Source organism: Crinia signifera, chromosome 3, assembly GCF_055691185.1.
Source record: "Crinia signifera chromosome 3, ASM5569118v1, whole genome shotgun sequence".
Lineage (NCBI taxonomy): Eukaryota > Metazoa > Chordata > Amphibia > Anura > Myobatrachidae > Crinia > Crinia signifera.
In genome coordinates, this window is record NC_139219.1 from 151,783,540 (window position 1) to 151,855,628 (window position 72,089).

A 72,089-nucleotide genomic window follows, 5' to 3' on the forward strand; every position below is an offset into this window, starting at 1 on the left:
CATCTGTGCAGTAAAGGGGTAATAAGTGAAAATTACTGATCCAGGCCCTACATGCTGAGCGGTTGATATAATACCTCCTACCACCTGCAGGACATCAAAGCTTCCACTCATAGCACCCCCTACGCCTACCGCTGGAGGATCGGTAGGTGCACCAATATATTGCTATGCCCAGGGGTCTACACTGCTGTTAAATATGTGTGTATATATATATATATATATATAATTATTACTAGGTGATTCATCGCGCCTACGGGCGCTCTTCACACCGTCATAAGGGGCTGCGCCCCCTTAATTTGTGAACGTTTGTATATGAGAAATATGGTTAGAATTGTATGAAAGATGCCCTGTATTGCAACTTAGGTGTCCGCGAATCGCGGGAGGGGGGGTCGCGGAGGGTGCCGCGAATTGCAGGAGGGGGGGTCGCGGGGGGTGCCGCGAATTGCAGGAGGGGGGGTTGTGGGGGGGTGGATGCTGCGAATCGCGGGAGGGGAGGGATTGCAGAGAATCGCGGGAGGGGGGTCGCGGGGTGGGTTGCCGCAAATCGCGGGAGGGGGGTTACGGGGGCGGGGGTTGCGGCGAATCATGGTACGGGGGGTCGCGGGGGGTGTGCCGTGAATCACGGGAGGGGGGGTCACGGGGTGGGGTGCCGAGAATCGCGGGGGGGTGTGTGTGTGCCGTGAATCGCGGGAGTGGGGGTTGTGGGGGGGGTGGGGGGGTGTGACGCGAATCGCCACAAGAAAAAATCAACACAGAAAGGGTCAACACATGTAAATGTTGACGTAAGTGTGCCACTTCATTGGTGTCCATGTTGACACATGACAATGAATATGAAAACATTCAAAAAATGAAATAAATCTTCAAAAACTCATGTCAACCTTTTTCATTGTCGACCATAGCCGTGCCAGTGTTTTGCATGTGCCATTTAATCCTGGGGCTGCCGCGAATCGCGGGGGGTGCCGCGATTTGCGGGAGGGGGGGGTTGCGGGGGGTGGGTGCCGCGAATCGCGGGAGAGCGGGGTTCATGGGGGTTCCGGTGGGGGGTTGCCGCGAATTGCGGGAGGGGGGGGTCGCGGGGGGGTGCCGCGAATCGCCGGAGGGGGGGTTGCGGGGGGTGTGACGCGAATCGCCACAAGAAAAAAAATCAACACAGAAAGGTCAACACATGTAAATGTTGACATAAGTGTGGCACTTCATTGGTGTCCATGTCGACACATGAGAATGAATATGAAAATATTCAAAAAATTACAAAAAAACTTCAAAAACTCATGTCAACCTTTTTCATTGTCGACCATAGCCATGTCAGTGTTTTCCATGTGCAATTTAATTCTGGAGCTGCCGCGAATGACGGGGGGGTGCCGCGAATTGCGGGAGGGGGGGTCGCGGGGGTGGGTGCCGCGAATCGCGGGAGGGCGGGGTTCACAGGGGTTCCGGTGGGGGGTTGCCGCGAATTGTGGGGGGTCACGGGGGGTGCCGCGAATCGCGGGAGGGGGGGTTGCGGGGGGGTGTGACGCGAATCGCCACAAGAAAAATCAACACAGAAAGGTCAACACATGTAAATGTTGACATAAGTGTGCCACTTCATTGGTGTCCATGTCGACACATGACAATGAATATGAAAAAATTAAAAAAATTAAAAATAAATCTTCAAAAACTCATGTCAACCTTTTTCATTGTCGACCATAGCCATGTCAGTGTTTTGCATGTGCCATTTAATCCTGGGGCTGCTGCGAATTGCGGGGGGGGGGGTGCCGCGAATCGCGGGAGGGGGGTCGCAGGGGGGGTGCCGCCAATCGTGCAAGGGGGGGTCGCGGGGGGGTTCTTTTTGCCGCGAATCGCGGGAGGGAGGTCGCGGGGGGGTGTGTTTTTTCCGCGAATCGGGGGGGGGTGTGTCACGGGGGAGGGTTTGCCGCGATTCGCGGGAGGGGGGGTCACGGGGTGGTGGTTATGCTGCGAATTGCGGGAGGGGTCGTGGGGGGGGGTCTTTTTGCAGCGAATCGCGGGAGGGGGGGTCGCGGGGGTGTTTTTGCTGCGAATCGCGGTAGGGGGGGTCGCGGGGGAGTGGGTGTTTTTGCCGCGAATCGCGGGAGGGGGGGCGCGCGGGGGGGAGGTTTTGCCGCAAATCGCGGGAGGGGGGCGCTCACCTGGTGGCTGTGGAGTAGCAGTGCTGGGCAACATGGGAAGGCAGTGGGTGTCTGGCACTGTCTGTGGGCTCACTGGGCTGGTTCTCTGTCACATACCTCCCAACATGACCCTCTCCAGGAGGGACACAATGCTCTGTTTCTAGACTTCCCCTTAATGAATGATTGCCATCACCTGTTTTAAACAGGTTAATTTCTCAGAAAGGTGTTCAGCACAGATGAAGGCAATCACACATTAAGAGGAAAGTCCAGGAACAGAGCGTTATAGACACAGACACCCACTTTGAGTGACAGATGTAGCCAAATATATAGGAGATTATTATTTATATACATTTGGTCTATCTATAATACTTTAACTGACTCGGCATATACTTGGTCACCTAAGTGTCCATCTCCGTGCTTTGCTCTGCCCCTCTCTGGAAACCCCCTTCTGAAAATCCTGCGTTTGCCCCTGCGTTATTTCCACTTCACTGCAGGGACCCGGGCAATGTCATAGCAGCAGGGACCTCTAGAGTCCAGCCTCTTCCTGGCCGCAGGTAGTGGTACCCCCGCGCTGCACGGACCCCCCTGCCAGCTCCCCGCTGCACCCAAAAGGAGGGGGAGCTGGGAGAGAAACAATAGCGCCCGCAGACCCCTGTTGGCTCCCCGCCGCCAAGGCTGCAGCCCCATAGTTACTCCACTAATTTCACATGATCAGCACATGAAAAGAGTTTGACATGTGTTTTTCAACATTTTTTGGTGTCAATTTCTAAATCATTCAATGCAATGGTCCACTATAATAAAGCACAAGGTTAATTTTGATTGTAAACACTCAAATTCATTTTTAAATGTTTGATTGTGAGTGACTGTCACACAACATATACCATATAGAATTGTATAAAACTAGAGGACAAGGACAACATGCCCCCCTCTTGCACACCACACATCCCCCTTTCTGCACAACAATGTGTATCTCCTACACTCAGTGTCAGACTGGGACATGAAGGGCCCACCAGGAAATGCAGTGATAGGCGCCATTTATTAGGGGTGTGGCTAATCTCCAGAGGTGGTGTGGACTGGTTGCCACAGAGATTTGGCTTAAGGTGCATATACACGGTGCGATGAGTACTTTTAGTACAAGATTGCATAGCATCTAGTACAAAAAGCATACAATGTGCTACAGCACCATACTTTTTGTATTAGATACAATGCCATCTAGTACTAAAAGCACGGGCTGCACAGACTTTATGTGCTGTGCGATGGGATGCCATGGGAGTGCGCATCGCACAGCACCTTTGTACCATGTATGGGCACCTTAACCCCTAGAGAGTACAATGTCAATGTTTATATAGTAAATACTGCTGGTGCATGCATGATAATATTACAGATAAATAATGGCAATGCACTGTAGAAAATACACCACAACCCCAAAAGGAAGTAGGGCCCCAGGCAATGGGGCCCACCAGGGGTTTACCCTGTTCCCCTGTGGGCCAGTCCAACTCTGACTACACTACAACATCGCCCCTTCCTGTATATCAGATTAATCCCTACATTAAACTTGTCATTTACCTGATTTTCATGATGTTTGGTCTTTTATATCCTAGAAAGTAGTACAGTACAAAAAGCATACAATGTGCTACAGCACCGTACTTTTTGTATTAGATACGATGCAATTTAGTACTAAAAGCACAGGCTGCACAGACTTTTTGTGCTGTGCGATGGGATTCTCATGGGAGCGTGCATCGCACAGCACCATTGTACCGTGTATGGGCACCTTAACCCCTAGAGAGTACAATGTTTATATAGTAAATACTGCTAGTGCATGCATGATAATATACCAGATAAATAATGGCAATGCACTGTAGAAAATACACCACAGCCCCAAAAGGAAGTAGGGTCCCAGGCAATCGGGCCCACCGTGGGTTTCCCCTGTGGGCCAGTCCAACCCTGCCTACACTACAACTTACCCCCTTCCTGTATATCAGATTAATCCCTACATTAAACTTACCTGATTTTCCCTACATTAAACTTACCTGATTTTCATGAAGACTGACAGATATTGGAATACCAGCAAAGAGCAGCGGAGGTTTGCACACTGTACCACCAATGAGAAAACTTTTTGGGGGGTACACTGTATCACCACTGCTTAAACTTTTTTGGGGGGGTACACTGTACCACCAATGTTAAAACTTTTTTTTGAGGGGGGTGCATTGTACCACCAATGTTTATTTATAAGGCCACTGGCCACCAATAATTTTATTGATTGTCAGCCTGGCGCCAACTTCCCAGGGGTGCCAGGGACAGCCTTGGGCTTCAGCCCAGGCCAATGGAACCCTGGAGGGGGGACCCCTTTATTGGGGGTCCCCACACTTCCAGGGACCTGGCCAGGGCTGACCAGCCACAGAGGTAATGCTTTGGCTGTGGAACCTATAATAAGCATCCCCTGGCTGTGGCATAACCCTGATGGCTGTTTGAGCCCGGTGCTGGTTTCCAGAATACGGGGGATCCCTATTCCTTTTGTCCCCCATATTTTGGGATCCAGGAAAATATTCCCCTAAAGTCACCTAAACACTTCTGTGAGAGATTTGAAATTTCCCATGCTGAATCTCCCATTATGAATCTGTGGCACAAATCTGTGTGTGTGTGTGGGCCCATTATCTGAGAGATTCACTTTACGTGAAATCTCTCATGCTGAATCTTCCGTTATTAATCTCTGGCACAAATCTCTCTGTGCGTAGGGCCCTTAATGGGCCCCACAGACTGGGCGATATTCTGAGCGATTTAAATATATTACTTAGAAAATACCTGAAACGCATGTAAATCGCTGTGTGACATGCGCACCCCCTCCTTTCTGAATCTGCTCAGGATTCAGAACGGACCCGTCGGTCAATTGAGAGCAGTCACTCAAAAGCTCCTGCTCATCTCCCATATGTGTGGCCGCGGGAAGATAAGAATGGACTTCTGAGCGATCACTGAAGCTGCATGAAGCCGGCAATCGCAACACCCGCTGGGTCACCATACACTGCTGGGTCACCTAGGAACTCCAGGTCACCCAGAGTACTAATGCACTTCTCTGAAGTGCTGCTGTCTCTGTCAGAGCGGCTGGGCTGTTGCCTGACAAGATGCCGCAGCATGAAGGGGTGATTGGTGCCGCTATACACTGGGAGGCTAAAGTGTACCATAGCTGCTGGTCATGGCGCTACTGTTCCCCCACAGGAAAAAATTATAAAAAATGCAAAAATTGCAATACACATTTAAAAACAGTTATTTCCACTTGAACAAACAGAGTTTTACTTTGAGCTCACCGGACCTCCTAGGGGAAGCAATTTTTTTCTCCTCTCCACTAGATGTTATAGATCCTCTTGTCACACTAGGATTCCTCTTCTGGACACCGCACTGCCACTGCGGCTATATTTCAGATTACCTCCGTGTGTTAAGGATAGTGGACAGGGGGCTGTTGTCTCCGAGCTAGGTGCACGGCTATTAGAAGCACACGTGTCACCCTCCCGTCTGTCCCGCTAGCGCCTGCAGGTCAGCGGGGTCTCACGGTCACTATTGCACCAATGTTTTTATGTCACACTGACAGTGACATGTGCTATATGACACTCGCCCAGGCTTTATTTCAACCCATTATTTAAATAGAGAGATTTGAAATCTCTTATGCTGAATCTCCCATTATGAATCTCTGGCACACATCTCTCTGTGTGTAGGCCCATTATCTGAGAGATTCAGATTTAAGCAAATCTCTCATGCTGAATCTCCCATTATGAATCTCTGGCACAAATCATGTTTAGGCCCCTTAATGTCAAAAATGGAGGCTGAGGCAATCACATAAGCAACAATCCAAATCAATATGCAAAAGTACAGTTAGCTCAGATTAAGGTTAAAAGAGTCAATCAGTGAGATAGTCTTGGCAGGAAGTTGCAAATGTATGATGTAGTTAAAATAGGAAGAATCATTTTACCATATCATTATACATACAGGAGAAACTGTAGATTCAGCCAAGCTTGTCATTTATAAAAGTCTAAAATATATTTAGGATTTACATCAGTATAGTAACTTATCCAACTTTTCTAGTCAAACTGTAAGCAACGGCTAAATTATGACAGTTTTTCTGAAACATGAAAATGTTCAGTATAAAAGAATAATACACTCCCTTATTTGAAAAATTTGAAGGACTTGAAAAAACAGAATTGAGAAAAGTAATTGTTTCAAAAATGATTTATCATTGTCACAAAATAATGGGTATGGGTCGACCCATTTTAGGACGACAGGCCTTAGGTGAACACCTACAATAGGTCAAAATGGCTAAGGTCAAAATGAGTTTTCAGTCGTCATCACACCGTCAAAGTGTACTGCGTCCCCTCGTTTTGGGCACACTATTCTATTTTCCCTCCACCATGCCCTAGTAGTAAGTTGCAAGTATAGTCAGAAAACTGAGGGAGAAACAAGTACATTTACAGAGGAGAATGTCCTTTAGCAAGGTTGTAGTTGTCCGCACAGACTAATATCTATATTTTTTTAGTTCAGTTTTTCCAGATATATAGTTCTTATTTAAGTGTGTAGTATGTATCTCTTTTAGTTCTGGAGGTGCTCCCTGGGAATATGTTTACAAGTACTTGACGAAAGAAGAAAAGAATTCCCAATGCGGGGCACTCATTCAACTGATGTATACTGTATTGTTTCTATTTGAGAGTATCCACCGACAAAAGTAGAAATTAAAATATACCTTTTATTTAAATTGATCTAAAATTGCTGCAAGCCAGCGAAGTATAGACAAACAAGTATTATGTGCAAAATCAAGTGATTAAAATATATTGCACTGTGTGTGTTGATTTTTCTGTTCTTTTATAAATATCAATATAGATAGCCACTAGATTGTGTTTCCCAATATTAATTAGTGTTTTGCAAATAAGTTGCTAACAATTGAAACAGTGTTGCTTGGAAAACTTTATGAAGATAATGTAATACAATGTGTCCACAGTTGAGAGAGCAGATGTAGATGCTCACTACCACTATAACCACTGATGTTGTCCTTGTTTGATGAGCTAATATCTGCTTTCATTAGAGTGACATCAATCGTCTGTGTACACCATACAGTTCTATAATATTCACATGTAGCGTGGAGCCATTCTCATTACAAATTAGGCATTTGTGATCCACAGATGAGTGTACCTGAATTGTCACCGTAAATTATCTTTATAATTTTATCTTTGTTGAAATCATAGGTGTAAATCACGCTATTTTGCGAAACATGTCCCTTTACACCTAGCAGCCCTACAGATTAACACCTGGGCACATAATTGTGTTCATCTGCAATAGTGTATGGTTAGGCAGCGGTGCTAGTAATTGCACCTATCTTTGTTCAGGTATATACACTGTCCAATTTGTGAAGTCCACCTTCAGAACCAATTATATTCAGTGAAAATTGGTTTCAATCAAAATCGCTAAATTTAGCAATTATTCAAGTATTAGGGCAGAATTGTCCCGTAGTTATCTACAACTATAAATGCAAATAGTGATCAGAGCGATGCTCATAATTGCACCTTAGTTCATTCTGAGGTGCATATTGTCCAATTTATTGGCCCCATGTATGGTGAAGGGTCGTGTCAATACAATTCGCTTTTGTCAAAGTGCAGTCCTGCAGATTGACACATAGGCGTCTTAGATATCGTAGTGTGATACCAGATAATGGTGCTAATGATTGCACCTAACTTTGTTGGAATGTATACACACCATCCAATTTATTTCCACCTACACATTAAGTATGTACAAATATTTAGTCACTCTGTCAGAGTAACTATATTCGTTGCCACACAATCACTGCTAATAGACATTTTGCGCATAAGTAAATTCATACATTGATATCCTGTTATGATGTTAAAGCAGCAGTGCTGATGATTGCCCCCTTTTTAATTCCAGGGTACACACTATCCAATAAATTGGCCCCACGTGTGCTGGAGGTGGGTTCACTGTATCTAGTGTTAATCAGATATTGCTGTAGTTTAGCGCATATGTAACTTCACGTATTTAGTACAATATCATGATGTCAGACAGCAGTACTAATAATTGTGTATTTATTGACTGGAAGATAATAACTGTCCAATTAGTTGGCCCCACGTGCAGTGGGTGTAAATTTAATGAGGAGCGTTTAGGTCAAAATAGGAGTGTTTGACAACTATTATATATTAGAGTATTGTGGTGGTATAAATTAGCACAATTGTATGACTATCATCACAGTTTTTTGCAGTGTTAATACACTGTTCCGTTTATCAGCTCTTCATGTAATATAAGCAATTTCAATGAAAGTCACTTCTGTCAGAATGCGGCTGTTGAATATCGTGGCAGAATAATACAACAGCTTTCTTCACATAATTGGGGTAATCCCATCAACACACAGTACAATTTAAGGTTTTTAAAATAAAAAAGAGAGAAAGGGCAGCATCACTCCTTAGGTAGTGGAGTGAGATGCATGCCAATGCGCATTTCGCGTCATCTTTTTCACAGGCAAAGTCCTCACAGAACTCTCAAAACTGAAAGTAGATAAATCAATGGGGCCAGATGGGACACATCCAAGGATACTAAAATAGCCTAAAGGAGAGCTGGTAAAACCAACAGATGTAGTCCCACTGCACAAAAGTGGAAGAAAGGAAGAACTAAACAACTATCGACCAGTGAGCGTTACATCAGTAGTAGGGAAATTGATGGTAACACTTTTAAAACAAAGAGTTGTAGAATATCTCAAAAACAGCAATTTACAGGACCTGAAAATGCATGGGTTTACTGGGGGAAGATCATGTCAAACAAATCTTATTGACTTTTTGGACTGGGTGACTAATGTAATAGATCAAGGTGGGGCTGTAGATGTAGTTTATCTAGACCTTAGTAAGGCTGTTGACACTGTCCAACATCACAGACTGTTAAATAAACTTGAAAGCTTGGGATTGGATTTTAAGATAGTTGAATGGATAAGAGCGTGGTTGCAGGACAGAAAACAGAGAGTTGTAGTAAACGGAATACAGTCAAAGGAGGGAAAGGTTACCAGTGGGGTACCCAAGGGATCTGTACTTGGACCAGTGCTTTTTAATACCTTTATTGGTGATATTGCAAATGGAATTGAGGGTAAAATGTTCCTTTTTGCAGATGACACAAAGGTATGCAACAGGGTAGACACACCAGGAGGGGTAAAACAAAGTATTGATAATCTAGGTAGATTATAGGAATGGTCAAGTGCATGGCAACTACAGTTTAATGCCAAAAAATGCAAAATCATGCACTTGGGTATTAAAAATCCAAAGACTAAATATAGTATAAATGGCACTATAATTGAAACTACTGAGGAGGAGAGGGATCTAGATGTCACTATTTCAGGGGACTTAAAGGCAGGTAGGCAATGTAACAAAGCAATGAAGAAGGCGAGTCAGATGCTTGGTTGCATAGGGAGAGGCATCAGCAGTAGAAAGAAAGAAGTAATAATGCCACTGTATAGGTCATCTAGAGTACTGTGTTCAGTTCTGGAGGCCATATCTCCAGAAGGATATAAAAACATTAGAGACTGTACAAAGAAGGGCAACTAAAATGGTGCATGGCCTACATCACAAAATGTACCAGGAAAGACTAAAATATCTTAATATGTATACTTTGGAGCAGAGAAGGGAAAGGGAGGACATGATAGAAATGTTAAAATATATCAAGGGCTTAAACAAGGTACAGGTGGGAGAAATTCTTCACAGGAAGATGAGCAGCAAAACAAGAGGACATGCACTGAAACTAGAGGGAGGAAGATTCAGGGGAAATTTGAGGAAGAATTACTTCACATAAAGAGTAGTAGATAAGTGGAATAGCCTTCCATCAGAGATTGTAGAGGCAAATACAGTAGTACAATTTAAACATGCTTGGGATAGGCATATTGATATCCTTACAAAAAAATAAGGATCAAATATGGTTTGAGATAAGGGGTGAGATTTAATAGGGTGAGAGATTCAGAAAGTGAGAGATTTGGTAAGAAATCTCCAGTTATTTTAAAACGGCAATCATTTACACTGCAAAATCAAACTGGTTTTGCCGTGTAAATGATTGCCGCTTTAAAAAAACTGGAGATTTCTTACCAAATCTCTCACTTTCTGAATCTCTCACCCTATTAAATCTCACCCAACATGTTTAAAAAAGGGGCAGACTAGATGTGCCAAGTGGTTCTTATTTTCCGTCAAATTCTATGTTTCTATGTAGATGATAGGACATGAAATATTGCCTGTCGGAACATGTTGGCTCAAATTAAACATGAAAAACTCATGTCAACCTAATGCTTGTGTCAAACTTACAACCCTGTCGACAATAGCCAGGCCAACCTATTTCTGATCCCGAGGCCTGTGGACCTTCAGTGGTTGACCCAATGCATGTCGACCTTTAGAGGGTTGACCTAATGACCATATGCCCAAAAAAATTGCATCTACCATTTCTTATCCTCTCTGGTCCATTTTTATTGCCCAGTACAATTATGGGGGTGGTGGGTTTAAACTGAGTCTAAATAAAACACAAAGAAACTTGAAAATGACCACTGCCTTTTATCACAAAAGTCCATAAAAGTTTATAATGCAACTACAGTACATTATTTTACTAATATAATTCTAGAAACAGATTTTAGCAATAAAAGTTAGACATAAGTGGCTTGGTTTTGCTGAACACGCTTGAACTTTTGGCTTCTGAGTCTAACCAAATCCTGTCTTGGGTCACTTTGGGGATCTACTTAGAACAAAGTTACTTTTTGAGTGTTCCGGCATATTTGTATCTTGGATTTAAAAACGTAACAATTTCAAGAGAAAAAATTGGTATAAATTGACTGGAAATTAATGTTATTCATGTTAATATAGGAACAAAAAACAGGTCCACATTACATGATTTTTGTAGTTCAGATCCTAAACCAAAAAATGTAAATGATTTGGAACCAAAACATGGCAGCCTACACACACCTGTAATAGTCTATTTATTAAATTACTACCTAGTACCTACTTAATAGAGGTTCCATGTTGTAGTAGTAGTAGTACGTTTATTTATAAGACACCACAAAGTGTCCGCAGCGCCGTACATAGCAAACAAATAACAAATGACAGGGTAACGTACAGGGTGTGTTGATAAAATACAGTATAAATAGGGGTATAGCTGGTAGAACTAAAATCAGCATCAGTTCAGAAGTAGGTGTCGAAATTGTCGAGGAGACTGAAGATGAAGTAGAGGAAGGGAAGAACAGGACAGGAGCACAGGTGAGGTAAAGAGGTAGGGTGAGTACGTGAGGAAGGAGGGCCCTACTCATAAGAGTGAACATACTAAAAGGAGGTGGGTGGACGAACGAAAAACAAAAGGATAAGTAGGAACGGATGGAGGATCAAAAGAGGTTAGGAGGAGGGATAGGCGAGTCAAAAAAAGTGGGTTTTGAGGGAGTGCTTGAAGGAGGTAAGGGAATCAGAAAGCCTGATGGGTGGCGGGAGGTTGTTCCAGTGCAGGGGGGGCAGCGCGAGAGAAGTCTTGGACACGGGAGTGGGAGGAGGTGATTAGGTGAGAGGTCAGTCGGCAGTCAGCGATGGAGTGAAGAGGACGGCAGGCAGTGTGGATAGAGATCAGTGAAGAGAGGTAAGGAGCGGTGGAGGAGGAGAGAGCCTTGTAGGTGGTGGTGAGGAGTTAAAAGAGACCTCGAAAAGGAATGGGGAGCCAGTGAAGAGATAGACAGAGGGGGGAGGCGGAGGTAGAGCGGCGGGAGAGGAAGATGAGCCTAGAATCAGTGTTAAGAATGGATTGGAGAGGTGCGAGGCGAGTGAGAGGTAGCCCAGAGAGAAGGATGTTGCAGTAGTCATGGCGGGAGATGACAAGAGAGTGAATGAGAATTTTGGTTGCGTCAGTGGAGAGGAATGGTCTGATGCGTAGGTGAAAGCAGCAAGACTGTGAGAGAGCACGGATGTGGGGGGTGAAAGAGAGGGAGGGTTGGGCATTTATTACAAGAACTACATTTAGTAATGTCTTCAGGGTTCCGTGGCAGTGGGCTAAGTGACATCCACAATAAAAAATCACTAAAATACAAGAACATTTTTGATTGTGAATGCCTGTCACATAACATATACCATATACAATTGTATAAAACTTGAAATATAATTAACTACAATTCTTTGTATTTTTATATTGTAGATTAATAGATGTACTTTTGGCTAGTTGTTTTTGTTCTACTTTACCATTTTTCATAAATATCTTGAAGTATTTTTATGTGACACAATGAAAAAGTATTTCATTTATTTTAACTGTGGGTGAAAAATAAAGATGAAATAGGTTTTTAAACACATGCTTGGGGCTGTAATAAAAACATCATAACACTAGTTTTTGTTGGAGGCTAGTAAATTATTCTTCTGTATTCTGAAACATCTAAAACATGTGTAAAACAAATATTTTCTTGAAATAACCCATAGTATATGTCCACCTCTCTCTTTCTTTATTTATCAGAAGTACATGCAAATAAAATGCAGACTATGTCCATTTCATGAGAGATGTGCGCCAATCCACATGTTTTAGTTCAAATTAGTTGTCGGTTTTGGTTTTGTCAAAACCGCCCCCACTTGTTTTGGTTTTGAATTTTTAAAAACTGATAAAAACAGCTAAAACAATGTGTGAGCCTTATTTGTTCTTAAAGGTCCATTAACTTGAATAGCATTAAATAGCATTTATCACCAGTCAATTGCAGTAGATTTTGACAACCTGTAAGCTCATAATATTTTTGTCACCAAAATTTGCCAAAGGTTACATTAATCTGGATGATTCCTATGTGACAGAGCATGTGGCACAAACAGAAGTTGATAGCACATCTATAACACTTTTCAACACAGCAGAGCCAAAAAGAAAAGTGGTGCAACATTATCCTTAGGTCTTCCAACCCACCTTTATATTGAATATTAAAAAGGACATGCACAGTTTAACAAGAATTTTATCAGCAGGGACTGCTTTTTTGTGGCTGAAGTGCTTGGTTTGTTCGCCCCCCCCCCCCCCCCCCCAAATTACTATTGGTTTTAATGTAGCTAATAGTGTTGTCAATGATGGGGTTAATGCAGATAAGCTTATACTGCTATTAATGATCTCTACTATGGCAAGATATCATCATCATTATCATCCTCACCCTATCCACTGTTATATCATCTACACATAATATTAATTCATCCCGCTGGTATATACCAATATAGAAGCCTCTGTTATTGCAATTAGAAGGTATGGATGATTATCATATGGGATAGCATTATGGTACAGGCAATTTTGGGGGATTCATTTGGTCCCAAAATATGTAAATTATTGTGTTGACTCACCTGCATCACCAGTGAGTCTTTTGGGAAAGCTCAACTTTTTTCCAGGCAGTAGCAGTTGCTGAAGAGGTTAAAGGAGGAAACATTGTTATTTGATGTGCCGCTTGACCTAAAAACTGGCCCACCGGGAGATTTTTGCATCTACTAAGATCTGGATTAGTTAAAAAAACTCAATGTATAGCTAGGATCAAACATACAGTAGTCACCAAAATGTAGTGATAAAAAGATATCGACAATACATGGATCCTGATTCCTGGCAAAGCAAATAAAGGACTTGATCTACAAGTTCTATATAGTGCAGTGGGTTGCAGCTGATGATGCAACACGCTCTGGTATGTTAGGCGGCAGAGCATGTCAGATCAAGTGCCCGTATGCGGAAGTCAGCATTTAGTGCGGGCTCAATGTAGTGGTCGGCGTGTAGTGAATTTCCAGCGCTATTAGACCTCTTCATGAGCCTCAGGTGTGTTTTTCAGCTTGGTGTCCAACGGGGGCGTTAAGTAACCAATCAGTGATGTGCAGGGGGGTGTGTCAGCACTGCCCCTAGTGATTTTAAATGTTATGTTATGTGTCATTTCTCTGTCCTGATGATGGAATGAATTCCCCTTAAGAATAAAGAATTATTACATTTACCACATCATTGTCTTTTTTTGTAGTGATTGATGACAGTATAATTTTTATTTTAAACCTTCGAGCCCCCCATCTCTTAAGTACCCTGGGCCCCCCGGCTCTGAGTCCAGTGTGTGCTCTGAATCCAACGTCCTGTATGAAATTGTGCCTGAATCACCACAAAAGGGAAAGTTAATCCAAAACCTGCAAGATCTAATACTGGGATGATGATGTTTTGCCTCAATTTGGAACCCAAACTTGGTGGAAAAAGCTGATTTGGTGCTTGGATTCCCTCGGATCCCAGAAGAACCGAGCCTGCTCATCTCTAGACTTAGGTGGCAAAAGTAACCTGTAAGTAGCAACATTTGTAGTGTGGGCACAACTGTGAGGCATACTGGTTAGGCAGCGCAGAAATCCCCTATCTAGTGAAAGCATGTAGCTAATAAACATTTAACTATATATCAACATCCCATGCACTTAAAGATTGGACACAGGTTCTCAAAACTCGGTCCTCAGGACCCCACACAGTGCATATTTTGCAGGTCTCATCACAGAATCACAGGTGAAAATTGTTCTCCCCCTGTGGATCTTTTAAAATGTGTCAATGAGTAATGAATGTACCTGTGCACCTGCCGGGTGACCTGGAAAACTGTGTGGGGTCGTGAGGACCGAGTTTGAGAACCCCGGAATTAGAGTCAATTGGACAGCATAAATTCAAAAGCAGTCCTATTCCCTGCACTGATGGCAGGGCATGATTTGCCCTATATAGGGCTACCATCAGAAATTGTGGGTTCAGGGACTGACAAAATATTCACCCTTCCCCCTTCTCAGACCTCCAATGTGCTTGTATCTGCAGCACTGGCTGCATTACTATACATCTATTTTGTTTCACGGGAAACTTGAACTTTGTTTAGGACAAATTATACTTGACAGACTCCAGTCCCAGGCCCACCTTCTGTCTGGGCCCTGACCTGGTGTTCTGGCAGTTTCCCCTTTATGGTATTACTGCTTGCCATCGTACAACCATAGGCAAATCTAGGGGGTGGTCCGGGGGTGCACAGGACCACCCATTAGCCCATTTTGTAGCTGAGGTATGGGGCTTTCCAACGAGCCCAGCCCCGTGTCTCTAGCCCTCTGGGAACCGGAGATACGGCCAGGCAAACCTGGAACGTTTTCCCTATAGGATAACATGGGACCCCTACCCAGTTCAACGGCTGCCAGTTCCCCCTTCGGCATCACTGAAGCTCAAGGTTGATCTCAGTTGAACCCAAATCGCTGGGCCTTCAAACTGATACCAGGCTGGATCTATATGGATTAATTGGTTCCAGGTATATTGAGGTTAAACCGTTTTTTTGCATTTCTTAAATGTAATTTCATGACTGTTTATGTTCTTTGAGGGCAGATTTCTCTGGAACCACACAGGCCAATTTCACGGGACCAAAATCATTCGAAGCCAACTCAAAAGTTCTTCAATATGATACTGGTCTCATGTAAATGGGTCAGTTGGTTCCAAAGATATAGCTGGTTTGTTAAAGGGGGGTAGGGAGAGGAGAGTGTTTGTCTCTCCCCCTCACACCAGAAAATGCAGGGACTAGGCTGGTGTATAAAGGGTCAGCCTGGGAATTTCCCTGCATGATCCTGGGACCATATTCCCGGGTAAATCCCTGCATTTTCTGTTGTGAAAGGGGTATTATTTCAAAGGGGCATTACGGTGTGCAGCATCATGTGTAAGCGGCATTATGTGTGCAGCATCATGTGTAATGGGTACTATGGTGCACGGCATCATGTGTAATGGGTACTATGGTGTGCGGCATCATGTGTAATGGGTACTATGGTGTGCGGCATCATGTGTAATGGGTACTATGGTGCCATCAAGCAAGAACCCCCTAGCAATGAGCACGTAGTTAAGCAGCACTTATGTGGCAAATATGTAATGGGCATTACGGTTTGTTATATAGTATGTAATGGGTATCATGATATGTGGCACAATGTGTAATGGGCATTATGGTGTGTGGCCTTATGTGTAATTGGCATTACGGCGTGTGGCTTTATGTGTAATGGGTATTACGGAGTTTGCTAAAATGTGTAATGGGCATTACTGTGTATGGTCTAAAGTGTAATACCACACCCCTTTTTGTGATGCCACGCCTCCTTCCCATGAGGCCACGCCCCCTTTTTGCTGCGCGGCTCCGCCGCGCAAAGGTCTTCCTGCTGTTATGTCTAGATCTGGGACCACCCATTACCATAATTCTAGATTCGCCTATGCGTACAACATACTGTACAAAATCACAGACAGCCCCATGGAAAGTTACTGGAAAATATTTTAAATCTGAAATGGTTTATATGCTGCATATAATCATGTTGATTTAGACTGTGTTAGGTTGCCAGTGTATTCTACAGTCAATGACCTTATAGGCAAGGAAAATTTCCAGAGCCCAGATTTTGATCTGTGCATTGGTCTCAACAATGTGTTCTTTCAGCTGGAGAACCTTAATTATGCCTTTCATCTGCAGTATTTTCTTCAATGGAAATACTCAAAAGTGATGAAAGTGAAAAGAATCATATTTTCATTTTTAAAATAATATTATAGAACATATATACAATAACAACATAGATGATTATAGGTGCTTTTGTCTTCCTCACCTAAAAAGAGCAATGTACCCATTGATGTAAAACCGAGAAATTAAACTTTATCATCCTTGTTCTTTGACCAGATGCCAAAATGACAAATATAAGCATTATTAGACATATCAGAACATCTCATGTGTTCTGCTTACAGTTCCAAAGAAGAGATTCCGAAACAAAATGTGGCCTTGATGCGCAGGTAATAAAACCATAATTTTTCTTAAAGGTTTTGAAGTGAAATAAACATTTTGAAGTTGAGTACAAAGGTGTGAGACAAAGAACTTAAACTAATCAAGGTATATGACAGCTTTTGCTTCGCAGTGAGCCTCCAGATGCAAGAGGCAATACGAAATTATGTTATGTGTTACTTTTGTTTTTTATAAGTCTGTTCTAAGCTGTGAAAATGTAAGATATTGTGACTGTTCAAGCTATATATAGTTCTTGCTCTGAAGTGCAAATCTGAAAACTGCAGAACAGTTTAAGGATATATTTGACAATAAGAAAGTTAGACATAACAAAATCAAATCTGAATTTGTACAGGTATAATTATTTGGGTGCAGTTCCATATTCCTTTCCTCTTTTTCATCTGTGTTTTGGGATATAAACTTACAATTGTAAAGTGCAACAGAATATGCTGGTACTATTTAAGTAAATGTTAATAAACACATCTGAAGACAGATAGTCCGTTCACTTTGCCTTTTTTGATTTTTTATTTTGGATGGGGAAGGGGTTTCGATGGGTCCACAGTCAATAGGTTGACCCCTATTGGTAGACAGGCAATAGATTGACCACTATTGGTTGACAGGCAATAATCCGGCACATGAAAAAAGTCAATATTGTCTAGTTTGACATTGACATAAGGTAGACACAACCCACAGGTCGACAGGAAAAGGTTGACACATGAAAGTCAACCCAAGTTTTTTCATATTTTTTAAAAGCAAACTTGTTCTTAAGTCATGTTCCAAGTGGGCACAGAGGGGAATATAATAGTGTGACAGGTTCAGCGAGGTATCATGCCTGATGCATGGTGAGTGCAGCGAGGCATTGTGTCTGATGTATAGCGAGCACAGCGGTACCTTAATACGGTGTCCATGTCTACAGATGTCGACATACACACCAAAAATTTGAAAAACGTGTGTTGACCTATTCCTGTGTCAACCATTTCCATGTTGACCTTTTGCTTGTGTCAACCTTTTGTCAATGTCGACCTTTTTCATGTGTCAGCCTACTGTCTGTCAAAAAAAAGTGTTCAACAGACTCACTGTCGACCTAGACACTGTCGTTCAAATAATCCACACCGGGTGAAGGATTTCATTATTTATGCTGAGTGCGGTTTGAGCTTATAATATTTTTAATCTATTTTATGTCATGTAATGTTAATTAAAATGCTATATACAGATGAAGAAAGAAGTGTTTATAAAAAAGAAAAAGAAGAGTGGAAGAGGGAATAAAAATGGGATATGGTCAAATTGTCGACCTGACTTAGGTCGGCAGTCATTAGGTTGACACCATTGGGTCGACAGGCAACAAGGTTGACAGGGTTCTAGGTCGACATGGATGAAGGTTAACAGGTGTCTAGGTCAACATGGGACAAGGTCGACATGGTTTCAGGTCGACAAATGCGTTAGGTCGACATGGGTTAAGTCGACAGGTCACGAGGTCGACATGGGTTTTTTCACTGTTTTTGGAGCTGGCATGTGCCGACAGGCAGTGTTTCATGCCCTACCAACCACAAGGGCATGGTGAGAGACTAAAATAGTGTGCTGAGCGCAACAAGGCACTGTGCCGAAGCATCACGAGCGAAGCGAGGGGCTGCGGTTGACTTCCAACTGTGTCCATGTCGACTGTGTCAGCATTCGTCAACCTCACGACCTGTCGACATAACCCAAATAACCCAAAAAACTGTGAAAAAACCCATGTCGACCTCGTGACCTGTCGACTTAACCCATGTCGACCTAACGCATTTGTCGACCTGAAACCATGTCGACCTTGTCCCATGTTGACCTAGACACCTGTCGACCTTCACCCATTTCGACCTAGACACCTGTCGACCTTCACCCATGTCGACCTAGAACACTGTCAACCTAGTTGCCTGTCGACCCAACTGTGTCGACCTAATGACTGTCGACCTAAGTCGGGTCGACAATACGATCCACACCCTGAAAAATGACGATGGCAAAACCCACAGCTAAAATGAGACAATCCAAAATGTTGACTAAGCGATACAGTTAAAAAATACAGGACATAGACACAAGGCAAAATTTAGTAAGATCAAATAAACTTGAATGATGCAATCTCAGCAGCAAAAGGGATATTTACTAAGCACTAAACTCGCCAGAGGTTGCACCATTCGATTTGAAAAACTTGTACAGAACACATGTAAAGAATACCTGTTAGGACTAATAGACCATCGACCAAACCCAGCAGCATTATCTATAGACATCAGTAGGACTCATTTACTAAGAGTAGAGATTTACTAAGGATTCGTACAGGTTGAGTATCCCGTATCCGAATATCCGTTATCCGAATTATTCCGAAAACAAAACTTTCCAGCAAGTGGAAAAAAAAAATTTGTTTAGCTAAAAACTCACTGGGGACATTTGTTACAGCACTACTGAGGATATGATATGTAACTGGTACTATATATGTACAAGAAAATGATTGCTTGGCATTCAAATTCAATATCTGAGATAGTATACAAATTTTGTTTCATGTTTTGAAACCTTGTTTTTTGAACAAATAAAATATATTTGTGTGTATTTTATGTGGTAATAAAATATATTTGTGTTTATTTTATGTGTTTATACAGCATAAATGCAAGATACTTCAAAATACATCATTGAAATATTAAAATATTCCGAAATACGGAATAATCCGTTATCCAAAATTCTCCTGGTCCCGAGCATTTTGGATACCGGATACTCAACCTGTATTTGCAATTGCTGCAGAAGTTAGCACAAAATTGGCCACAAAACAGGCAAATACGAACCTAAATAGAAATATTAAATAGACAACCTTTTTCCCATCTATTTTCATATGTGGACATGCAAAACCCTCACTCACAGCTTAAGTGTGTGGCCTATGAAGAAGAATTAAGAAAATGTATACACTTCACTGTGGTTACAAGGACTAAACATCATTGCACAAATTTCTGTTTTGGGAAGAGATTTGGTGGGGGCTGTGACATACCTGAGTCTCCCGGGTCATGAAGCATGGCAGGTTATGCAGGTACAGTACCTCGGAGGCAGCAAGTAATTGCTTCAGTGCAAAGTACATCAACCATTACTACATACAATGTATTTATAATGTACTAGTTCTATATTAGTACAGCTGACTGGTAGGGCTGCTGACATCTTCATGGCAAAGCCCACCTGTGATTTTAGTTGGCACTTCCAGAAAGTAGGGGTACCACCTGCAAATGCCCACCGGCTCTCAAGCAACTTGCACACAGTGCTGTGATCACACGGAGGGATCACACACACGCACTGTGGACTAAATTCATAGCCCAGTGAACAGGGCTAAATCAGGCCCAATGTCTAATTCGTACCTACCACCACCATTTTTGCTTCATGCCTACTAGCAGACAAGCGTTAGAAGTAAGAGAGCTCAACAACCAATTTCAGGCAAGATTAGTGAAACTGCTTTGTCATACGCGGCAGAGGGTAGGGAGCCGGGCAGCACTGAAGCTGCATGAGTTCAGTAATTGAACTCAGAATTTTCCGGGCTTGCAAAATTGGGCACTGAGGCACAGCCCAGAAAATTCTCGGGCTTGCCACTGAAGGGGTTAAAAACATAAAATGATCATTATTTGTCTCAGTTTATTAAAAAACCATCCTTTAATAACAACAACCTGCACCTCTTGATAAGTAACAACGGGGACATTCTTTCAAACATAACCAAAAGGGAGACATTTGGTAACAGTGATCATAATATGATCACTTTCAATTAAAATTTTACCACAGATGATTATATTGGAGCGACCATCTTTAAATTTTAGAAAAGCTAACTTTGGTAAAGTTAAGGAAGCCTTAAAAGTCATAAACTGGAAAGAATTAATTAGAGGAATGAATACTACAGAAACACTTGAGGATGGCACTAATAAGGTCAATAAAGGGAAATAAAGGGAAAAAAAGGTCAATAAAGGGAAAAAAGGTCAAACATAAACCAATGTGGCTTAATAATAAATTCAAATTTGAAATGGCTAAGAAAAAGAGGGCATTTAAAACGTATAAACAAGAAGGGACATCCGAATCATTCGCCACATATAAGGAGTGTAACAGAAAATATTAAACCTTAAACAGAGAGGCTAAAGTAGAGACTGAAAGGAAGATAGCCTCAGATAGCAAATCAAACCCCCCAAAAATGCTACAGTTATTATATAAATGGGAAGCTGCTAAGGAAACAGAATATTGGACCATTGAAAAATAAGTAAGGTATCCTAGTAATAGGGGAAGAAGAAAAAGCGGAAATATTCAATACATTTTTTGAGCGGAGATTTCAGATGTTCTCCCACACAAAAAAAATTAGCCCTTGGTAGCCCTCCATTTTTATGTTTCAGTGAGGAAATAGTTAAAAATAGATTACGGGATCTAAATCTTAACAAATCTCCAGGCACGGATGAAATACTGTACATCCAAGGGTTCTAAAAGAACTAAGCTTTGTCATAGCACTGCCATTATATCTGATCTTCAAGGAATCAGTAAATTTGCATACTGTACCAGGGGACTGGTGTATAGCAAATGTAGTGCCAATATTGAAAAAGGGTAGTAAAACAAACCATGAAAGTTATAGACAAGTCAGCCTAACATCATTTGTGGGAAAATATTAGAGGAGATAATAAGAGATAGCATCCATGATTTTTTTTACAACACTACAAGGTGATCAGTAAGGTTCAACATGGATTTATTAAAAATAGATGCCAGACAAACTTAATTCATTTCTACAAAAAAGTTAGTAGGAAGATGGACTTAGTGAAACCAGTGGATGTAATTCTGCTTGATTTTGCAAAGGCATTTGTCATGGTGCCACATAAAAGGTTGTTAAGAAAACTTGGGAACCAAGGGGTAGGGGAAAAATTTGTACTTGGAAAAAAATTTGCTTATATGATCGAGAACAGTAGTAGTGGTAAATGGTAAAACTCCAGCTGGCAAAAGGTCCAAAGTGGAAACCCACAAGGACCATTATTGGGTCCCACCTTGTTTAATATATTCATAAATGATATAGGGGATGGCCTACAAATTAAAATTGCAATATTCTAAGATGACACAAAACTGATCAAGGAAATTAAATCAGAAAGGGATGTGGTAGCACTGCAAAATTTATTACTTAATTAAACTAGAAAAGTAGGCAGATAGGTGGAGCATGCGATTTTACGTTGATAAATGCAAAATAATACATTATGGAAGCAAAATTGAACATTCCAGTTATAAGTTAAATTAAGTTAATATGAGGAACTCTACAATGGAAAAGGATTTAGGAGTCATCAGTGATGACAGGTTGAGTAATATTGCACTCTGCTGTTGCAGCAAAAGCAAACAGGACCCTGGCATGCATTAAAAGGGCAAACGACTTGAGAGATACCAGTGTGACAGTGACCCTTTATAAATCATTGGTGAGGCCACACTTGGTGAGGCCACACCTTACCTTAAAAATACATAAATTAACTGGAAAAGGTTCAGAAAAGGGCAACAAAACTAATAAGGGGTCTTGAGTCACTAGAATCTAAAGATAGGCTACCCAGGCTGAATATATATGCACTGGTAAAACAGAGCTTGAGAGGAGATATAATTAGTATGTATTCCAATACAGGATTGGAAATCATAAGGAACTACGAGAAGACTTATTCAATAACAAGACTGCACTTAGGACACGCCGGCATGCACTAAGGCTTGAGGAAGAGAAATTCCATAAGGAATTAAGAAGGGTTTCTTTCACCATAAGAACAAATAAGTTCTGGAACTCTTTGCCAGAAAATGTAACAGCAATTACAGTAACAGAGTTTAAAGTAAAACTAGATAAACTCTTGGCCATAAAGGGAATCATATAGTTATGACTAGTTAAGCAGGTTAAACTTGATGGACTGACATCTTTTGTTGACCTTAATAAGGTCACCTTTTTTGAACGTGTAGGACTGACATTTCCCTCATTAATAAGTTATATTTATTTTATATAAAAAATGTGTACAAAAGTTCAACATGTGTAAGGGTATTTTGTCAAATACAGGTAACCCTCCCCAAATGCTGTGTAACCCAAATGCTGTGTAAGTGTTTGTATTTTGTGTATGTTGTGTCACTTTTAGAGAAACGTTTCTCACCTTCCGACTCTGGACATTGTGGAGTCATCAGGAGCTGTTGTGAGGGTGATTATGACACCAACAAAATCCTAAATAGTGGTGTCATGTAGGATGAAGGCCCTATAAAAAAAAAACATGTAATTTAGATCAGGCATTCCCAACCACAGTCCTCAAGGCACACCAACAGTGCAGGTTTTGTAGATATCCAGGCTTGAGCACAGGTGACTTAATTAGTATCTGAGGGATTCTGATTAAACCATCTGTGCTGAAGCCTGGATATCAATAAAACCTGCACTGTTGGTGTGCCTTGAAGACCGTGGTTGGGAATGCCTGATTTAGACCATAGTTTAAATTGTTCCTTCAACAACAACACAGTGAAAATGTTTTTACCTGCCACTTCATCATCGACATGCTGTACTGAGGTGGTGGAAGACCTCTTCTGAGCTGGAATATGAATGAAATTTGATTACTATGTTCAGAAAGTATTATGTGTTTTCTTCGTATTTTGCATCATGAAAAACATATTTTTAATTTAAATTGAGCATACATATTGATGTATGGAAAATAATGCAAGTAATGTTTTTTTATATATACAGTATATCTATTATTTACATTTGGATTATTGTTTAATATTGCAAACATGAATAATGGTTTCTGGACTATACTATTGCTGGGAATACACTTTGTAATTCACAGCACCCCTGATATTACTAACTATATTATGCATGCAGTCAACAACAATAGAGCTTTATGCACAGATGAGAGGGGTTAGTTAATGATGTGTGGGCGTATGCATTGTTAATGATATTGAGCATGCACACTGGCCAATGTTCATGTTATTTTGTTAACGATATTGGTGTTGTGCATATCTTTAATGATATATCACACAATGTGTACCCAGCACATGTTTGATGGTTACATAACAAAGAATGCAATTTTATTTATTGTTATTATTTTTGTGTCAATTAGCGGTCCTAATATTTGACACCTAAATACACATTTGCTTTAGAAATAGTGCATTTATCACATAAGTAAAGCACCAATTATTATCCAGTGAGGAGTGTTATCACCAGTGGCTGTTTTTATCCATGGGCTGCATCCCCCCCCAGGTAAAATCCACCACTGTGTGAAGCTGTAATTGTGTGAAGTTTGTGAGACTGCACTGGCTTCACTGTGACTGGCAGCGACTTCAAATTGGATATTCGACCTTCCAGTCACTCAAAGCAGTCCCATTGGGACATGTTCCCTCCCTCTGGGATGCCTCTCTTTGCACAGATGCGGGGTAGCCCCTAAAAACGTATTCTGCACATGCACAGTACTGCAGACGATACTGCACATGCGCTGGACCTGGGACCATCAATACATTTCTATGGGTCTGCTCCCGAAGCAGCCCCATAGAGGCTGGGGCCAGTGCATACGCAGTACTGAAGAGGCTATTGCGCATGCGCCATTCCTGTGACAGTGATTGGGACAAGAAGATGGAGGTGGTGGAGGTGGGAACCAGCAGTGGCAGATCCAGAGGAGGGGCGGCATCTCGGCAGCCCCTCTCCTCTGATGTGGTAAGAGCCGCCACTGGTTATCACTATGTATAAAGCAATAATAAACAAAACCTGATGGCTTAGGACACCCTAATAAAGGTTACAACAGCAAAAGTCAACAAAAAAAAATAACAAAAACAAAACATACACATACATGACCAACACAGAACTAAAATCAAATGTACAATGACATGCACATTAACACTTATAAAACTACTCATTTTAGTAATAAAAAGGGAAACACACATTACATTACAAATACTAGAGTAACACACACATATAGGGAAAATTACTAAGACTGAATAAATATGGCTGCCCAATTAGCTCAGCTAGGGGAATGGGTTACGCCTGGGGATTATGGGGAATTGCCTATTGCTCTTTTGAGTAAAAGGGGTCTTCTTTTTTCACCGCTGCAATTTTTATTAGCACGTACGCCCTTGGTGGCGCTTCCCCCTCTTTTACAACAAGCTCGGAGGGTGTGATTAGCAGTGGAGACTCTGTTGGGAAACCCCGGGTGAGATTTAATAGGATGAGAGATTTAGAAAATGAGAGATTTGGTGAGAAATCTCCAGTTTTTTTAAAGTGGCAATCATTTACACTGCAAACCCAGTTTGAGTTTGAAGTGTAAATGAGTGCCGCTTTAAAAAAACTGGAGATTTCTCACCAAATCTCTCACTTTCTGAATCACTCATCCTATTAAATCTCACCCCCCATGTTAGACTCCTTCTCCACTATTTGGAAAAATAAGAATTTCCCTGAACTTTGTAAGTTGAAGGGTGGCCTGGGCTGGACGTTCCTCGGGTCTCTGCGATTGGCCAACTTTTTCAGGGTGGGATACTACACTCCTTTGAATATCTGGTGTCTACATATGCAGTCCCGCGCCACTATTTTTATAAATACCTCCACTTTCTGAATGTCCTCTTCGCGTGATGATTCATAAATTGTCAAGCCAAAAAAGAATTTCCGCTCTGTACTACTCTCTCCTTCTCTGGTATTGATAAACTGTGTGTTTTGCGTGCTAAATGGGTGGTTGACATGGGACCCATTGAGGATGAAGACTGGATACATAAGGTGGGCTCCCCTAGAAGTGCCACGGCATATGCCAGATTCCAACAGATCCAGCTTTATATCCTGCATCGGGTTTACTGGACCCCACACAGGCTGATGCGGATTGGTGGTGCTATGTCGGATGCTTTTCCTAAGTGCCTGGAGTCTGGGGCTGGTTTCTGGCATTTGATGTGGCAATGCCCGGAAGCGTTTTCCTTCTGGGAAGCAATTATGGATAATATCCTAGACACTGGTGTGCAGGTACCACTTTTTACTCCTCGGATTTGTATTTTCGGTTTGGATTTGGAGGACCTTCTCCCTACTCATCATAGGATATACGTTAATAACCTTCTCACTCTAGCCCATGTTTGTATCGCCAGAACCTGGATGAGCCAAGACCCTCCGTCCCTTACCATGTGGGTTGCACTTGTTAATGTTACTTTGTCCCATGAACAATTTATGTATTCTAAACGTGGTTGTATAAGCAAGAATAGTAAAGTTTGGGGCCTATGGCAGGCTTCTACGCTATATATCCAAGATCATTGCTCTTAATTTATTTTTGCTGTTTGATTGTCCCGTATGGGCGGCCCACTGCCCACAAACAGTGCCTACCTACGGTATGAAGTTTTTAACTGTCTACGACTCCTGATGACTGCCCTGTTGTAAACATGTGTTATGCGTACAGTGTTGTTTGAATAATGCAGCACTTCTTATTGTTTGTTATTTTTCTTTTTCTTTTTGTATTCTCAAAATTCAATAAAAAAAAATACATGATTTAAATAAAAAGATTGAATGGATAGGATGCACGCATTCGTACCTATTTGATTTTAATCACAGCCAGGAGCCCCTGGTCAGCACTTTTACCAAGTGCAGAATTTGGCCAAGTTGCCCCTTTTACAAATAACAAGCTCAGCTAAATGCGGGCAAGTTCTATCAATGTAGACCATCGATAGATCTCACAGGCAAATGGCCATAGAGCTCTATGGTGGTAAGCAAATTTGCATTTTGTTCGTAATGCTGAATTCAGCCATGAATTCAACATAAAATATGACTGAACAAAAATAATTATTTCCCATGTAAATTTGAAAAAACCTGCACGGATCAGTGAGATCCATAAAGGCTTCTCTGTGTAAAAATTTTTTTTTTTAAATAAATAAATAAAAAATGGCATGGGGTCCCCCCCCAGGGGTATAACCAGCAATGGGATCTTGGATCGGTCCTGGCTATAAAAAAACAGGGAACAAAAAGAGCTCACTGAGGACGTCCCATTCTTTGCTCACATTGTTTGGGGACTCCATCGCCCACCTGGTAAAATCTTGCTGCCTAATTGCATAATTGGAGAAGTCCTAGTCCAATAATGATTTGGATGGGTGTCTTTTCTAATTGTGTGTTATATATATTATTTATAAGTAATTGGACTATTTAGAATAAACCCTTCCCTATGTTTTTAAACCATTTGAGGTTTTTAGAAATCTATTTGTTTGATATAATTCAGCTAGCGCTGTTATATTAACTAAAACATGAGGAGTACCTTACAAGAAAACCACAAAAGTAAACCACTTTTTTCCACATACTGTATTTTTCCAACACACACATGCAGTATAAGTGCAGAAGAAAAAGAACATGACAATAGAATCCATCACACGCAATATTATTCCATAGAACAGTTGTCCATATTTTGCTTTTCAATGATAAAAATACAGCACTTACCAGGTCTCCTTGGGTCATCTGAGTGAGTCTGTGACATAAGTCGCCTGCACCACCTCAGCTGGTACGAAGATCTTCTGGGCTCCTCATACTCCAGGTAGGTGAAAATGCAAGGGGAGCCACATTTTATCTGATGCACTGCCTTGGCCTCCTTTGCTTTAAAACACTATTTGATGTCATAAAACCTTTTGCAGCATGTCTCAAAAGTGTAGTGTGTCAACTCCTCTGTGTTGATGGCTGTAATGATCCCTGCCAGATGGAGCTCTTACTCCGTTGGCTGCATCATGGCACATCAATTCAGTCACCTGGGCCATATTTTCTGTATATGTGAACTTCACATTGTGAAAAGATCATGTCCTCGCTCTCCTCACCAGAAGTGACAGGTTCCCCCACCACCAGCTCCTCACCCTCCCCCACCTAATTAACCTCACTGTCAGACATATCCCAACACTAACAAGTAACACTTTATAAAATAAAGGCAAATATACTGTACTTCTCTCTTCCAGAACACAACACACAGTACACAGCCCACAGACACACACACACAGAAACACTGACAATATACTGAAACTAATTGAACAAGGACAAAACCACTAACAATATAATCTCCAACAACTCTCCAACACCAAAACACACCTCCCTCACCACTCCACTAACTAAATTCCTTAGGTTCAGAGGGTTTGGGTCCTATTTATTTCACCATTATCGGTAGAGTTTGAGAAATACAAAACAAAAACACAAATGAAAAATACTAGTGGTCACGAATGCATACACCATCAGAAAATATGAATTACATAAACGCTGCAGCTTAGTAAATTTTGTATGCAAATTCAAACAAAACCAACAAAACACAAACTATGTAATTCATTATCAAACTCGGATGACATTGAATAAAAACTACACAAATTTTGCCATAAAACTACTTTACCAAATGAGAGAATGAAGAGAAAGATTAGCCATTCCAATGGGTTTCCATTAAAAAGCATACTGAATTTATAAATTAGATTTTGTAAAGATGGTAAAAACTATAATTTCCGAATGGCGCCTTCAGGTGGACAGACTATTAATTCCCTGTTTTAGAGTTGTTATCTATATCCTAAATGCATTATATTCAGTGGTTACACATCACTTATCTGTAACATGTCTATCTGGTATATGTTCTTATAAAAACTTAATAAAAATACTTAATTAAACAAAGAAAACTATAATTTCCTGGCTGTGGCAGTCAAAATGTGCCCTAAAATATACCAATTATGCTTAGGTAAGTCTGAAAGGGGTGTACATGAAGGAGAACCAAGGGGGGCACTTTTTGTGGAAAAACTGCTCCAAATCTTTTCATTCGCATTTTTGAGTCACATTTTCCAAACTCAGAATAGGAAATGTGATCTGGAGAAATTTACTAAGTTTAAGGCTGGTGTAATCACAGGTCTCACAGCTTTCTCTGACCACTATTAAAAAAAATACTTGCCTTACTGTACACCTAGGGACCGGTAATCAGTGCTCAAATAAGGCTTGCCAGTCATCGGGTCTTCCTGTGCTGTTGCGGGACCCTAGTGCAAGGGATGCTCCAAAGCGGCAGTATACTATACAGCTCCAGGCGCCACAGTAGCATTTACAACAATAAAGAAATTTGATTTGTGCGCTACTATCTGCAGCTGGTACTGGGTTTGTCAATCCCGAATAGGTGTGTACAAAGCGAAACAGAGAGTCTACCAGCGCAGGCTAAAAATAATATATTGGATTGGAACGGTATCTTTTACAATAAATGTTATCAATAATTCTAAGCTGCAATTAAACTATGGAATTCCATATAAAAATATTGATAAAATATTTATAAAAGGAACATAATACAAAGTTGCAATAGTTTTGTTCCCCAACATTGTTCTTATAAAAGGTTTTATAAGGCATATTACCATATGGGCATGAGAAATTTGCAATCTCTCCAATTTAGCAGCGGATTTTACACCAGGTGGCCGGTAAGTCCCAGAAACAGAGTCCAAAGATGGAATTAGGTTCCTCTGATGGGGCAGTGGTAAACCTGGATGACCAGAGCAAGTCTTGGGCTGCCTCGGATTGCTTTCCGGATATGATGTTTTATGGAGACTTATTTGGATTGGAGATGTTCAATTGTCCATAGTCCATATGGTGGCCCTCAGCGGTGGTATATTTTATTTACAGTTTCTTATATAGCGCAGCACATTACGTTGCGCTTTACAATTGGAAGCAACAGTGATTAAACAAACAGGGTAGATACAAACCGACATAAAGGTAGGAGGTCCCTGCTCGCAAGCTTACAATCTATATGCAAATTGTTGTAGTTCTTGGTAGGGTATTAAAGGCTCAACGCGTTTCCCTGGTATCAACCTCCCAGCTTCCTCAGGAGCAGAATGAGAAATGTTTTCCCCAGAGGGTTTCTATATACCTCTGGGTTAATTGCATAATAAAATACAGCTGTACATTTGTGAAATAAAATCAAGATACCGTTCCATAGATTATGAAAATAAAATACTTTTTTATTTGACTAATCTATATGTCTTTTTATTGAACTTTACAAACACTTAAAATTCATATCAGAATGAATTATATATTTTGGAGTTATTTCGTATAAACAGGTTTGTTCTAGGTATTAGGGGCGGTGGTAAACTCTTTCTCCTGTGCCTAAAACTATTTTAACTCTAGATAAGAGTGCAAATAATATTCACAGTGGCGATAAGAGGGGAATATATGCAATCATGCTGCCCATAGTCTGTATTATAATTATGTACCTATTTCCGGCTATACAAGCTGAAAGACAGCATCACGTGACCGGAGTTCAAGTCACGTGATGCTAATACCTATATTACACCATCCATAAATTTATGGATGGTGTAATATAGATGCTGGAGAGAAAAAAGGTCACATACCCCAACATAAAAATTAAACAATACAAACAAAAATCAGAATAATACGTGTTGCTAAAGAAAATCAACCCTATACATTGTTTCATGTGCAGAATAAGACAGGACAGCTAAAAATACATAAAAATCTGTCCACTTATATCTGTTTATCCCTCTATCCCTCTGAGCTTAATACAAAAATATACTCATAGAGGAAGCATAAATGAAGAGGAACCTGGATACAAATATAATCCACTAAAAGGAAATATTGTATCACACACATGATAAAACAACAAAATAAAGGATTTTTGCTTAATACACGTCTCTGAATAAGAATTAAATTAAAAAATAAAGACACACTGACACCGATTTTATTAATTTTGTTTACTGCATTAATACTTCACAAAAAAGCAGTTTTTAACCCCTTCACGACATTTGACGTATATATACGTCATGGCCGGGAAGTACTTCCCGACCGTTGACGTATATATACGTCATGGCTTAAAACTGTCACTGCGTCTAGAGACGCAGTGACAGAGGGACGATGTCTGCTGTCCCCGACAGCAGACATGTCCGTGCATGCCCAGGGGGGGCTGCGATGCCGCCCCCCCGTCGGCGATCGCTGTGATTGGCTGTTCAGTGTGAACAGCCATTCACAGCGTTTTTCTGTGTCACCGGCGAATAACGTTCGCCGGTGACACGGGATCGGAGGTGATTGGTGCTGTAAAGTACAGCACCAATCACCGCGGGGTGTAAGGGTGACACTGGTGTCACCCCACCTCACCCCGCCCGCCCCCAAAGGCCGTGATTGGTCCGTCGGACCGACGGACCAATCACAGCCATGGAGGGGGGTTTAAACTAACGGTGACTGCACTGCAGACGCCATTCCGGTCTGGAATAGCGTGCAGTGCGGTCACCGTGCCCTGCTGCCGTCTATACTGACCAGAACCCATCGAAAATACTTACCTGATCATTGATTATTCTTGTGACATTCTTGTGACATCTTGTGACATCCTGTGACATCTTGTGCTGCTGCGAGTTATAGAGAGAGAGTTAGAGAGAGAGAGATAGAGAGAGATAGAGAGAGATAGAGAGGCCTAGTGCTATATTTTGTGCTGCTGCAGTGTGATAGAGCTATAGCTAGAGAGATAGAGAGAGATAGAGAGAGATAGAGAGAGAGAGATAGAGAGAGAGATAGTGACAGATTGTGCTATATATTTTTTATATAACTGAAAGAGATAGAGAGAGATAGAGAGAGATAGAGAGAGATAGAGAGAGATAGAGAGGCCTAGTGCTATATTTTGTGCTGCTGCAGTGTGATAGAGCTATAGATAGATAGAGAGAGATAGAGAGAGAGAGATAGAGAGATAGTGACAGATAGTGCTATATATTTTTTATATAACTGACTGCTGCCCCCCCTTTTGTGCTGATCAGTATAAATTAACTGATCAGCAACTTTTTGGGGGCGCAGGTTTTTTTTTATATATAGATATACCTGTCAGTGCTGCTGCTGCAGTGTCATAGAGTGATAGATAGTGAGAGATAGAGAGATAGAGAGAGATAGTGATAGAGAGTGCTAAATTTTGTGTCTGCTGCCCCCGCCTTTTGTGCTGATCACTATATCTGAGGTGATCAGCAACTTTTTGGGGGTACAGAGGTTTTTTTTTTTTATATATACCTGCTGCCCCTCACTGGTAATCAGTGTCGCATCACTGATCACCTTTTTTTATTTTTTGTGAGTGCTGTGGGGTCTTTTTTAAATTTTTTTTACACACACTGTGATTTTGTGTGTGTCCTGTGGCCACTGTGCACTGATCAGTGACGTACATCACTGATCAGCTTTTTCGGCAGAGGGTTGATCTATTTTTTTTTTTTTTTGATCAAATTCCTGTTGCCTTTGAGCGCTGTTCAGTGACAGACGTTACTGACCAACATCTGTGCTCAATTTTTGGCGCAGGACCTTTTTTTTTTTAACCCCTTCCATTTATTTATTTTTTTAACCCCTTCCATTTTTTTTTTTTTTAACCCCTTCCATTTTTTTTTTTTAACCCCTTCCATTTTTTTTTTTTTAACCCCTTCCATTTTTTTTTTTGAACCCTTCAATTTTTTTTTTTTGTATTTTTTTTTTTCTGCACTACATACACACTACACACTACATACCCCCCGGGTTGAAATAAAGTTTGTACCCCCCCCTACACTATACACGTGTTGAAACATTTCACTACCAGTAACACAAAAATATAAATGGCATCCCAAATGTCCTCCCAAATGTCCTCCCAAATGTCCTCCCAAATGTCCTCCCAGTCATCCAGGAGAATGTATTCGGTGGAGGAGGCATATGCCATGCTTGCCTCTGACTCTGACACAGGCAGTGAGGCAAGCGGGGAATTTGAAGGATTTGTCTTAAGCTCCTCTTCCTCCTCTGATGATGAGGGACCCCCTCAAAGACGCCCCCGTAGAGCAGCTGAGACCCCCCCCCCAATAATTGATCTCGTATGGACCCCACCACCAGACAATTTTGAGCCCCAGGTTCCTGAGTTTTTGGCCATCCCAGGAATCCAATTTGATTCAACAGGTCTCAGAGAAATTGACTTTTTCAAATTATTTTTCTCTGATGATTTTATAAATTTAATGGTGGACCAAACTAATTTATATGCCCAGCAGTTTATTGCTCAAAACCCCACGTCATCATTTGCTAGGTGGACCCCTGTAGATGCAGTAGAGATGATGACGTTTTGGGGTCTGGTGTTACATATGGGCATAGTAAAAAAGCCACAAATTAGGCAATATTGGAGTACAGATGTTCTGTACAGCACCCCATTTCACCGTATGGCCATGCCCCGGGCTCGTTTTGAGGCAATCCATAAATTTATACATTACACCGATAATGCACAGTGCCCACCCAGAGATGATCCCACCTTTGACAGGCTATTCAAAGTCAGGCCGGTCATTGATCATTTCAGTGCCAAATTTGCAGAGCTATACATCCCTGATAAATGTATTAGTATCGACGAGTCCCTTATACATTTTAAAGGAAGGGTTAAATTCCGCCAGTACCTTCCCAGTAAGAGGGCAAGGTATGGCATAAAAATGTATAAGCTGTGTGAAAGCACCACAGGGTACACCCACAAGTTTAGGGTATATGAAGGGAAGGATTCAAGAATTGAACCACCAGAATGCCCCCCCTCCCTCGTAGGTGTTAGTGGAAAAATTGTCTGGGATTTAATGCACCCCTTCCTGGATAAGGGTTATCACCTGTATGTGGATAACTTTTACACCAGCATCCCCCTGTTTAAGGCCCTTGGTTCAAGAGGTACAGCAGCTTGCGGTACTGTGCGCAAGAACCAAAGAGGCCTCCCCAAAACGCACATTGCCCAAGTAATGAGAAGGGGTGAAAGCAGGGGAATATGCACCGAAAATATGTTGTTGGTCAAATATAAGGACAAGAGGGATGTCCTTATACTGACAACAATTCATGGAGACAGTACCACCTCCATCCCTGTACGAGGTACCAGTACCCACACCTCCAAACCAAATTGTATCCTAGATTACAATAAGTACATGGGCGGAGTGGATCTTTCAGATCAGGTACTAAAGCCGTACAGTGCCCTGCGGAAAACAAATATCTGGTACAAGAAGCTGGCCGTGTATATCATCCAGATGGCACTGTATAACGCTTACGTGCTATTCCGTTCTACCGGCCAGAGGGGGACATTTATGCACTTTCAAGAGGAAGTCATAAAGAGCCTAACATTTGGGAATCAGCAGGCAGAGGGCCCCAGTACTTCTAGTACTGGCCCCCGTATTGTACCAGGGCAGCATTTTCCCAACGAAATCCCCTCCACTGCAAGAAAGGGCAGGACACAAAAAAGGTGCAAAGTTTGTTATAAAAAGGGAATAAGAAAGGAAACTATTTTCCACTGTGAAACTTGCCCCGACAAACCCGGCCTATGTATAAAGGAGTGTTTCAAAATATACCACACATCTATGGATTATTAGGTTCATCATTTCACCGTGCTTCGGGGGTCTTGCTAATGCCACATAGCACCCACCATTCATTCCACCAGAATCTGAGCTGCAAAATCCAAAAATCACTCCTTCCCTTCTGAGTCCTGCCATGCACCCAACTGGTATTTTTTGGTCACATGTGAGGCATTGCCGTACTCTGGAGAAATGGGGGCACAGATTTTGGGGTGCTTTGTCTCCTTCATTCCTTGTGAAAATGAAAAATTTTGAGCCAGAAGTACATTTTTGTGTAAAAAAATGTATTTTTTTCATTTTCACTGCCCAGTTGTACCAAAATTGATGAAACCCCTGGGGGTTTGAAATGTACACTATACCCCTAGATGAATTCCCTGAGGGGTGTAGTTTGCAAAATGGGGTCACTTGTGGGGGGGTTCCACTGTATTGGTAATGCAACATAGCACCCACCATTCATTCCACCAAAATCTGTGCTCCAAAATCCAAAAATCACTCCTTCCCTTCTGAGTCCTGCCATGCACCCAACTGGTATTTTTTGGTCACATGTGAGGCATTGCCGTACTCTGGAGAAATTGGGGCACAGATTTTGGGGTGCTTTGTCTCCTTCATTCCTTGTGAAAATGAAAAATTTTGAGCCAGAAGTACATTTTTGTGTAAAAAAATGTATTTTTTTCATTTTCACTGCCCAGTTGTACCAAAATTGATGAAACCCCTGGGGGTTTGAAATGTACACTATGCCCCTAGATGAATTCCCTGAGGGGTGTAGTTTGCAAAATGGGGTCACTTGTGGGGGGGTTCCACTGTATTGGTTATGCAACATAGCACCCACCATTCATTCCACCAAAATCTTTGCTGCAAAATCCAAAAATCACTCCTTCCCTTCTGAGTCCTGCCATGCACCCAACTGGTATTTTTTGGTCACATGTGAGGCATTGCCGTACTCGGGAGAAATTGGGGCACAGATTTTGGGGTGCTTTGTCTCCTTCATTCCTTGTGGAAATGAAAAATTTTGAGCCATAACTGCATGTTTGTGTAAAAAAATGTAATTTTCCATTTTCACATCCCAGTTATACCAAAATTGGTGAAACCCCTGGGGGTTTGAAATGTACACTATACCCCTAGATGAATTCCCTGAGGGGTGTAGTTTGCAAAATGGGGTCACTTGTGGGGGGGTTCCACTGTATTGGTGCTTGGGGGGTCTTGCTAATGCGACATAGCACCCACCAAAATTCCACCAGAATCTGAGCTGCAAAATCCAAAAATCACTCCTTCCCTTCTAAGTCCTGCCATGCACCCAACTGGTATTTTTTGGTCACATGTGAGGCATTGCCGTACTCGGGAGAAATTGGGGCACAGATTTTGGGGTGCTTTGTCTCCTTCATTCCTTGTGAAAATGAAAAATTTTGAGCCAGAACTGCATGTTTGTGTAAAAAAATTTAATTTTCCATTTTCACATCCCAGTTGTACCAAAATTGGTGAAACCCCTGGGGGTTTGAAATGTACACTATACCCCTAGATGAATTCCCTGAGGGGTGTACTTTGCAAAATGGGGTGACTTGTGGGGGGGTTCCACTGTATTGGTGCTTTGGGAGTCTTGCTAATGCAACATAGCACCCACCATTCATTCCACCAAAATCTTTGCTGCAAAATCCAAAAATCACTCCTTCCCTTCTGAGTCCTGCCATGCACCCAACTGGTATTTTTTGGTCACATGTGAGGCATTGCCGTACTCGGGAGAAATTGGGGCACAGATTTTGGGGTGCTTTGTCTCCTTCATTCCTTGTGGAAATGAAAAATTTTGAGCCATAACTGCATGTTTGTGTAAAAAAATGTAATTTTCCATTTTCACATCCCAGTTATACCAAAATTGGTGAAACCCCTGGGGGTTTGAAATGTACACTATACCCCTAGATGAATTCCCTGAGGGGTGTAGTTTGCAAAATGGGGTCACTTGTGGGGGGGTTCCACTGTATTGGTGCTTGGGGGGTCTTGCTAATGCGACATAGCACCCACCAAAATTCCACCAGAATCTGAGCTGCAAAATCCAAAAATCACTCCTTCCCTTCTAAGTCCTGCCATGCACCCAACTGGTATTTTTTGGTCACATGTGAGGCATTGCCGTACTCGGGAGAAATTGGGGCACAGATTTTGGGGTGCTTTGTCTCCTTCATTCCTTGTGAAAATGAAAAATTTTGAGCCAGAACTGCATGTTTGTGTAAAAAAATGTAATTTTCCATTTTCACATCCCAGTTATACCAAAATTGGTGAAACCCCTGGGGGTTTGAAATGTACACTATACCCCTAGATGAATTCCCTGAGGGGTGTAGTTTGCAAAATGGGGTCACTTGTGGGGGGCTCCACTGTATTGGTGCTTGGGGGGTCTTGCTAATGCGACATAGCACCCACCAAAATTCCACCAGAATCTGAGCTGCAAAATCCAAAAATCACTCCTTCCCTTCTAAGTCCTGCCATGCACCCAACTGGTATTTTTTGGTCACATGTGAGGCATTGCCGTACTCGGGAGAAATTGGGGCACAGATTTTGGGGTGCTTTGTCTCCTTCATTCCTTGTGGAAATGAAAAATTTTGAGCCAGAACTGCATGTTTGTGTAAAAAAATGTAATTTTCCATTTTCACATCCCAGTTGTACCAAAATTGGTGAAACCCCTGGGGGTTTGAAATGTACACTATACCCCTAGATGAATTCCCTGAGGGGTGTACTTTGCAAAATGGGGTGACTTGTGGGGGGGTTCCACTGTATTGGTGCTTTGGGAGTCTTGCTAATGCAACATAGCACCCACCATTCATTCCACCAAAATCTTTGCTGCAAAATCCAAAAATCACTCCTTCCCTTCTGAGTCCTGCCATGCACCCAACTGGTATTTTTTGGTCACATGTGAGGCATTGCCGTACTCGGGAGAAATTGGGGCACAGATTTTGGGGTGCTTTGTCTCCTTCATTCCTTGTGGAAATGAAAAATTTTGAGCCAGAACTGCATGTTTGTGTAAAAAAATGTAATTTTCCATTTTCACATCCCAGTTGTACCAAAATTGGTGAAACCCCTGGGGGTTTGAAATGTACACTATACCCCTAGATGAATTCCCTGAGGGGTGTACTTTGCAAAATGGGGTGACTTGTGGGGGGGTTCCACTGTATTGGTGCAACATAGCACCCACCATTCATTCCACCAAAATCTGTGCTGCAAAATCCAAAAATCACTCCTTCCCTTCTGAGTCCTGCCATGCACCCAACTGGTATTTTTTGGTCACATGTGAGGCATTGCCATACTCGGGAGAAATTGGGGCACAGATTTTGGGGTGCTTTGTCTCCTTCATTCCTTGTGAAAATGAAAAATTTTGAGCCAGAACTGCATGTTTGTGTAAAAAAATTTAATTTTTCATTTTCACATCCCAGTTGTACCAAAATTGGTGAAACCCCTGGGGGTTTGAAATGTACACTATACCCCTAGATGAATTCCCTGAGGGGTGTAGATTGCAAAATGGGGTGACTTGTGGGGGAGGTTCCTAACTTTTAGCACTTATGGTGCCTAGAAACCTACATGGTGCCTAAAAAAAAATCTCATAAAAAGGAGGCTCCAAAATCAAGTAGGTGCTCCTTCTATTATGAAGCCTGTGGTTTGGTCAACGTGCACACTAGGGCCACATATAGGATATTTTTGAAAACAAAAGAATTGGGGGAATCAATTTTTAGTCACATTTCTCTAGTAAAATCTACTGTATTCGTTAGAAAAATGTATTAAAATTGAAACTCTGCAAAAAAAAAGAAATTTTGAAATTTCACCTACACTTTGTTTTAATTACTGTGAAACACCTAAAGGGTTAACAAACTTCCAAAATGCTGTTTTGAATACTGTGAAGGGTGCAGTTTTTGAAATGGCATCATTTATGGGGGTGTCTCACATACAAGTCCCTCAAAGTCACATCAGAACTGAACTGGTCCCTAAAAAAATCAGTGTTTGAAATTTTCATGAAAATTTGAGAATTTGCTATTCATATTGTAAGCCTCCTAGTGTCCAAAAAAATTAAAAGGAAGTTGAAATAATGATGGAAACATAAAGTAGACATATGGTCTATGTTAGTTATTAACTATTTTGAGTGGTATGATTATTTGTCTCACAAGCAGAAAATTGAACATTTTGCAAATTGCTAAATTTTCCATTTTTTCACGATATTTTGGTATTTTTCACAAAAAAACACAGACTGTATCGACCCAAATTTACCACTAACTTGAAGTACAATGTGTCACGAGAAAACAATCTCAAAATCACTGGGATAAGTAAAAGCAAAAAAAAGTTATCCCCACTTAAGTGAGACATGTCAGATTTGAAAAAAAGGGCTCTGTCATGAAGGCACAAACTGGCTCTGTCATGAAGGGGTTAAACAGAAAATTAAAAGTTAAATTTTATTAACATTACAACAAACAATTAAAATACTCTATCTTTTTCTTCTGTGCGCCAAAAAAAGAAGACAATCTTTTCTCTTTCTCCTTTTTTGCTCATAAATTTATTGTCTTTGGCTGCACCCCCACAGAGATCACATACAAACTGTATACATTGTCTCGTTTGGGGCCCCAGTGGGTGCTATAGCACCAACCAGTGCAGACTTCCCAATTCCCTTTTCCCCTTTTTACGAAGCTTATATTCAAACCACACTTTACCTTAGGATTAATGTAAAACACAATGCTGGATGTTCTATGGCACCAGGGCTGAATTAATATCATACAATGACAATAGTTTAAATAATATAGATATTTATTTATCGATAAAAAACAAATGCAATGACGGGCACCTAGATTACACAGTTATCCAGTATCTATCATTCATATATATAAAAAAGTATGATACAATGTATAACTATAAGCCTATACTAGTCATTGACTTTGTTGTTGTAGATCAGGCATGTCCAACGTTGGCCCTCCAGATGTTTTGAAACTACACACCCCAGCATGCTTTACAATAGTTTTAGCATTCTCTAATAGCAAAACTGTGGCAAAGCATGCTGGGATGTGTAGTTTCACAACATCTGGAGGGCCAACGTTGGGCATGCCTGTTGTAGATTAATAGTGATTTATAGTATCATGAATATATTTAGATTAAGTCCATTATCCAGCAATATAGTATAATAGTATGTAGATATTCCAAATGTATATTAAAGGCACTTATACTGGTCCATTCCCACGGACAAGATTCTTCGCAAGGGCATCGATGGTGGGCGTATGCACGTGTGCAGGCTTATTTCTGCGCATGTGCATATGCCGGGTAGAGGGCGGAGAGGAGCTTGGGGCGGCGAGCGCCATTTGGTGGGCATTCCCATGAGAATGCTGAGTGTTCTCATGCTAATTGGCCGATGACGAGGGGGCAGGCTGCTGACATCACCGGATATCAGCTGACCACCCACTTCCTCCCGATTGTCCAGGCATATATAAGTGACTTGAAAGTGGTCCTATAGAAGTGGTAGAATTAATTTTCCTCTGCCCCATCCATCCCCCCATTAGGCAGAGCCAGGGCCAGTGGTAATGTTTTTGATACCCCCCTGAAAACTCTAATATTTTTCTGTTAGAATTACTGTGTAGTGTCAAGGTGGAGGTTAAACTAGTTCCATCTCACCATAACAGCTGGTGGAACTCAGTTCTACCCTGTTTCCCCCCACTTTAACCCCTGGAATAATGTCGTGTAATGTGCACCAGTGGGCTGAACTGGTCCCAAATGCCTACAGGGCATCTTTTCTTTAAGCCCTATCTGACATACTAAATAGCAACTTCTGACTCATACAAAGAGGGTCATTAAGATATGGCTGCACCTACACTATCATGTGAAACAGTGTCGGACTGGGACATGAAAGGCCCACTGGGGGATAGTGCTTGGGGCCCATGTTTAGGGGTGTAGCCATTAGTCTGAGCTCCTTGATAAATATACTAGTTTATATAAGTATATAAGTATATTGATAAAAGCAATGCACTGAAGAAAATACACCTTAGTCCTGTGCAGTATAAGTTAACATATATATATATAATGTAATTCAAATGCAAATGTCTGGAACATGATCCCTAGAGGAGGACTTGGGCCCCTAAACAGTAGGGCCCATTGGGGGGTTCCACTGTACTGCTTTGGGCCAGTCAAACACTGTGTGTAAAATACCAATTGCCCATCTGCAGGACCCATTACTGCACTTGCATGAACGGGTCCTGCAACATCGGATGTCGGACAGCAATATACTGTCAGTCATTATATGAAGGGCATCATTAAGGTGTGGTTCCACCTATGCTATCATGCACAAAGTACGGATGTTTTATCTTCCTTTTGGTGGTGGTTTTTGGACTTCTTTGTCAAGTTGTTCTGCTTATGCAGTTTCAAAAAATCATTGATGCATTGAGCTTCATCAATAACAATAATTCATCGTATTGTCACCATGTCGGTTTCTTTTGTGATGCACTGGGTACTTGTGTAGTTTCATGGCGCCAGCATGGCGCCGTGCATCTAAGTCCCCTTGCGAGGCTCGCTTCGCTCGCCCACGCTGCGGGCTCGGTGGATCGCTACGCTCGCCACGCTATTTAAAATCAACTCCATGCCAACATGGATAGTGGAGGTATAAACTATCCATGTTGGCATGGAGTTAAGTTACTTTTTTAACATAAGAAACAGACAGTCTTGATAATGGTCACTTAGACCGAAACGCGTTGACTTTGCCAGAGGAAAGTGAGCAGCCACACTCCTGGATGTATGTATACTTGAACTTTTTACAGATTTTTCCGCTTTTTAAAAAAAATTTTGGATGTTGTAATTTTGGATTTTCTTGCAAACATTTGGATTTTATGTCTTTTTCATGTGTCTTCATGACCTGCCCATGAGACTATTGTGAAGTTTTATAGATTAAATTTTGTGAAGTTTTTTTACCTCAAAATCGGCTTTCTGGTCCTACATTATTAAAACACCAGCAATTCATAGAGCCGAATGCCGACATGGATCCGGACCAGGACAAGGCACCGGACCAAGACCGAGGGACCTACCTACGGGCTCAAGATAGGTAAGTATCAGTATGTATGGGCTTTGGATGTATTAAAGTTTTATTTTTATTGTGTGTCAGTGTGTGTTTATTTCACTATTTTTTTTACTGTGGAACTACAAGTGCCAGCGGGCCCTTTAATGCCCCGCAGGCTGGGACTTGTGGTTCTCCAAGTCCCAGCTTGCATGGGAGGCTTGCTGGGACTCATAGTTCCACAGTTAAAAACAATAGTTTTTTATTCTATTTTTTACACTCAATCAGCCCGGTGGCCATCGCTCCAGGGCCACCGGGGACAGCACCAGACTTCAGCCTGGTCAGGAAAGTCCTGGCCAGGCTGACTGGTTAGTAGGGTGATGTTTTGGCCGCTGGAACTTATATAATAAGTGTCCCCCAGCTGTGACATTACCCTGCTGGCTGGTTTGGCTTGGGGCTGGTTCTTAAAATACGGGGGACCCCTAGTCATTTTGTCCCCCGTATTTTGGGAACCTGCCCCAGACCTGGAGCCTGGGGCTGGTTTTAAAAAACCGGGGAACCCCTACTTGCCGGGTTTCCTGATTTTTTATTACCGGCCACGGCTCCTTCAGCCTGGTGCTGGTTTCAGCTGTGCGGGGGGACCCCACGCTGATTTTTTTTTCATTTATTTATTTAATTTTATATTTTTTAATCACTAAAGCCTGCACGGATCTGACTGATCCGTGCTGGCTAAAGCCAAATACGACAGGAAAATAAAGTGTATTTTCCTGCCGTATATTCGCGGCCATTTCACGCCAATTAGCAGCCTTATTTTCAATACGGCTGCTTAGTAAATCAGGAGTCACCATTCTTTTGAATGGTGATTCCTGTCCTATTCTAACGATGGTGTATGCATTCGTATTTGTAAATACAAATACGAATGTCCCATCAATATGAATACAAATATTTGTATTTTTGACATAGTAAATGCCAAAAATACAAATACACCCAAAAAAATTGTATTTTCCTAGGAAAATACGAATTTTTTCCACGAATTCATATTAGTTAATTTCCCCCAGCATCTCCCCAGTGAATCGCTAGCATAGCTGTAACTGTTGGGCCATAAACACGGGGCGATTATAGCCCCATTACTAAGCGACCTGTCTAGATATCTTAGAACTAAAGCAAGGATCGTATCTATAGTCCCCAGCGATGCGCGGTCCTGCACGTCACTATCGCCTGACTAGATTTATACTGCATGCAGTATACATCTAGTCATCGCCAGTGTTCTCTCAATTGAGAACACTGGCCATGACAAATTGCTCAGCACACATTGCTGGTGCAGCGCTGTGTGGTGAGCGATATGTGCTTAACTAGATTACTCAGCACACTGCTCATGTCGCCGCGTGTGTACAGGGAATAAAAGCATGCTGGATCCTTTTACACTGGATTGGATGAACCTGTTGTCTAGAACAGCATTCTAAACATGGGGTACTCTGTAGATCAGTTGTGGGTACTTGAAAATAATATTGATAATGGCTGAAGAAGAAGTCTCCTGATTGGGGAAGAATTCTCCCATTGCGATGGAGACAAACCACATTGCGTCACTTTTGGTTCCATCAGCAGCATCTTCAGTGTCTCCTCACACTATTGCCTGACCAGCAATCCACTGGGAGCCACCTGCGCTGCCCTCAAACATCTGCGATCATCTGCCTCACACTGATGCTAGTGGAGGAAGCAGTGACATTAATGCTACAGGCATAAAGACATGCATACCGCTCACTTCCACTACACTCATACTGTAAGTACAATGGATTTCAAATTGGGAGGAGGGGGTACTCATAAAAGAATGAACATGTGGACAAAAGGGAAAATACAACACTCTCAGGTGCTGAAAAGCTGCTAGTGGTTTGTCTGATCATAACAAGTATTCACTATACTTCACAACCATAATGTACAAGACAAAGAGATTATGATCAAAGAAAACGGTACGCGCTGATTAAACATCCTCCCCGAAATTTGTGTGGCAATTTTCAAATAATTCCTCTTGATGCTCTCCCAAGATGGTGGAACATGTAAAACAAGGACAAACACAAAACAACCAATGTGTAGTAAAGTCACCAAATGATGACTATAAAAATCCCTGGTGATATGATTATTTTCCAAAGGGGTGAATGTTAAGTTGCTTGAGGGATCTTCACCACTAAGGGTTAACAGATGTTGTGATGTGGACACATAGAAGTGGGTTCTTTTTTATATGGTTATCTGGCATACACAGACTCACAGTGAAATGAAGGATAAATCACATCTGGGATTCTTTAAACTGATGCGTACCCCACAATCAATATGGAGGATATATGAATCCACATGTAAAAGGTATCTTAGTATCTGAGCAACTTAAACAGTTATACAATGATGTAGGGAAGCATGCCACTACTCACATTCTAGAAAGTTGGATGAAACCTATCACGGTATCTTTTCCTCATGAAATGATGTGACATCTTACATGAAAAAAATATTTTTAATCCAAATGGTAAAAATACATATAACAATGATGTCAAAGACAAAATGATAAAAATAGTATTTTTTTTAAATATTTTGGTACTTCTTTACTTTCACGGCGCCAGCATGGCGCCGCGCGTACTTCCGGGTTACGCTCGCCACTAATTAAGTTAAATAAACGGAGTTAACGCCATGCCAACATGGATAGTTCATACCTTCACTATCCATGTTGGCATGGAGTTGATTTTAATTAGCGTGGCGAGCGTAGCGAGCCACCGAGCCCGCAGCGTGGGCGAGCGAAGCGAGCCCCGCAAGGGGACTCTGACGCGAGGCGCCATGCTGGCGCCGTGAAAGTAAAGAAGTACCAATATTTTAAAATATTTTGGACGAAGAACAATGGTGGCTGAGATTGGACGTGAAGGACCTGATGAAGGAGATCCTGAGCTCCTCAATCTATCCTTTTGAGATGGTAAATTGCAATGGTCCAAAAAAAGAACTCACAAAGGTGCTTCTCTAAAAGATATGAGCCAGCATGTTTCAATTCTGCTGGATCTTCCTCAGGGCATGGAAAAAATGTGTGCCCATGAGACAAACTCTAATGTATTTATATCCTTCTGGAGATATGGCCTCCAGAACTGAACACAGTGCTCTAGATGAGGTCGTACCAATGACCTATACAGTGGCATTGTTACTTCTTTCTTTCTACTGCTGATACCTCTCCCTATGCAATCAAGCATCTGATTTGCCTTCTTCATTGCTTTGTTACATTGCCTGCCTACCTGCCTTTAAGTCACCTAAAATAGTGACACCTAGATCCCTCTCCTCCTCAGTAGTTTCCATTATAGTGCCATTTATAATACAGGTTGAGTATCCCGTATCCGAGTATCCGTTATCCGAATTATTCCGAAAACCATACATTCCAGAAAGTGAAAAAAAAAAAAAAAATTTTGCTAAAAACTCACTGGGGACATTTGTAACAGCACTACTGGGGACATGATATGTAACTGGCACTATATATGTGCAAGAAAATTATTGCTTGGCATTCAAATTCAATATCTGAGATAGTACACAAATTTTGTTTCATGTTTTGAAACCTTGTTTTTTGAACAAATAAAATATATTTGTGTGTATTTTATGTGGTAATAAAATATATTTGTGTGTATTTTATGTGTTTATACAGCATAAATGCAAGATACTTCAAAATACATCATTGAAATATTAAAATATTCCGAAATACGGAATAATCTGTTATCCAAAATTCTCCTGGTCCCGAGCATTTTGGATACGGGATACTCAACCTGTACACTGTATTTAGTCTTTAGATTTTTGAGACCCAAGTGCATGATTTTGCATTTTTTGGTATTAAACTGTAGTTGCCATGCTCTTGACCATTCATCTAATCTACCTAGATCCTCAATCATTTGTTTTACCCCTTCTGGTGTGTCAACCCTGTTGCATACCTTTGTGTCATCTGCAAAAAGGCATATTTTACCCTTAATTCCATTTGCAATGTCTAAAATGAAGATATTAAAAAACACTGGGGTTCAGATCTCTGGGGTACTCCACTGGTAACCTTTTCCTCCTGTGACTGCACTCCATTTACTACAATTCTCTGTTTTCTGTCATTCAACCAAGATATTATCAACCATCTTAGAATCCAATCCCAAGCTTTCAAGTTTTTAAACAGTCTGTGATGTGGGACAGTGTCAAAAGCCTTACTAAAGTCAATGCGAGGGGCTGCGGTTCACTTCCAACTGTGTCCATGTCAACTGTGTTGACATTCAGGTAAAAAAACTGAAAAAACCCATGTCGACCTAACGACCTGTCGACCTAAGACATGTGTCGACCTAAATCCACGTTGACCTTGTCCCATGGTGACCTAGACACCTGTCGACTTTCAAGACAAAAAAGGTGATGGTTTCCCAGCGCAGGTCCAATTCTAAATGTGAATCACCGATGGTACCAGGATTCTGAAGCTTGAACTAAAGGAACCACACTGACCTTGGTGTTGGTCCCTTTGGGCACATAAAGGTTTCTTTATACAGCAAAAAACAATCTTCAAAAGACAGCCCAACAATTACTGATGTTTAATGTAACTGACCTGGGAACTAGTCCCTATGTGCACATCAAGGTATCTTTAACTCCAATCAAATGAGGCACCTCACACACTCTCAATGGAAAAAAAAAACTTTTTTGTCTTGCATGTACTTTGGAGTGGTGCTCCATGATAGTGACCTAGCAGCAGGTCTAAGTGCGCTGTTGATACTGAGAATCCTTTTTTGAAATCTACCTGTCGACTTTCACCCATGTCGACTTAGAACCCTGTCAACCCAAAGGTGTCGACCTAATGACTGGAGACCTAAGTGTGGTTAATAAAACAATCCACACCCATTTTAATGGAGATGTGGTTCCCTGGATTTTTGTATATTCTACGTTATCCATATAAACACCTGGAAAATGTTTCTCTTTGCACTTACATTTGTAAACGCCAAAGGATAAGGGATTGATGTCAATACTAAATATTATCTGTATATTAAGTTTATTGATCTTGCCTATAATAAGCACACTAATTATGCTTTCACTTTCATTTTGTTGATTCTAATCTGCCAAATGTCAATAATCCAACAGAGAATACATTTATTAGAACCCTGCATACAAGATTTAATATTGCAACAGCTAACAAGAAATAATCTACATCAGCATTTACAATTGTTTGCAATGATCCCTATTTTTAAAACATATTTTACCCCCTTTAATCCCTGCACATATCGCAATTTACTAGAACCTACTGAAGTTTTCCCCCATAAAATCTAAAAATAATGTAAGTATTCCAACCGGGGGAATACATTATATATGGAATGGCATTAATTCCGCTTAAGGGCTTTTTCAGATGCAATCTTCCCAAATGCTCCACATGTCTATCAGCCTAAGATTAATGGAAGATTTTTAAATTGATAATAACACAAAAAACATACTCAGTGCACTTATTGATTGGGATACAACTCATGTACTTCATTTAATTATGTACATACAGGGTTCACGGTATGTAGGAAGGACAAAAAGGAGATTATTGATTTCAACATAAACATAATATTACAATTAATTTCATGCAACATAACTTGTCCAAACATATCATTGTGAAACACTCCAGTAACCCATCTGTTCTTATTGTTTTTGCAATTGAACATTGCATATTGCTGGGAAACAGATTTAGAATTATGGCCCTAATTCAGGTTGGCTGGGTAAGCTGCGAACATCACAGGTTACCAAGTGCCTGAGCCGCTGCCCACTGCTCTGCTAAATACCCCCTTCCCCCTCTCCGCCGTCGCCAAATCCCCTTGCATGTATGAGAACACATCCCCTTGCATGTCTCTGATACCAGGAGAAATCAATCAATCACCGACCATCAACTGATTTCTCCAGCCTTCACAAATAAAAGACAGTCTCAACTGACTTTTATGTGAGAGAGCTAGGATGAAGATGGGGTGGGTGACTAATGTCCTGTGACATCAGGCATTGACCTGGCAGGCATCGAACCACCTGCGTATCCATAGGAAGCCCAGCTTTTTCATGGGGACGCCTGGGCGTTCCCATGGTCCAGCACCGTCACCGCCCCCAGCCCTCCCACCTCGCAATGAACACCCCGGCGAGGGGGTAACTTGACAAAGCTGTGCATTTCCGTGGTCTGCACATGTTCAAATAAGCCTTTGCAAATGAGCAGACCCCCAAACATTGGAACGGGATGCATTTTTGCTTATTGTAAAATTATACAATGCCCATAGATGAATAACATATGTAAAAATATTACTTTAGTAATATTTATTTATGCAAGAGGGGGTGTGAGGGTCTGCGCTCAGAGTGTGCAGAAAGTAACTGACAGTCAGTGTTGGATAAATGCAGTTTTTTATTTTTAATTTTCACTGACAATGTATCCACTGTGCCGTTGCGTGCAGCTTAGGGTGTTGGACAAATGCAGTTTTATAATCACTGACAATGTATCCACTGTACCGTTGCGTGCAAGGGGTTAAGAACAATGGGGGGGGAGGGGGGAAGGTGAGAAGGTGAATCTGTGCTGCTGGGGCAAGCGTACAGATACGGTGGGATGGTTGCAGTCAATGGGGGAGAAGAAAAAGTCACAATGCAGGTGCGCAAGTAAGTGGTGCGGGGGGCTGGCGTCCCGTTCCACCCGCAGTACACGTTACCTGTTCTCGCCGGGAGTGCTTGTCCTCTATCCTTCTTCCGCTTGCTGGCTCCGTCACACCTGGGCTGAAATCGGCGCCTTGTCCGCTCGATTCGCCGGTTACCACGGCTACTGCACAGACGGGACTTCCGGGTTGAAGTCACGCGGGATTCGCGCCTTGGTCTGTCTACTGCAGTTGCCGCGCGCTCGACTCCCAGCCGGGAGGAGACTTGATATGTCTGTTGATGTGGCTGTAAGACTCCAACGCGTTGCGACCCTCGTGGGTCTTCTTCAGGGAGTATATTGTGTGCTGGTCTAGTATCTGGTTTTATCCTATTTGCGTCCTGACGTATGGATATGCGGTGGCCATTTTGAATGAGGGCAAAATAGCCCATAGTTGATATCTCATGCTTATAGTTCGGGGGTACGTGAAATAAAAAGGTGGGGGGGAGGAGAAAAACAAGTAGACACTGATGATTATGTCTACGCCTACTGTGTAGGTACAATGCACAAGGTACCGGATTTGGTTATGTAGCACGTCTTGTGGTGAAAATTCGGGCAGCCATATTGGTTGAGGGAAAATTTGCCCATACATGGGTTTCTTTTTCTCTCTAAGATGGGTGTCACTATTGGAGAATCAGTGATAATGCTGGGGACCAGTAAGATAATGTTTTTGTCAAGATATAGGTATAAACATGCACTATGTGAGTATATTTTTCCCACTGGTCTTCTATATTATTGTGGGATGGGGGAGGGGGGGGGTGGTATGAGAATAATACCTTACTGAGGTAGGAGGGGTTTGCGGGGACTCTGGCTAGCAGTCCTCAAGGGGTGTTATAAAATGATCATTATAAGAGTCAGGATGGTGGTTGGTCAGTAGTGACTAATGGATCTGACCTCATTGTCAGCATTGAGTCCCCTGGGTAGCATGGATCTCAGAGTGAAGATCCATTTCAACTCTTCTGTGTTGATGACCTTGATAAAGTCCCCTCCCCGCCAATTCTTGTGCACTAATTTTATCCCAATGATGGATAGGCCGGATGGGTTGCTGTCGTGGACGTCCTTAAAGTGCTTGGAGAGGCTATGGGTCTCAAAACCATTTTGTATGTGTCTAACGTGTTCTGCTGCCCTGACCTTAAGTTTCCTGATGGTCCGCCCTACGTACTGCAGGCCACATGGGCATTTTGCTAGATATATAACTCCCATGTGGTCACAGGTGATGTGTTCTTTGATTTTAAATTCTTCTGTCGTCACTGTCGATTTAAAGGTCTCTATTCTTTTGGTGGAGGTTATCTGTCTAATTTTACACAATTTGCATCTACCACAGTGGTAGAAGCCCTTGTTTTTGTCTGTTTTTTCTTTTTGTGTTTTGATGTGGTTATGGGTCAATTTCTGTTTTAAGTCTGTAGATTTTTTGTATGTCATGCGGGGTTTTGCTGGTAATAAGTCACCTAAGATTTCATCCTCCAGAAGGATGTGCCAATGTTTGCGCATGATGTTATAATAAAGTCTATTGTCAGAGTTGTATTTGGTGATAAATGTCATCTTGAAGTTGTCTCTATTGTCTTTGGTTTTGTCCTTGTATGTGAGTAGATTGTCTCTGTCAGTATTCTCTGCTTTCTCGTAAGCCTCTTGGATGGTGGTCTCGTTGTACCCTTTGTCTCTAAATTGAGTGAGTCTCTTATATTTATTTATAATTAGGCACTGCGGAACCCCTGTGGTGCCATATAAACAAAAACAATAATAATATAATAAAGCCCTTGAAAGTTTTGCCAGAGAATATGCGCAATGAGGAGAACGAGGGGTTTGTACCTGCGCACTGAATCTATCTTTTTGATAATCTTTAACTAGCAGCTGCACCTAAACGGGTGACTAATCCCGTTTAAGAAATGGGCAAGATATGAGAATAATTTTGTGGTGCTGCGCTCCGTTAATGAAAATTCTACAGTCTGTTTTAAAATGAATAAATTGTTGTTCTTTATTTGTAATTAATAGAAAATGTGTATGCGGCAATAGACCTTTTCAATACAAACGCCTGACTTGAAAGACAGAAATATTGTATTCCTTCAAGGTTCTTACAATTGCTCGTGGTGAATAAATACAAGAAAAGAATAAATGAAAAAAATCAATCAAAAAAATGAAAATGAAAAAAAATGCAGAAAAAATCAACACAAGTGTGTCGTCAGTTATCTGTCCAATAAATTGGACGGTGTGTACACAGTTGTCACAATATTTTGCAATAATTGCAGTAAATTCAGGGTTCCTTGGTAAGAAAAAAAGGTGTGTTTGTACTAAGTCTGTGCTTTAGAACAATGTCAAGCGGTGTCCCGCTATTTGTATTCCTCCTGTCACTGAGTTACCGGTTAATGCTGGTACCTGTAGATTAGCGTTCGTGTTCGGTCGCGGTTTTTCTCGTTTGGGAGGTGGCTTGGGATCGCAGGGTCCTGGACTTGGGTGCTGCGCCCGTCTACTACGTGGCACCGGCAGGTCCGTGCGTAACACGGCTGACCGGGCTGCAGTGAGGCAGACGCTGCTCCCTGTCTGGAGATGGAGCGGCTCACCGTTTCTGGATGGAGATCCTTCACGGTGACCGTTCGGTCTCCTTTACAAGACCCTGTATGACCTGCCTGGCTCACCCTCCTTCCGATACTCACCACTGCCGGTACACTTGGTATCCTTCAGTTTCGCTCAGGTCTCCGCTGCGTGGCGGTGTGTGCACCCACCGGCCGCTTCGACGTGGGATCCTTCCAGATGCTGCTAGCTTGGTTGCTAACAGGTATAGATGTGGTAGTAGTGTATATCCTCCAACGCGTTTCGGCTTCTGCCTTCTTCTAGGGAGATTGAGTGTGGAGTCAGTGGTGTTCTTTAAATGTCCCTCCATTTCTCTTTTCATGTCCCTGGTTGGTTCAAATTTCTGGGTCTCTAATTGGTCTGGGTCCTGGAATGGTCCCTGATTGGTCTATGCTCTGCACATGTCTTTTGTTTACTTTCTGTCTTAAATGTCCCTCCATTTCTCTCATCATGTCCCTGGTTGGTTCAAATTTCTGGGTCTCTAATTGGTCTGGGTCCTGGAATGGTCCCTGATTGGTCTATGCTCTGCACATGTCTTTTGTTTACTTTCTGTCTTGATTCTACAGCAGCTACAAATAATGTGGATGTTTTGATACACTTATACAATGTTTCCTATCTGTTGCGGGTTCTGCTCCAGGGTTGAGTGCGTGGTAAACTATTTAGTTAGTTTGATTATTTATTGCGTTTATCAAAGAAATATTTGTTATGACAGTAGTTTCTATATTTAATGGTTACATGGCATTACGCTGTCCTGTGGTTATTTGTCTGGGTATGGTTGGTATTGGGCAAGTGGTTGCTAGGGTATTGATTTTTTGGACGGGTGTTTATTTGTCCTTTCTATTTTGTTTATTTGTTTATCTTGTGGTCTGGGTGTGATGATAAAAGTGGTTTTTAACAGCTCTCTATTCCTATTTCTTCCCAACTATGGCTTTCACTTCGTTATCTAAGTTTAGTCCCCGAGGTTTTAGTGTTTTTAATTTGTACATGTATCTGAGTTCAAGTTTGTTTATTTTCTGTGTAAAGTCTCCTCCCCTCCAGTTGCTTTTGAACTTAGATAACGAAGTTAGATAACGAAGTGAAAGCCATAGTTGGGAAGAAATAGTGTGGGTGCACACACCGCCACGCAGCGGAGACCTGAGCGAAACTGAAGGATACCAAGTGTACCGGCAGTGGTGAGTATCGGAAGGAGGGTGAGCCAGGCAGGTCATACAGGGTCTTGTAAAGGAGACCGAACGGTCACCGTGAAGGATCTCCATCCAGAAACGGTGAGCCGCTCCATCTCCAGACAGGGAGCAGCGTCTGCCTCACTGCAGCCCGGTCAGCCGTGTTACGCACGGACCTGCCGGTGCCACGTAGTAGACGGGCGCAGCACCCAAGTCCAGGACCCTGCGATCCCAAGCCACCTCCCAAACGAGAAAAACCGCGACCGAACACGAACGCCAATCTACAGGTACCAGCATTAACCGGTAACTCAGTGACAGGAGGAATACAAATAGCGGGACGCCGCTTGACATTGTTCTAAAGCACAGACTAAGTACAAACACACCTTTTTTTCTTACCAAGGAACCCTGAATTTACTGCAATTATTGCAAAATATTGTGACAACTGTGTACACACCGTCCAATTTATTGGACAGATAACTGACGACACACTTGTGTTGATTTTTTCTGCATTTTTTTTTCATTTTCATTTTTTTGATTGATTTTTTTCATTTATTCTTTTCTTGTATTTATTCACCACAAGCAATTGTAAGAACCTTGAAGGAATACAATATTTCTGTCTTTCAAGTCAGGCGTTTGTATTGAAAAGGTCTATTGCCGCATACACATTTTCTATTAATTACAAATAAAGAACAACAATTTATTCATTTTAAAACAGACTGTAGAATTTTCATTAACGGAGCACCACAAAATTATTCTCATAATATGCGCAATGAAGCTGCAGTAAGGGCTATTGGAGGATGGATTAAAAAACTTACGTTGACCTTTGAGGGTTAAATTTACTATCGTTCATCTTCATTTGTGATTGCATTCTTAGCGGTAAAATGCATCTTGGTAATTTACTAAACATAAAACAGCAAAGTTTGCTTAAATACAAATGAAAATCATGGTAGCACACAATCCCATGAAAAAATAGAACATAGACCAAACTCGGTTGGTTTTGCTCATAGACATCATAGAACATGGTAATTTAGTATTCATAATGCAAATTAAGTCATAAAATACACAAACACAGCCACAAAGGGTGAAAATTCAATCCAAAATAGAGACTTCACATTTCACCTTTTGGCTGGCATGGCAAGAATAAATCTTATGGAAAGTACATTTTGGCCCAGAATAGGTTCAGGAACCCAATTCCTGATGATGTCATATTTAATTAGAGGTTCAGGAACTGAGTTCCTGCTGGTTCCTGCTAAAAAAGAAAAAGAAAATATAGATCATTATTTCCATTTGCAAAGTTTATAAAATATCCCTCTAGTTTAGTGATTATACTGTCACCCGAAGCGTGGCGAGCGTAGCGAGCCCCGCGAGGGGACGCGTATAACTTCACAGGTATACGCGTCCCCTCGCGGGGCTCGCTGCGTTCGCCATGCTTCGGGCTCGGTGGCTCGCTGCGCTCGCCACACTTTATATTCTCAACTCCACGCCAACGTGGATAGTAGGGGAATGAAAAGGTCGGAGGACGCGCACCGCCGCCCCTCGCGGGCTCGCTGCGCTCACCACGCTTCGGGTTCGCGTCAATCGTGGGGTGACGACGGGGCCATATATAATGTGAAATGGGTCATATTGGCCCATTTCACATTGTTTCCTATGTGAGATGGACTTAATCAAGTCCATCTCATCTTGTGCCATTATAATGGCACAAGACCGACGCGATGCTCCCAATTTCAATGTTAAAAATTATTTAAACATTGAAGGCTATGGAAAAATCGCGGGCATCGCATCGGGGCAATGTTAATGGTCGCGACCGACGCGATGCCCGCGATTTCGCCTTTGCCGGCAAAATGGACCTGATTTCAAAGGAAATCGGGTCCATCGCGGGCATCGTGTACCTTAACTTTAAGGTACACGATGCCCGCGATTGTGACCGTGCTAGGAAACAAGTACCAAAGTACATAAAAGTGTCTTCATTTTTACAATCATCCCCACTCCCCCCCCCCCCCCCCCAAAAAATATTTTTTTATAAATTATATTAAATAACCTTTAAATAAACCTAAGTGGTAGGTGCCCACCTCTACTGATCAACTCTTGCCCTCTGCAGCTACAAAACTCTCTGAGGTGACTTGTGGGCCTAATTCAGCATGGATCATTTATCCTGACACAGGCTGGAAGTGGTCATCACTGACGTCACAGCCACTCCTCAAAAATGTCTTGGCATGCATGTGTTTTTTTCAGAAAACGGAAAGTTTCCACCCTTCCTGTCAGTCAAGCTTCGGCCACAGTACATTTATGATCTACACGTATTTTCATTTGCTAATTCCCCATGCCTACGCACAATGGAAATCGCTTGATAATCACTCTAATTAGTGATCCATGCTTAATTGGACCCTGTGGCATCTATGCAGATGCAGGATAAATTTCTGCAGATGTAGACATGATCATTGTTGCCACATCAACTGCCACATGAGACTCATATGGCGATTGGTGCAATCCCGTTATCCTGCACATATGTCTAATTTTAATTTGTGGCTCATAGAAATGCATTGAGTAGCAATATTGCAGCATGGCGATTAAATGCAGTGGGTGACAAAAAGGCACAAGCATTGGACATCCAGCAATGATGAGCGTGGCAATATCTGTATGTAGATGTCATAGATGACAATTTGTGAACCCAGTGAATATGTGAGATCTGTGCATGTAAGTGGGAAACAGAACGTTGGAAAGACAGAAGCAATCCCTGACCGGAGATCGAACTCAGGTCTCGGCAGAGAGGACGGTATCCTGACCACTGGAACACCAGGAACTTGGTGTGAAGATCTACTGTTGAATAAACTGGACCAGATTCCAGATCTGGCTGGACCGAATTAGTACTGGATGTGACCAGGGTGACCTGGACACCGGATATGACTGAACCGGACTGGATACAGGATATGAATCAAGCGGATAGGATACTAGATATGAGTGGACCAGACTAAATACTGGATATAACTGGACCAGATAGGATATTAGATATGAGTGGACCAAACTGGATACTGGATATGATTGAAGCACACTGTGAACTGGGCTGAGTACCGGTATAACTGGAAACACTGTGAACCGGGCTGAGTACCCGTATAACTGGAAACACTGTGAACCGGGCTGAGTACCGGTACAACCAGAAACACTGTGAACCGGGTTGAGTACCTGTGTAACTGGAAGCACTGTGAACTAGGCTGAGTACCGTGTAACTGGAAGCACTGTGAACAGGGCTGAGTACCGGTATAACTTAAATAACTGTGAACCAGGCTGAGTACCGGTATAACTGGAAGCATTGTGAACCAGGCTAAGTACCGTATAACTGGAAGCACTGTGAACCAGGCTGAGTACCGGTATAACTGGAAGCACTGTGAACTGGGCTGAGTACCAGTATAACTGGAAGTTAAAAAATAATAAATAAGCAGAGGTTTACAGGAACCAGGGTTATCAGTATTACCTGTGTAGAGAGGGAGATGGGAAACCGCACAGAAGTTATTAGCTTGATTTAATGTAAACAATGTAATATCCCTGGGTTACTGACACTTCAGGACATATGAATGTGTAGGTCACAGTGCACCCTAGAGTCAATCAACAGATAAAGTTAATAGTTCCAAGGGAGGAAAAGAGAGAAAGGACTCTTTGTTGGGTGCACTCTCCAACCTCAGGGAAATGTGATCAAATTACAGATATTAAAACATAACTTTTATTAGTTCATCTAAAATACACACACACACAACACAAACACGATTAAACATTGATATAAAAATGTAAGTGTTGCAAAAAATATTTGTTTTATAAATGGTATAACCTGTCTTGCATCAGGTTTTGTTAGTTGATATGAAAACACCATGGACCGGCTCATTAATAGAGTAGCCAATTATGTGCACCTTTTTTACAAAATTTGGGTAAGTGACCCTCATAAGGCTGCAATTTGTTAACTCCTGAAGACATTCATGTAATTCTTAAATCATTAGTCACTTATCATGCACAGCCAATTGTCAATAGGAGGAGAGGAGATTTTGAATAGAGGCTAGTGTGATCAAAGTGCGCCTCTCCGGTGTGGATCAATAACAAGAAAGGTTGCCAGAACAGAGATATTAGCCCCATGTTTGCAGATAACTTTTGCTGTTTTCCCATCTTGTCACAAATTAATATTGGATGGAAGAATGAGAGAGAGTGTTCTGCAGGTATTGGGCTTAATGTATAGGGAAAAGCATCAGTAATGTCTCATAAATCCAACAGGTGGTGCAAATATTACATTGCAGAAGAACATTCCATCTATAGGATTAGGGCATTAGTAATGAGAGAGATAAGTGTAGAAAGTGGGTAGTAGATCACCGACAGTGTGCCTGCATCTATTACATCATTGCTTCTTCTGTTCTCCCATCATAATACTAATATCAGCAAATGAGGAATGAGAGAGCATGAAAAAATGTGGCTAAGTGAATAAGTTTATAGGTGAGAATCTAGCACTCTATATGATATCTGATTTCACCGGAATATAAAGACAAACAGATTAATTCATTAATATGCTATGAAATTCATTATGTAAACAATAATGATTTTCAGCAGGTCATGATAGGTATACAGGGTTAGCTTTATCAATTACTGCATATTGCATATTGCATTCCGATTCATTTGGTCCCCTGCACATTCGCACGAGGGACCATTTTTTTTACTGTGCATGCACATAATGCTTTATGCACATGTGCAGGGTCCCTGGCCAAACAGACTCGGTGACTTGCATAGTCACCAAGCCGTTCGCACAGAGCAATGAGTGCCGGGACGGCAAAGTCGACTGCCACCCATGGGAACTGCCAGCGTTTCATGGGCGTCCCCATGAAAACACTGGGAGTTCCCATGGGATTGCGGGAGGAACGAAGTGTACCGGGGGTGGGTGGCTGATGTCACTCACTTACATTTGCGAACCCTGGAGAAATCATGCAATGGTCGCCGACCATAGAATGATTTTTCCGGCTGCAGGCACATGCGAGGGGTTAAGAGGATGAGGGGAGAATGTAAGGGCCCACTAAATGCAGGAAGAGTGCCCACCTTTCCTGGGGGCCGGGAGGTGGAACTGATTTTTGGGTCCCTTCTGGCCATTCCTAGAGGGTAGGTAAGTATGAAATAAGTAAGGCAGGCATACACAATATGATCACTCAACAATGCTGTAAAACCACAAGTTCCGTCATGTCCATCAAAAAAATGTTTTTGAAAATATTAAGTTGTGTTTTTGCATGCTTAATTAATAAATAATGACACAATACATAGCATTTCACAGTTGTTGTAGACCTCTAATATCCACTGACAACTGATATTGCAGTTTTCAGCTTTGGGAAAATAGGAGTATGCTGATAAAATTGCAAAAAAGAATAGTCTTTAATGCAAAAATGATTTAAAAACCAGTTGCAAGCATACATTTACCAGCCTACAACAACACAATCTTCAAACAACTTGCACATTTAGTTTTAGCACAGGCTGCACCATGAATATCACCAAATCACTAAAATACTAACAACACAACGGAAAAAACATACACGCAAATATATAAATCCACAGATGCTTAAAAACAGAGTTTAAAAAAATCTGTAACGAAAAACTCTATTCCAATAAAACACATATGGATAAAACAAGAAGAAAAAAACCACATCCATACAACAAACATGCTGTATAAGTTCCCATCACTAACCACATGAAACACAAAAATGATTATACTGCTGCAGTTTACATTACTTTACCAATAACATGTTTTGCATTCAGCAGAGTGTGTGAATACTTACCAGCCTTCCTTTGGTCATGTAAGTGCCTCAGACAAACCCTGAAGGAATCAGAACCTGAAGGTGGTAGGTGGACACATAAGGGGAGCCTCCTGTGGTTCCTCTTGTCACAGTGCTTGATAACAAAAGCGTTTCCTACATGTGTCGTCCATCCTGCACACTGACCCCTGCATTCACTGTGAGCACCTTCTGCCAGATGGCATTCTTCTTATGGGTAGAAACATTGGAAGCCTACGTCCAAAGAGCTGGTGGTGATGTTTCATCACCTCATGCAATAGGGCCACATTTTCTGCAAACGTGAACTTCACATTGAGTCCTGTCGTGGTCCTGGGGTGCTGCAGGTGAATATCATCACTCTCCTACTCAGAAGAGTCTGGACCCTCAACTGCCACCTTCTCTACCCCCCCCTCCCTAACATCAGCCACCAACATCACAGACAAAACACTAAACAAATAAAATTAAAAGACAGACAAACCCACTCCTCCACTTTTATTACACAGACAGCAAACACCACACAGGTTAAATGGTTAGGGAACTAATGAAAAAAAGAAAGAGGAGAACATTCATAATGTATAAATCAAATGGTTTTCTGCTTATACAAGGAGTGTAATAGGAGATGTAAAAAGGAAATTAGAGCAGCAAAAAAGAGATAATGAAAGGAAAATTGCTCTAGAAAGCCAGACAAATCTGAACAAAAAAGTATATTAATGGCAAAAGGTTAAAAACGGACAATACGGGGCCCATTATAAATGACAAAGGCAAATTGATCACTGATGATAAGGCAATAGCAGAGGAACTGAATACATTTTTCTCATCAGTATTTACAAGAGAGGAGGGTATGGGGGAACTCATATACATCGTTAACATTAATGCCACGCTACCAGATCCTGGGTTTTCATAGGAAGAAGTCCGTACACAACTCACTGGGATTAAAACAAATAAATCACTGGGACCAGATGATATACACCCCAGGATACTAAGCGAACTCAGCTCGGAACTAGCTAGGCCATTACACTTTATATTTGTAAACACCGTGCCTGATTCAGCAAGTATTAGTCCCCAGCATTTGCGCACCAGGGACCGATGGTGCAGCTCTGTGCATGCATATAGTGGAATATAAGCTTGTGCAGGGCCACTGTGCAAAGGACTTTGATGACTATCACAGTCGCCAAGGCATTCATACAGAGAGGGACAGGCAGTGGGTGGACAAGAGGCTGGCACATGGGGAGGCCCAGCAGAAAACAGTGGGCATCCCCAATGCGAACGAGGTGGGTGGAAACCTGCACAGGGCAGGCAGCCAACCCATCCTCAGCCATAGCTGAAGCATATAAAAGACAGATCAGACTATCATGTGTCTTGTATGGTTATTCATGAAGTGTTGCAATAAAATCTACTTTAAAGAAAAAAAGACAGGTCAGACTGACTTTTATTTGCAAAGGGGGAAAAAATATTATTTTTTTTCGCCCATATGCTCACATGCAAATTGATATGACATCCATTCGCCTGCTGCTGCGTCTATTCGGTAGGCAGAGGGGGATGGGCATTTGTTCACCCGGCGGTTAGCCCACTCGCTAAGCAGCAAAAGTCTGCTTTTTAGTGAACCAAGCTGAATTAGGCCTTCAGTTTCAATAGGATTATTTCCAAGGTGTCATGGTTCTGTCTACCTTGTTATCTTGCTCTGTATTCTGCTCCTTCAGTGAGAGACTGTTCAGATTCCCTGATTACACACCTGTAATGCTCCAGTGTCTGGCAAACTAAATGAAGAATCCTGATTACTGCATGCTCTAGACCAGGCATGTCCACACTGTGGCCCTCCAGCTGTTGTGAAACTACACATCCCAGCATGTCTTGCCATAGTTTTACCATTCTGTAATAGCAAAACTGTTGCAAGGCATGATGGGACTTGTAGTTTCACAACAGCTGGAGAGCCATAGTTTGGACATGCCTGCTGTAGACCAGTGTTTAACTATTTGCATGCCTGAGGTTATTCTAGCTCTTGTGTGTGCTCTATGATACTTCCTAACATTACTGCAGTCCATGTTTTTTAGCATCACCAAGTCTCAGTCCAGCCTGCTGGTTTCCCTGCAGCCAATCAGCACAAGGCAAGGGGTAAAGGTATAAGTATCATGCTCAATGTTACAGCCAGTGCCTTGAGCAAAGTTGCTTATCTGTTCCGTTGCTGTGCATCAGGGCCTAATGTGGTCCTAGAGACGCCCCCCACCTCATTAGGCAGAGCCTAGACTAGTGCCAGGGAATTTGAGCCCTACCTCCCATAAATGATAATTATCCCACAAAGAAGGGGTGTGGTCACACAATAATAACTCCAATTAAAATTACAACACACAGTAGCACAATCATATACACATTCCACCACATGTAGTGCCCTTGATTCATATTCACACAGCAGTGCCTCTTATACACATAGGGGGGTATTCTGGTTGATTCGCAAGGCTGCGAATTCACAGCCTGTCAAATCCACCAAACCCCACCCGGCAAATGAATGACACCCCCCCCCCCCCGCCCCCGATCACAGCGCGGGTTCGCCCACACAGGCTGCAAATGGATGTTTAGCATAAACATCCATTTGTATGCCTGCGGGTAACCTCTCATATCTTTCGAAAGATGTGGAAGGTACACGCATATATAAGTGACTTTTAAGTCACTTACATATGCGTGCACGGATATGGGCGGGCAATTGACATCCGGTGATGTCGTCTGCCCGCCCCCCACTCCTGCGACACGGCCTCATTACCATGAGAACGCCTGGCATTCTCATGGAAACGCCCATGGAACGCTGGGCATTCTCATATGGTAATGAGGCAGCCTGGCACCTCCCGCCCTTCTCTGCGCCCTACACGCCGCCATGGGTGCATACACCCAGCGAACCGAAAGTTTGTGAATGCGCGCAGGACCGAACAAACTTGAATAACCCCCATAATGTCCACAGTTGTGCTGCTTAAACACATCTGTCTTTATCACTTCAGCAGCTCCATGCCCTGTGTCCCTCCAGCAGCTTCCCCACCTCTGAGTCCCTTAAGCCCCCTCTCACCCTGTCTTCAGCAAGTACAGAGCCTGCTCCTCTTAGTGGCTCTTCACTTCAGCGGCTTTGATGGCATGACATTACATATGCCATGCCAGCAGAAGAAGCCTCTTCGACAGGCTTTTCTGTTGGAATTACTGTTCTGGGCTGTGGTAGAGGTGGTGGTCTGAGACGCTCCTACGTATCACACAGATGGAGCGCCTCTCCGCCAGCGCCTGCATGATCCTCTCTCCACAGAAGAGAGGATATCATGCGGGCGCCAGAGATGTGTGAGAGGCGCTCACTAGGCTTGACAGGAGCTTAGGAGTAGCAGCGCTGGGCTGCCATGGAGTCAGCATAGGACGCTCATAACGTAGATTACAGAAGAAAGGCAGCTGGCGAGCTGCCAGGATTCAAACAGGCGCTACGCTGATAGCGTAGCTTAGAGAAGTAAGGCAGTTTGGCAAGCTGCCAAGATTCATAGCTAGAGCGGCATGCGCTGCCGCCGTGAAACTAAACAAGTACCAAAGAAAAAACACTTTCGGGTGAAAACACACAATATTCACAATTGTGCTCATGAAAACGGGTCAGTTATCAAGGATATTTTCCTCCCGCCAAAGTCAGTAACCTTGCACTAGGACAAGCTCGTACTCATTTTTACTATGCTAAAGTATATTAATGAACCATTCTAAGATGTCCTGACATATATTTAACTAGATTGGAGCTTCTTCATACGTTTCGTTATTTTCATCTAAAAAGCGAAACTTTAAGGTGTCTTGCCAGAACAGAAGATATTGACTTAGAGTAAAATGCTTTTGCACATTTTTTGTTCAGGTCAAGTCAAAACTTTTCCACACTAGTCAATTGTGAATATCTCAATTTCAACTTTTTCACTCCGCCCTACTGTATATACTGTACTGCTGAACCTTTGTGATCTCATGAACTCTTAAGGCCCCCATACACTACGCGATTTGGGCCCAATTTCACCCGATTCTGGAGTATTGGGCAGAGAAATCGGGTATGACATCCGATCTGATCCGATGCGCGGTCCCGTGTGCATCGGATCAGATCGTGATTAATCTTATGTGCAGCCGACAGGGAGCAGGTCCAGGGGAGCGGAGACCGGAGAGCAGGGTCCGGTCTGGTCCATGGGAGCTGCGCAGGAGAGGTGGCAGAGAGTGGGGGCCCCACTCCTCCAGGTACTCCGTCCAAGGCTGACCAGCCACGGCGCTCATGGTACGGCCGAGGGACCTTATGTAAAAAGTGTTCCCCGGCTGTGGCATGACACTGCGGGCTGTTGGAGCCCGGTGCTGGTTTCAAAATACGGGGGAACCCCAGATTTTTTGTCCCCCGTATTTTTGGAACCAGGACCGGTCCAAGAGTCCAGGGCTGGTTTCAGAAATACGGGGGACCCCTACGCTTTTTGCCCCCTGTATCTTTGGAACCGGATCCGGCTCAATGAGCCCAGGGCTGGTTATGCTCAGGAGGGGGGACCCCACGCAATTTTTTCCCCCAAAAAAACACTTTAACACATTTTTTACCACAGGTCCATGCACAGATCTCAATGATATGTGCAGGGTTCTGACCAACTCGCATATCAGAACCATGGGTGAAATGTAATAGGATGAGAGATTCAGAAAGTGAGAGATTTGGTAAGAAATCTCCAGTTTTTTTAAAGCGGCAATCTTTTACACTTCAAAATCAAACTGGTTTTGCAGTGTAAATGATTGCCTCTTTAAAAAAACTGGAGATTTCTTACCAAATCTCTCACTTTCTGAATCTCTCATCCTATTACATTTCACCCCTGGTCTTATTTTTTGGCGAATTTAAGACACATTTCCCACATTCGCATCTCATTAAATATGCGAATTGTATACTTTTCAATGGGAAAACATCTGGATGCGAGTTCCGGCGCGAGTTAAAATCGCACTTTCTAAAAGTGCGATTTCGCTGCAAAATCAGTGATTTTTGCCTTTTTTCGCATCTCATTAAATATGCAAAAACGGGATTTCGCCCGTTTTTCGTGAAAATTTTACAAAAAAACACAAATCGACTCCTATTTAGGGGGACATTTACCAAAATGGATTCGTAGAAAAAAGGTGTATTCGTAGGGAGAAATACACCTTTTTTTTACGAATTTGTATTTTCGGGATTTACAATCCCAAAAATACAACAATTCGTAGTCCTAAAGATGGAACATTCGTATTTGTAGTTACAAATACGAATGCCCTACACCATCGATAGGATACGACAGAAATCACCATTCAAAAGAATGGTGGTTTCTGATTTACTAAGCAGCCGTACTGACAATACGGCTGCTTAGTGGTGTGAAACACCCACGCAAATACGACAGGAAAATAGAACACCATTTTCATGTTCTATTTGCGTTTTAGCCTGCACGGATCAGTCAGATCCGTGCAGGCTACAGTGTAAAAAAATAGAAAAATAAATAAATTAAAAAAAAAACGGCGTGGGGTCCCCCCCACAGCCATAACCAGCACCAGGCTGAAGGAGCCGGGGCCGGTAATTAAAAATCAGGGAACCCGACAAATAGAGGTTCCCCGATTTTTAACAACCAGCCCCAGGCTCCAGGTCCGGGGCTGGTTCCCAAAACACGGGGGACAAAATGAGTAGGGGTCCCCCGTATTTTAAGAACCAGCCCCAGGCACAACCAGCCGGCAGGGTAATGTCACAGCCGGGGGACACTTATTATATAAGGTCCCGCGGCCAAAACATTCTCCCTACCGACCAGTCAGCCTGGCCAGGGGCCCTGGGGGAGTGGGGACCCCCCCAATGAAGGGGTCCCCCCCCTCCAGGACTTACCTGACCAGGCTGAAGCCTGGTGCTGTCCTCGATGCCCCTGGGCGGTGGGCATCGAGCTGATAAATGGTGTAAAAAAAAGATGAACCTATTGTTTTTTACTGTGGCACTACAAGTGCCAGCAAGCTGGGACTTGGAGAACCACAAGTCCCAGCCTTCTGGGCATTAAAGGGCCCGCTGGCACTTGTAGTTCTACAGTTAAAAAAATAGTGCACAAAACACACTGACACACTTTTAAAATAAAACTTTATTACACACAAAGCCCACACATACTAATACTTACCTATCTTCTTCCCATAGGTCGCCCTGGTCCTGTGTCGGCGTCTTCTGGTCCTGTGTCGTCTTCTTCCTCCATGTCGACCGTCGCTGTCGCCGTCCGGATCCGACGAAATCCATTTGGGAAGCTGTGGAAGGAAACCATACTCACCTGTCCCAGCGCGACGTAGTCCAGGTAAGGGTCTTTGCAAAAAAACAAACCGACACCCCGAAACCAGACCGCACTGACGGAGACGCACGGTGTTTACATCGTGCGGCTCCGCCTCCCGAATACCGCTATTGGCCGCCTTGCGGCCTAGCGGCCAATCAGGAGCCGCTAGGCCGCAAGGCGGCCAATAGCGGCATTCGGGAGGCGGAGCCGCACGATGTAAACAAACACACGTGCGTCTCCGTCAGTCCGGTCTGGTTTCGGGGTGTCGGTTTGTTTTTTTGCAAAGACCCTTACCTGGACTACGTCGCGCTGGGACAGGTGAGTATGGTTTCCTTCCACAGCTTCCCAAATGGATTTCGTCGGATCCGGACGGCGACAGCGACGGTCGACATGAAGGAAGAAGACGACACAGGACCAGAAGACGCCGACACAGGACCAGGGCGACCTATGGGAAGAAGATAGGTAAGTATTAGTATGTGTGGGCTTTGTGTGTAATAAAGTTTTATTTTAAAAGTGTGTCAGTGTGTTTTGTGCACTATTTTTTTAACTGTAGAACTACAAGTGCCAGCGGGCCCTTTAATGCCCAGCAGGCTGGGACTTGTGGTTCTCCAAGTCCCAGCTTGCTGGGGAGGCTTGCTGGCACTTGTAGTGCCACAGTAAAAAACAATAGGTTCATCTTTTTTTTACACCATTTATCAGCTCGATGCCCACCGCCCAGGGGCATCGAGGACAGCACCAGGCTTCAGCCTGGTCAGGTAAGTCCTGGAGGGGGGGGACCCCTTCATTGGGGGGGTCCCCACTCCCCCAGGGCCCCTGGCCAGGCTGACTGGTCGGTAGGGAGAATGTTTTGGCCGCGGGACCTTATATTATAAGTGTCCCCCGGCTGTGACATTACCCTGCCGGCTGGTTGTGCCTGGGGCTGGTTCTTAAAATACGGGGGACCCCTACTCATTTTGTCCCCCGTATTTTGGGAACCAGCCCCGGACCTGGAGCCTGGGGCTGGTTGTTAAAAATCGGGGAACCCCTATTTGTCGGGTTCCCTGATTTTTAATTACCGGCCCCGGCTCCTTCAGCCTGGTGCTGGTTATGGCTGTGGGGGGGACCCCACGCCGTTTTTTTTTTTATTTATTTATTTTTTCTATTTTTTTTTACACCTTGCAGCCTGCACGGATCTGACTGATCCGTGCAGACTGCTAGAAATAATTCGTATTAGCGGCCGTATATACGGCCGCTAATACGAATCATTACACCATCGGAGGGTTACAAAGCAGTCGTATATGACTGCTTTGTAACTGATCCTCCGGAACACGACTTTGCATACGACTTAAACAGTCGTATGCAGTCGTAGGGAAAATACCAATACGAAAAACTAGGTTTTTCATATTGGTAAATTTCCCCCTAAATGTCACCCCATAACTCATTACAGACTCTACACACACATACCCTCCAATAGTACCGATTTAGCCGGTACATTACCATTTTTAAACTGTCTGTACCGGCAAAATTCAAGTGTATCGAATGTACCGCTTTTTTGGCTGCCAAGCACCCGTTCCCAAGGGTGCATTGCGGTTCACGGGCGAGCGTGATGCGTCATGCACCGCACCGCGGACCCGCCTCACTGCACTCAGGGAACAGGTCTCTGTGTCGGCTAGCCCTCTCTCACATGTGCAGCGGTGTTTTCTGGACGCCAAGCAGCAAGCACTGCAGAGAGAGGAGAGCTAGCACAGCATGGGGTGCAGCGGCTGCGGGAGTGACATCGGGGGAATGACTACAGCGGTGGAGCCCAACCGTGCAGATGTGCCACCCTAGGTAAGGGACGGCATCCTGCGGTGCACCCAAGCACCAACGCCCGCCTAACTGAAACCGCCCCCCCTCTTTCCCCAACACCGGACACGTCCTCCCATCCCTTGCAGTAGTCCCCACTTCACAGATGCAGACTAGCCAAGCAACGGTGTTTTCTATCAACTATACCAGGGCTAGAGAGCTTAACTTGGGATCACTAACTGTCCATTGACAGTAGGATCACTACCCCACAGCAGCCAACACTTGTGAAGTACGGCTGTCACTACCACAGTAGTTGTGGTAAGGTGCACAATATATCCTGCAGGATGTCTCACGTGGTTTATATTATCGTTTGTCCCTGTGGGCTCCATTATGTTGGACAAACTTCCCGTACCTTCAGGGAGAGGATGGCTGCCCACCGGTCGGCCATCAATCTGTCACTACGTGGCAAAGATGTTGACCAGCCGGTGGCCCGCCATTTCAAGAAGAGTGGGCATTCCATTTCTGACCTCAAATATTTTATGATTGACCATATCTGTGAGTCCTTACGGGGTGGCGATAGGTCCAAGAAACTACTATTACGTGAGTCAGAATGGATCTTCAGATTGGGTACCATTTCTCCTAATGGTCTCAACGAGAAGATCAATTGGAATTCTCTAGGTTGAAGCCTGTTTTTCTTAATGTTGTATTTTTTTACTCCTATGATCTGTACAGTTACCTTATTTCTCTGCATGCATGTATTTGTGTTAGTTTTTATTCTATTGTAATGTCATGTTGTTTGTCTTTCAGACATGCCACTTTTTGCTGGCTCAAGATGCCCTGACGCCAATGCCATGTCGACACTCTGACATGTCGACCGGTCCTTTGGTAACCAGATCTCGGGGTGGTGCTGATGCGGGCCACGGAGAATATTGGATCCGGGACAGTCGACACCAACGAGGGGTCCCATGGGATGTGGTGATCGGGAGCTGGACCCAGCAAGTGAGCAGTGTCTTTTTTATTTTTTTTGCATCATTATACCTGGCCTGGGAAACCCGCTGTTATCCGCAGCCGGCACGAGTCATGTCCTGGTATTTGACACGCATGCGGCTCTGTGCGACAGTACGCAAGCATCTGGTTGCTTGGCAACCAGTAACTTGCGCCGCGGACAGGAAGCCGAGTGCGCGTCACTTCCGGCGGACGGAGGGAGGCTGTGGGCGCGTCAGCGTGGGTCCCTGGTCCAGGTGAGTATAAAATGTATGTCTGCATTGCATTTAATTGCTGTAGGTTTGGGGCTGAGGACGGGGCTGATACCCCGAAACGTCCCCCACATACCTGTGCTTTCTTCAATACACTTTGTTGCATTTAATCAAGTCTCCGTGAGTGCCGTTTATTCCCGCTACGGTGGGTGATTCTGGACCTGTATCTATTGCACTTCTGGCACCTGGAGCAGTTGACACTGAGACAATCCGAGTGCCGGCAGGATTGGACGGATATATATATATATATATATATATATATATATATATATATATGCGCTCAGTTTTTATTGTATTTTAAATGCTGAGTACACATTCAGAAAGGGGTGGGCGCGCCCACTCTACCAGTAACCACGCCCACTTTACCCATAGCCATGCCCCTTTCTGGATGTGTATCGAATTCTGACTTGCAGATGTTGGAGGGTATGCACACACATGCCTCTCCAACTTATTACAGATGCTCCCAGGGCCGTCTTAACAGCAGTGTGGGCCCCTTGGCAAAGCAATGCACTGGGGCCCTTACCCATTCTCCCCTCCTAGGGGTGGGGGGTACTATCAGCAGCAGCTTTGATGTCCCACGGGTGGCAGGAGGTGCTCTATCTTCCATTCAACATGTAGGACCTGGGGCAGTAACTTCTGCTAATTACTGCTTTACTGCACAGGTGGTGGGAGGGAGAACACTAACGTGTGGAAGGGGGCACTGAGCTGAATGAAGGGTCCCTTGTAAATGACTTCCAGTGAGGTAGGGGGTGTTTTATACGCAGGGGAGGGTTGGATAATGGAGTGGGCTTAATATTCGTCATTTTCCGGTGGAAGGGCAGCTTGTTAGCCTTCAATAGTATAAATACCTAGAGTCCCAACTTTCAGGAGGTGCTGGGAACTTGGGGATCAGAGATCAGGAGCCGGAGCAATCCATTGACAAAAATACAAAACTGTACACCAGACATTTGGAGCTGAAACATGGACTGGCTGCTGGAAGGCTGATATCTCTGGTTCTTTGTAAGATAGAGACAAGCCACTAGTGTCGACAGAAAGGGGGGAGGCCCAGCTTTTGGAATATACTCTCAGAAAAACTCTATGTTGGAGAGAACCTGAGAAATATGACTGGGAATTGCAGTTAACAGATTGGATGTGGACTGCTGATTCGAAGTTGGATATCTCAAGTTCCCCAGGGCCGATTTTCTAAATTCTGGTATCCCTGGAAAAAGGGGATCCTCAGCTATCAGGATAGGGTCCTTATACACCTGGGACCCCTGAGCAAGTGCCAATTAAGCCCATACGAAAAGACGGCCCTGGATGCTCCCCCCCCCCCCCACTCACAGAGCTCCTGAGTGCTTGTCCAGCCACTCAATTTATTAAACATACAAACCCCCACTTTTGATGGCAGCCCCTTCAAAATGTGACAAACCTGGAGCATCTGTCATTCCCAGGGCAGTCACACCTTCACCCGGCCAGCACAGAGAGGAAAGGAGATAGAGGAGCTGCGCTCTTCAGCTCCCCCTACAGCCAGTCCAGGTCCTCACTATAACTATATAGGAGGCAGCTCTCCTGTGCAGCGTTATGGCTGCATTGTGATTCTTTCCTCTCAGGCTGTAATCACGCGAGATTAGCCTGAGAGGAGACGATCCCCACTGCCTGCCAGCGACTGCCTGAGAACTTCTGGGGTCTGCCGCACAATAGCTAGGCCACTGCTTAGGCTATTGAAGTGATTAAGCCACACCCTCAAGACAATGTGTCCACATTCACTTCAGCACAGGCCCTGATAAATTTAAAGAGGATGAGAGTATTTCCTACTATGTATGGCCATGCTCCCACATACTTGACCATGGGCCTGATTCAATATGAAAATCTCAAACAGGAGATTCTCACACTCCTGCGCAGGTGCAGAAGCTGCAGCATTTGCAAAGATCAAAGTGTAATTACATCCCGGAAGGCTTTAGGGGGGCGCAGTCAGACAATGCAGGCATATCCGCACCATCTTTGGGATGGCTGCATGACGTCACAGGCAGCCATTGGAACCGAAACCTTGGTGTTGATGCACCTGCTTTTGCAGCCAGGCCAAAAAAGCAGGGGTGACCCTAATCGCTGCGGTCACAGCGATGCAGCAGGGAAGGACTTTTCATGCTGGGTAGCCTTACCCTGTGCTTCATGGCCTCAAACATGCAAACAAAAATACTTGCAGTTTTGCTGTTTTTACGAAAACTGCAAATGAAGCCAAATCAGTCCCCATGTCCAATAGGGTGTGGTATGGGGGTCTGACCATCAGGATCCTGACGGTAATTAGACTGAGGTAGGAATCCTGGCTGGCAGTACTCCAACAGTGGGGCGAGCGCATCAAATCCGCTTGCGAGCTTTCTGCAGGCTTAGTATATCGCTGTGCTTGCCACAGGTTCTAGTGTCCCTCTATGGGAGGCGTGGACCCCCACAAGGGAGAATAGCCCCTGTAAGTCGGGATCCCAACTCTCGGGTTTCTAACAGTTGGGATTCCGATGTTGGCCTACTGACCGTCGGATTCCTGACTGTCGGGAAATCATCTGGCACCCGTCCATTAATTTCACTGCAAATTTGATCTCTCAACAGCCTTTTCTATACTTGTGCACATATTAGTCAAAGGACACCACATTTTGAAATTACTGCTTTATATACACAAAGATTTAATCCAGCTTGCTAAGCACATTGGCGTAAACATTTATTTAAAAAGTTTAACTACATGAATGATTGCCCATATTGCTCTTGATTGAAGGAGTGTAATAAGTAATACATCTTTGAAGCTGCAGGCTCTGAAAACAGTAGTTATTATTTTGTGTACTGTTTATTTTATAAAAAATGCACGCAGCAAGTTAACTTGTTTTTCTCTTTTATTCGACATGAATGGTGATGGTTTTGGCTGTGAAATGAAAATGAGTTTTTTATGTGAAGCATACTTTCTCTTTTATTTCTAGATGTTTATCAAATTTATAGTTCCAGTAAATCATATGGGTTTGAAATGTTATGTTTTATATATGTATAAAGAAGCTTATTAACATTGATTGTAAGGCTATATGTAGTGGGAATTTATTCAAGAACGGTGACAGTTGACAACACAAGAAGTTAATAGACAGTTTCCTTGTTCCAATTCCAACAATACAATTACAGTTCTAGAAAGATATAGCACCTTAGACAGATCTTATTATAAATTAAATTGGGGGTTAACCCCTTCCTGACAGAGCCAGTTTTTGCGTTCCTGACAGAGCCCTTTTTTTCAAATCTGACATGTCTCACTTAAGTGGGGATAACTTTTTTTTGCTTTTACTTATCCCAGTGATTTTGAGATTGTTTTTTCGTGACACATTGTACTTCAAATTAATGGTAAATTTGGGTCGATACAGTCTGTGTTTTTTTGTGAAAAATACCAAAATGTCGTGAAAAAATGGAAAATTTAGCAATTTGCAAAATGTTAAATTTTCTGCTTGTGAGACAAATAATCATACCACTCAAAATAGTTAATAACTAACATAGACCATATGTCTACTTTATGTTGACATCATTATTTCAACTTCCTTTTAATTTTTTAGGACACTAGGAGGCTTACAATATGAATAGCAAATTCTCAAATTTTCAAGAAAATTTCAAACACTGATTTTTTTAGGGACCAGTTCAGTTCTGATGTGACTTTGAGGGACTTGTATGTGAGACACCCCCATAAATGATACCATTTCAAAAACTGCACCCCTCACAGTATTCAAAAAAGCATTTTGGAAGTTTGTTAACCCTTTAGGTGTTTCACAGGAATTAAAACAAAGTGTAGGTGAAATTTCAAAATTTCATTTTTTTTGCAGATTTGCAATTTTAATACATTTTTCTAAGGAACACAGTACATTTTACTAGAGAAATGTGACTAAAAATTGATTCCCCCAATTCTTTTGTTTTCATAAATATCCTATATGTGGCCCTAGTGTGCACGTTGACCAAACCACAGGCTTCATAATAGAAGGAGCACCTACTTGATTTTGGAGCCTCCTTTTTATGAGATTATTTTTTAGGCACCATGTAGGTTTCTAGGCACCATAAGATGCTAAAAGTTAGGAACCCCCCCACAAGTGACCCCATTTTGCAAACTACACCCCTCAGGGAATTCATCTAGGGGTATAGTGTACATTTCAAACCCCCAGGGGTTTCACCAATTTTGATACAACTGGGCAGTGAAAATGAAAAATTACATTTTTTACACAAAAATGCAGTTCTGGCTCAAAATTTTTCATTTTCAGAAGGTATGAAGGAGAAAAAGCACCCCAAAATCTGTGCCCCAATTTCTCCCGAGTACGGCAATGCCTCACATGTGACCAAAAAATACCATTTGGGTGCATGGCAGGACTCAGAAGGGAAGGAGTGATTTTTGGATTTTGCAGCTCAGATTCTGGTGGAATTTTGGTGGGTGCTATGTCGCATTAGCAAGACCCCCCAAGCACCAATACAGTGGAACCCCCCCACAAGTGACCCCATTTTGCAAACTACACCCCTCAGGGAATTCATCTAGGGGTATAGTGTACATTTCAAACCCCCAGGGGTTTCACCAATTTTGATACAACTGGGCAGTGAAAATGAAAAATTACATTTTTTACACAAAAATGCAGTTCTGGCTCAAAATTTTTCATTTTCAGAAGGTATGAAGGAGAAAAAGCACCCCAAAATCTGTGCCCCAATTTCTCCCGAGTACGGCAATGCCTCACATGTGACCAACAAATACCATTTGGGTGCATGGCAGGACTCAGAAGGGAAGGAGTGATTTTTGGATTTTGCAGCTCAGATTCTGGTGGAATTTTGGTGGGTGCTATGTCGCATTAGCAAGACCCCCCAAGCACCAATACAGTGGAACCCCCCCACAAGTGACCCCATTTTGCAAACTACACCCCTCAGGGAATTCATCTAGGGGTATAGTGTACATTTCAAACCCCCAGGGGTTTCACCAATTTTGATACAAGTGGGCAGTGAAAATGAAAAATTACATTTTTTTACACAAAAATGCAGTTCTGGCTCAAAATTTTTCATTTTCAGAAGGTATGAAGGAGAAAAAGCACCCCAAAATCTGTGCCCCAATTTCTCCCGAGTACGGCAATGCCTCACATGTGACCAAAAAATACCAGTTGGGTGCATGGCAGGACTCAGAAGGGAAGGAGTGATTTTTGGATTTTGCAGCACAGATTTTGGTGGAATGAATGGTGGGTGCTATGTTGCACCAATACAGTGGAACCCCCCCACAAGTCACCCCATTTTGCAAACTACACCCCTCAGGGAATTGATCTAGGGGTATAGTGTACATTTCAAACCCCCAGGGGTTTCACCAATTTTGATACAAGTGGGCAGTGAAAATGAAAAATTACATTTTTTTACACAAAAATGCAGTTCTGGCTCAAAATTTTTCATTTTCAGAAGGTATGAAGGAGAAAAAGCACCCCAAAATCTGTGCCCCAATTTCTCCCGAGTACGGCAATGCCTCACATGTGACCAAAAAATACCAGTTGGG